The 72,089-nt window shown below is 37.4% G+C and overlaps 3 protein-coding genes across 8 annotated transcripts; 2 read left to right on the top strand and 1 right to left on the bottom strand.

Moving 5' to 3' along the window:
• The first annotated feature begins 22,247 nt into the window (after nucleotides 1-22,247).
• C6H2orf69 (chromosome 6 C2orf69 homolog) lies at nucleotides 22,248-48,614 on the top strand. Of its 4 annotated transcripts, none has more exons than XM_057503816.1 (3): nucleotides 22,248-22,707; nucleotides 48,165-48,298; nucleotides 48,436-48,614. In XM_057503816.1, exons 1-2 carry the CDS (start codon nucleotides 22,369-22,371, stop codon nucleotides 48,282-48,284), a joined length of 459 nt encoding a protein of 152 aa, XP_057359799.1. In that variant the 5' UTR covers nucleotides 22,248-22,368; the 3' UTR covers nucleotides 48,285-48,298; nucleotides 48,436-48,614. The 4 variants fall into 4 exon arrangements, with proteins under 4 accessions (XP_057359799.1, XP_057359798.1, XP_057359797.1 ...); XM_057503815.1 differs by having other exon boundaries at nucleotides 48,433-48,614; XM_057503814.1 differs by having other exon boundaries at nucleotides 48,165-48,614.
• TYW5 (tRNA-yW synthesizing protein 5) lies at nucleotides 38,493-55,030 on the bottom strand. 3 transcript variants are annotated; one of them, XM_036900507.2, is made up of 8 exons: nucleotides 54,805-55,030; nucleotides 49,726-49,880; nucleotides 45,416-45,485; nucleotides 43,823-43,867; nucleotides 42,816-42,953; nucleotides 41,125-41,212; nucleotides 40,669-40,785; nucleotides 38,493-38,762 (listed from the first exon to the last, which is right to left on the bottom strand). In XM_036900507.2, exons 1-8 carry the CDS (start codon nucleotides 54,880-54,882, stop codon nucleotides 38,506-38,508), a joined length of 948 nt encoding a protein of 315 aa, XP_036756402.1. In that variant the 5' UTR covers nucleotides 54,883-55,030; the 3' UTR covers nucleotides 38,493-38,505. The 3 variants fall into 3 exon arrangements, with proteins under 3 accessions (XP_036756402.1, XP_036756403.1, XP_036756404.1); XM_036900508.2 differs by lacking the exon at nucleotides 43,823-43,867; XM_036900509.2 differs by lacking the exons at nucleotides 42,816-42,953; nucleotides 43,823-43,867.
• Nucleotides 55,031-55,195: 165 nt separating this feature from the next.
• On the top strand, nucleotides 55,196-65,703 carry MAIP1 (matrix AAA peptidase interacting protein 1). Its single transcript, XM_036900511.2, has 5 exons — nucleotides 55,196-55,624; nucleotides 61,676-61,747; nucleotides 62,159-62,285; nucleotides 63,595-63,742; nucleotides 65,452-65,703. The coding sequence occupies exons 1-5, from the start codon at nucleotides 55,196-55,198 to the stop codon at nucleotides 65,528-65,530; spliced, it is 855 nt and encodes a 284-aa protein (XP_036756406.1). The 3' UTR covers nucleotides 65,531-65,703.
• Nucleotides 65,704-72,089: the final 6,386 nt, after the last annotated feature.

Raw genomic sequence — 72,089 nt, 5'->3', positions numbered from 1 at the left:
CCTCTCCCCCCTTGATCTCACAAACATTACTATTCCTTGTTTGTGATTCTGCTACTTTGTAGGACTGATTTATATTTGTCTCCCCAGTTATGCTGTAAATTTCTTGGGCTAAGAATTATTTTTTATACATGTTTTTATCCATAGTTTTTCATACATAGTAAGTTCTCACTAAGAGTTTGTTGAATGGTTGGTGTAAAGCATAAAATAACCCATCCTTCTGATGTGTTTTTCAACAAAAGGTATCTCAATATTTTGCCTTTTTCCTGTTACATTAACATCAAAGGAAGATTGTCCCCCAATTCCCTCTGTGTTCACAAAGCCCTTACTCTTAGCTCTTTTCTGCATTCAAGGGACTTTATCAGTTCCTTCATTTTCTTATTTATCTCCTCACTCTCCTTTTCAACTGGCTTTTCCCCTCTACTGTCAAGTATAGTCATGTTTTAATCATTCATCCACATTATCACCATCTTGACTCTGCTGCTCCTTGTAGCTACTTTACTATTTCTGCCAGATCTTCCCACCAACATGAGTTTCAAAAGCATCTCTTCATTTTCTACACAGCAGATAACTGTGAGACTATACATACACAGACACACACACACACACAAACAAACTGAACTAAAACTAAAACTTTAAGAAAGGAAACATTTTCCTAATATTCTATAATTGTGCAAGGTCAGGACACACACACAAAGGTCAAGTCAAATTTTAAAAGTTACTACTTGAGTTGACACATTTGCCATTTTAGACAAAGGCCACCTTCCTTCTCAGGCTGTGAGTTGTAGGTGGCGTCTTTGTTCTTCCAGTCACATACATAACATCTAGCAGGACAGAGATAGTTCTTAATTTTTGAATGATAAACACTTTGAGAACCTGATGAAATATATATAGGCCCTCACCAAAGAAGAATGCATATTGCCATGTTATGCTCAGTTTTAGAGGTTCACAGATCCCCAGAAGCCCAATCATGGATCCAGTTTTAAAATCCCAGTTTAAAATAGTTACTAGAGATGTTTTAAAGGTTTCCATTTTGCTCATCTTTATTTTTTAATTTTCCTAAAATGGAAATGGGATGTGTTAAAATGCATGTTTTCTAAAAAATCACCCAGTGCTATATGGTATACTTACTTAAAAGATATTGCAAAACAAATTCATTATGTAGTGAACTTGTTAAAGACTAAAAGACTTTGAATTAGAAATGGTTTTTCATATAAGGCACTCAGTTTTCTGATCTGTAAAATGGAGTAATTAATATTAATCAGTCATTATGTTGTATATATTAAAACTTGCAAAATTCTAATAACTGTGATTCATCTATGCTCCCTCTGGGTAGTCTCTCTTATTTAGGTTGTCATTTTCTTCTCTAGTCTTGAGGCAGATATAATGCCACAGATGTTTCTCCAGCTATTCTGCTTTCTGTGGAGGAACACCTGCTTAGAATGCACCTAAGGAGTTATTTCTTTGTTTCTTGATAATTAAAGCACTGCTATGGTGATGGCTGACATCTGGATTCACTTTTAAAGACTTCACTGTGTTTTTCTGGCTCCTGGGAGATTCATGAACTATAATGCATGAGATGGAAATGTGGTGATGTGCTTCATTTTGCAACAGCAATTTTACTCTTGCTTTGTTATTTCCCCACTGCAATGAGTGAGAGCTGCCACTCTGTTACTGCTGCTAAGAGATTAGGGGAACTGAGTTGAGCTCAGAAAGTTAATATGCCGTTTAATGCCTGATTTATTTAGATTCTGGTTTTGACTTGAACTGATAAACTCATTTGGGACTGCTGTGCAGAATCAATACCCAGGGATTAAAATTTTTTATAAACTGGTTCTGAAACAATTTTTTTTGAGGGGGACACATGAAACTTCTCTTAACTATTTCCAGCAGTAATAGAAAAAGAGAAACTTGGCAAAAGTATTCTATTATAATGTTGCCAAAAGCTGTTATTTCCCAATCTCCACTCAATTACAGATGACTAAACTTTTCTAGGATTTACTTTCCAGAACTACATACTTTTGCTTAAGGTGATATAAACTACATTATTATTGCGTCTACCTCGACATTCTTCTTGGGCCTATTCACAGGTAACAATACCATAGAAGAAATCAGTCAGGGCTCATAGTTGCAAGTAACACAAGCTGATTCTTGCTGAGTAAGCAGTAAAGAAGTTTAAGAGGAGAAGGGAGAACTCAGAGAATTGTTGGGAAGCTAGAGGAACAGGTATGGAACTAAGCTTCCAGAACAATGCTTGTAACTGCCCTGTAGAACCAGCCCAACAAGGAAGTCAAAAACACTACTTATTACTGCCCCCAAAACACTACAAGCAATGGCTGCCACTCCCACCAAGGCTACTTCAATTTAACCTTTCAAACACTGCTACCCCCAAACATCAGATGGTTTTATCAGCAAATTGGTTTCCAAGCAGAATCTTTCCTTCCTCAAGCTACTAACCAAATGAGTCTTATGCAGGTGTGCTGAATGTTAAAGCCGAAGTTACATGTCTGTGCCCTAGCTGTGAGAAGCTGGAACTTAGTTTTCAGAGCCTACCTTAGGGAAGTAGCACTTACACTAAGACTGGAAATTCCCTAAACATAGCAAATATATTCAAAACATCCTGGGCAGCCAGAAAATAGGAAAATGTTTACTATAGGAGAGAATTAGTATTTTCTGAGAACATATGCTTAGTGCCAGGTGCTTTAAATACATTACATTATTTAATACCCAACAAAATAGACATTTTAAGCCTATTTTAGTGATGCAATAACTGAAGTTCAGAGAAGTGGTTACTAGCCCTAGATCATCTTGTTGGTGAAGAGGAGAACAGAGATTTGTGTCCAGGTTTTTCCTTCAGAATTCTTCCTTGTCTCCCAATACCCCTCTGATTTCCACTTCCCAATTTCTAATTCATATAAAAGCAGCAGTATATGAAGTAGTGGGGTGGAGGGGAGAATAGAAGTATTTGTATTTGGAGCAGGCAACAAGGGGTGCATTATCTACAAGAAAATTTAAAGACAATAATAAAACAGAATTTTAAAAGTTCCACTTTATTGTCATTACATGACAGCAATTCTATAAAGAATGTCAGCAATAAAATATCCCCTCTTGTGGAGGTGAACTGTTCTCCACTCCTTGGTATACCAGTATATATAGGAAGTCCTCAACTAAATTTTCAAGATTTTTTAAGAGAAGGTTGTTTACAACTTGTCATGACATAAACATTTTTTTTGTTCCTAGAATAGACCCTAAAGGGGCCATTTAACACATGACATACCTAAGCAGCTATTTTTAACATTATTTCTAAGAAAAAAATGGGTTCTATTTTTCACTTTAGAAGTACATCTCGCCCAAGTTTGGCAGTGTGAGCAGGGGTTCTTTTATCTTCTAGTTACATCAGAGGCTTCTGCTTCAAGGAGGCAGAACCTCCTTGAAAAATTCCTTTTGTAGTAGAGACTCTCTTGGCAAGGTGGCTGTGGTGATGTGGAGGAAGGAATGGACCCCGGTAATTTATACAGTGGAATAGGGAGAATTAGCTCTTTAAATTGGCATGAGAAAGATACTGTTTAGATGAAGCCCCAGATGATCTTATGGAACTACTTTGTCCCATCACCAAGTTGTATAAATTCTATCTCCTAAATATCTCTTAAATAAGTCCTTTCTTCTCCTTGGCCTATTTGTGTCAGATTCTGTTAGCTGGTCCTCCTTCTTGCTATTAGTCTCAGCTAATTCCAATCTCTTATCCACAAAACTGTCAGAGTGGTCCATCTAAGCACAAGTAAGATCGTCAAATTTCCTCACTTTAAACCTTTCAATGACTTTCATGCCTCCAGGAGAAAAATGCAAACTCTTTTGCAAGACTCAGAAATTTCTTGAAGATATCACCCTCCTCTACTTCTCTGGCTTCATCCTTTGCCATTCTTTAACTCAAACTCTAAAGTATAGCTCATCTGAACTACCGGCACTCCAAATGTGTGATGCTGTCACTATTGCGCACGTTGTTAATGTGGCAGCCTCACTCCCATTTGCTGTCCTTTGCTAAATCTGCTCTTTCCCAAACTCAAACTGCATTAAGTATGCCATATGCTGTGCTCCACCCCCCAGTACTGGTGGCTTATTTTTCATATTAGAACTTAAATTACAGAAAAGTAATTGCATTCTGTTCTGGCTTCTCCTACTAGACTAGGCACTGTTAAGGCACTGGCTATATGACTTTTATCTTTGCCACCCCAGCATTTAGTGCAGTTTTTCATATGAACATTATATACTCAGTACATTTTTTTCTACTGAGTGTCAGGTTCTGCATGGTATACAAGCTGCGGAGGAGGTGGCAGTCTAGTAGCAAGGATTAGTCAAATTCATAAAATTAAAACACAAGGCATAAGATGTGCACAACTGAGATTTAAATGGAATGCTTTGGTTATTTTAAAGAGGGAGTTCTCAATTCCAGTTAGGGCGAAGTGGAGATACAAAACAGAAGGGTTAAGGAAGAAGATGGCATTTGAGATGGAGTCTGATAAGAGGAATTTTAATACTTGGAGATACAGCAAGTATAAGAAATAGGCTAGGTCATATGCTGATGTAGTAAAGCAGAGGATGTAATATAAGATCATAGAGAAGTCCCACTGAGCATGTAAGAGAGTACAGGAAAAAAGCTGAAGTAGCTTAGCCTTTAAATGCTGGCTAAGGAGTCAGTATTCAATTTAGAAGGCAACTATAGTGTAATTAAAGGCAGTAATTAGCAGACAAGAGACTATTAGAGCAACTTTAAGAGTCCAAGTGAGGAGGAACAAAGTCATCTTTGACAGGCAGTATAGTATAGACAAGCAAACAGACCTAGATCACTTTATATTAGTGATATGATCTTAAATATGTTACTTAAACTCTCAAACCCCAAGTTTCCTCACTTATTTCAAGACTGTTGTGATTAAATTTATGTAAAGAAATTAGCACAGTGCTTGGCATGTATACCAAGTGCTTGAATTAAACAGTGATATTTCAGCTGCAACTGATAAAAATTCAACTCAATTCAGCATGAGCAAATAAGGGAAGTTATTAAAAGGCTACTGACAAGACCAGTGGAACAGAACAGAGAACCAGAAATAGAACCACACAAATATAGTCAAATGACCTTTGACAAAGGAGCAAAGAGAATCTTTTCCACAAATTGTGCTGGAACAACTGCACATCTGTATACAAAAAAAAAAAATCTAGACACTGATCTTCTAGCCTACACAAAAATTAACTCAAAATGTATCGTAGACATAAATGTAAAGTCAAAACATAAAACTCCTAGAAGATCACATATGAAAAAATCTAGGTTTGGTGTTTGGTGATGACTTTTTAGATAAAATAACCAAAAGCATATTCTATTGAAGAAAAAATTGCTAGGTTGGACTTCATTAAAATGAAAAAAAATTGCTTTGTGAAAGACACCATTAAGAAAATGAAAAGACAGCCCATGGGCTGGGAGAAAATCTTTGCAAAACACACACCTGGTAAAGGACGGGTATCCAAAATCTATAGACAACTTTTAAAACTCAGCAATAAGAAAACAAACAACCCAATTTAAAAATGGGCAAAAGATCTGAGCAGACATCTCGCCAAAAATATACAGATGGAAAGTAAGCATATGAAGATACTCAACATCATATGTCATCAGAGAATTACAAAATAAAACAATGAGATATCACCATACATCTATTAGATTGGCTAAAAGCCAAAACTGACACCACCAAATGCTGATGAGGATACAGAGCAACAGGAACTCTCATTCATTGCTGGTGGGAGTGCAAAATGGTATAGACAGTTTGGAAGATAGTTTGGTAGTTTCTTACAAAACTAAACAAACTCTTAACATATGATCCAGCAATTATACTTCTTGGTATTAACTCAAACGACTTGAAAACTTATGTCCATGCAAAAGCCTACACACAAGTGTTTATAGCAGCCTTATTCATAATTGCCAAAACTTGGAAGCAACAAGTTATCCTTCAAAAGGTAAATGGACAAATGAACTGTGGTACATCAATACAATGGAATATTATTCAGCAAACGAAAAAGAAAATAAATGAGCTATTATGCCAAGAAAAGACATGGAGGGAACTTAAAGGCACATTACTAAGTGAAAGCCATCAATCTGAAAAGCCTGCATATATATGATTTCAACTATACGACATTCCAGAAATGCTAAAACTGTAGAGACAGTAATAAAAAGATCAGAGATAGCCAGGTGTTCAGGGAGAGGGAGGAAGGAAGGCCTGAACAGGTGGAGCACAAGAGAAACTAGGGCAGTGTAACTATTCAATAAGGTACTGTATTGGTGGATATATGGCATTACACATTTGACAAAATCCATAAAATGTAAAACATAAAAGCTGAATCCTAATTTAACTATGGATTTTAGTTAATAATAATGTAATAATATTGAGTCATAAATTATAATAAATGTACCATCTTAATGGAAGGTATTAGTAATAGGGAAACTAGGGTGGGCAGATAGGGGGAATATGGGAACTCTCTGTCCCTTCCACTCAATTTTTTTGTAAACCCAAAAGTGCTTTAAAAGTAAAGTTGTAAATTTAAAAATTCAGTAAGCAGTATATATAAAATTCATGTACTTTAAAAATGAAAAAGTTGTACTTAAACTGAAGTAATTCCCAGAAATAAAGGCAGCCCAAGGCTTCAGGAACTAAAACTAGGATTTGATTTCTCTCATTTTTTGTTTACGTAATCGAGTAAGCAGGCAAGTTTTCTTCACATGTCAGGGATGATGACATTTCCCTCTCCTCCCTCCAAAAAGGCCTAGATTAATATCTGAGGCTGGTGGCAATGTGGGGAATCTCGAATACTAAGTTAACTAGCAAATTATATTGAAGCTTTGAAAAATGTTGCCTGCAGTAAGATGAAAATCGAGTCTAATGAAATTTTTTAAATTGAACTTATTTTCAAATAACTGTAGATGTATGTGTAATTGTAGAAATAACACAGAGAAATCTTATGTACCTTTTGCTCAGATTCCCCTAATGGTATTACCTTGTAGAACTATAGTAATTTTCTTTGCTCTAAAGTCTACTATTGTCTGATATTAATACTGCCTCTACTGCTGTACTTTGTTTAATGTTTGCATCATATGTGTTTTAAACATTCTGTCCTTTTACTTTTTACCTGCCTCTGTTATATATTTCAAGTGAGTTGTTTATAGACAGCATATATAGCTGGGACATTTTTTTTTAAAACCTCTATCAATCTGTCTTTTAATTAGTGTGCTTAGACTACATTTAATATAATTATTCATAAGTTTAGAGCTGCATTCTGCCATTTTAAATTTTGGCTTGTTCCCTTTCCCTGCTCCTGCCCCTGAATGCTATCTTCTTTTTCTTGCCTTCCTAGGAGTTATTTGAGCATTTTTAGAAATCCATTTTGATTTATATATAGTGTTCTTGAATGTATCTCTTTGCATAGCCTTTTATATGGCGCTGTAGGTATTACATTATGTATCCATCACTCACCAGTTTACTGTTGTCATCATGTTACCAATACAAGTGAAGTATAAAAACCTTACCTCTATTTTCTCTTCCCCATTTATAATTGTCTTAAACTCCTCTATACATAATGTGCATGTGTGTGTATATAAATATACACAGAGAAGAAACATTATTGCATCAGATAGTACTGTAAATTTTTGCTACAATTGTAAAACATAATTTAGAGTATTCAAGACTCTGACGTCATATCTAAGAAGGCTCCTGCTAATGCAAGGTTATGAAGATTTACTCCTATTTTACTTCTAAGACTTTTATAGTTTTATCTCACACTAGGTCTATGCCCCATTTTGAGTTAGTTTTTATGTGTGGTGTAAAGAGGGGGTCCAACTTCATTCTTTGGTATGTGGATATCCATTTGCCTCAGCACTACTTCTTGAAAAGACATATTTCTCCATTAAATTATCTTGGCACCTTTGAAAAATCAATTGACTATAAATTGAATGTTTATTTTTGGACTCTCAATTCTATTCCATTGGTCTATATGTCTAGCCTTATGCCAGTACAACACTGTCATAATTACTGTAGCTTTGTATTAAGTTTTGAAATGGGAGAATTGTGAATCCTCCAACTTTGATCATCCTTTTTCAAGACTGTTTTGGCTATTCTGGATCCTGTGCATTTCCATATGCATTTTAGGATCAGTCTGTACATTTATGCAAAATGGCATCTGGAATTGTGGTAGGGATTGTGTTGAATCTCTAGATCAATTTGAAGAGAACTGTCATCTTAACAATATTAAATCTTCTGATCCATAAACATGGGAGTGTTTCCATTTATTTAGGTTTTCTTTAATTTTTTTCAACAGTTTTGTAGCTTTCCAAATACGAGTTTTTCACTTCTTAAATTTATTGACCATATAAGCTTGGGTTAATATCTAGACTCTCTATTCTGTTCCACTGGTCTTATGGGTCTGTTCTTCTGCCAGTACCAAATTGTCTTGATTACTGTGCCTTTGTAGTAGAGCTTGAAGTTGGGAAGCGAGATCCCCCCTGTATTATTCTTCCTTTTCAGGATTGCTTTGGCTATGTGGGGTCTTTTGTGGTTTTATATGAATTTGAGAACTATTTGTTCCAGTTCATTGAAGAATGCTGTCAGTATTTTGATAGGGATTGCACTGAAACTGTAGATTGCTTTAAGCAAGGGTGGATATTTTGACAATATTAATTCTTCCTATCCAAGAGCATGGGATGAATTTCCATTTATTAGTGTCATCCTTAATTTCTCTTAAGAGTGTCTTGTAGTTTTCAGGGTCTTTCAATTCCTTGGTTGGGTATATTCCTAGGTATTTTATTCTTTTTGATGCAGTTGTGAATGGAATTATTTTCCTGATTTCTCTTTCTGCTAGTTCATTGTTAGTGTATAGGAATGCAACAAATTTTTGTGTATTATTTTTGTATCCTGCAACTTTGCTGAATTCAGATATTAGTTCTAGTATCTTTGGTGTGGATTCTTTAGGTTTTTTTATGTACAATATCATGTCATCTGAAAACAATGGCAGTTTAAATTCTTCCATACCAATCTGGATGCCTTTTGTTTCTTTGTGTTGTGTGATTGCCATGGTTAGAATCTCCAGTACTATGTTGAATAAAAGCAGGGAGAGTGAGCATCCTTGTCTTGTTCCTGAACTTAGGGGAAAAGCTTTCAACTTCTTGCTGGTAAGTATGATGTTGGCTGTGGGTTTGTCATATATGGTCTTTATTATGTTGAGGTACTTGCCCTCTATACCCATATTGTTGAGAGTTTTTATCATGAATGGATGTTGAATTTTGTCAAATAGATTTTGAGCATCTATGGAGATGATCATGTGGTTTTTGTCCTTCTTTTTGTTGATGTGGTGGATGATGTTGATGGATTTTCGAATGTTGTACCATCCTTGCATCCCTGAGATGAATCCCAGTTGATCATGGTGTATGATGCCCTTGATGTATTTTTTACTTTGGTTTGCTAATATTTTGTTGAATATTTCTGCATCTATGTTCATCAGGGATATTGGTCTTTATTTTTATTTTTTTGTGGTGTCTCTGCAAGGATTTGGTATTAGAGTGATGCTGGCTTCATAGAATGAGTTTTGAAGTATTCCCTCCTCTTCTACTTTTTTGGAAAACTTTAAGGAGAATGAGTATTATGTCTTCTCTAAATGTCTGATAAAATTCAGCTGTGTGATGAGTGGATTAAAGATGGCGGCATGAGAGGAGAGACAGAGGCTTCCTCCTAAAACTGGATACAATTAGAAAATTTAATTGGCTCAACTAATCCTTAGAAAGCAACAGGAAAGAGGACGCGTCAGACTGCACAAAAGAGCAGACCTCACAGAATGGGGAAACGTACCAGAGCTGTGGCTCCACGGGACCCGAGCCCCTCCCCCACCCCAGCTCACCGGTGGGAGGAAGAGAAATGGAGCAGGGAGGTGACTGGAAGGCTTGGGACTGCTGAGTACCTAGCTCCAGAGATCTGCTCTGGGAGCACAAACCTACATTTCATGGTGCTTTCATGAGACTCACATGACTACTGGGTTGGAAAGTTAATACAGGCAGAGTTCCTGGGGAGACTGGGATTCTGGCTGCTTGTGGAAAGCAGAGATCCATATCCGGCTGCTCTGGGACAAAAACTTAAACCTGTGTGCCCAGCCCACTGGCTCAGGCAGTGGAGAAAGGCACAGCAGCCAGGAGGCTGGGAACAGCTCTTTCCTACCCCTAGTCCGCTCACCTGTGACCCCTGACATTGCTTCAGGGGCTCAGCAGCTCCAGGATAGAGCTTGTGGACACTAGAGGGCGCCACATACAAACATGAAACACCAAAGGAAACTTGTCCAGAGTAAAATTGTTAATACAACTCCTGAGAAAGATTTAAATGATATGGAACTCGTGACTCTTCCTGAAAGAGTTCAAAATAAAAATAATCAACATCCTAATGGAGGTACAGAAAGACATCCAAGAACTCAGGAATGAATTCAGGTCAGAGATCCAATCGTTAAAGAACACGATGGAGGGTATTAAAAGTAGGTTGAATACGGTGGAGGAGACAATAAATGAAATAGAAACTAGAGAAGAGGAATACAAAGAAGCTGAGGCACAGAGAGAAAAAAAGGATCTCTAAAAATGAAAGAATATTGAGATAACTGTGTGACCAATCCGAGCGGAACAATGTCCGCATTATAGGGATACCAGAAGAAGAAGAGAGAGAAAAAGGGATAGAAAGTGTCCTTGAGGAGGTAGTTGCTGAAAACTTCCCCAATCTTGGAAGGAGATAGTCTCTCAGGCCATGGAGATCCACAGATCCCCCTACACAAGGGACCCAAGGAAGACAACACCAAGACACATAGTAATTAAAATGGGAAAGATCAAGGATAAGGACAGACTGTTAAAAGCAGCCAGAGGCAGAAATAAGATCACATACAAAGGAAATCCCATCAGACTAACAACAGACTTCTCAGCAGAAACCTTACAGGCCAGAAGGGAGTGGCATGGTGTATTTAATGCCATGAAGCAGAAGGGCCGGGAACCAAGATTACTTTATCCAGCAAGATTATCATTTAAATTTGAAGGGGGGATTAAACAATTTTCAGATAAGCAAAAGCTGAGAGAGTTTACCTCCCACAAACCATCTCTGCAGTCTATTTTGGAGGGACTGCTATAGATGGAAGTGTTCCTAGGGTTGGATAGCTGTCACCAGAGGTAGGAAAATCATGGTAGGGAGGGTGGAGCAGCTGATTGCGAGGCAAATGCAAAATTAAATTGACTATCCCCAAAGCCAATCAAGGGATAGAGAAAAAGTATAGAATCTAATACCTAATATATAAAGAATGAAGGAGGAAGAAAAAGGAGGAGAAACAGAAAAGAACCTTTAGATTGTGTTTGTATCAGCATACTAAGTGAGTTAAGTTAGACTCTTAGATAGTAAGGAAAGTAACCTGGAACCTTTGGTAACCACGAATCTAAAGCCTGAAATGGCAATAAGTACATACCTATCGATAATCACCCTAAATGTAAATGGACTGAATGCACCAATCAAAAGACATAGAGTCACTGAATGGATAAAAAAACAAGACCCATCTATGTGCTGCTTACAAGAGACTCACCTCAAACCCAAAGACATGCACAGACTAAAAGTCAAGGGATGGAAAAAGATACTTCATGCAAACAATAGGGAGAAAAAGGCAGGTGTTGCAGTACTAGGATCAGACAAAATAGACTTCAAAACAAAGAAAGTAACAAGAGATAAAGAAGGACATTACATAATGATAAAGGGCTCAGTCCAACAAGAGGGTATAACCATTATAAATATATATGCACCCAACACAGGAGCACCAGCATATATGAAACAAATACTAACAGAACTAAAGGAGGAAATAGAATGCAATGCATTCATTTTAGGAGACTTCAACACACCATTCATTCCAAAGGACAGATCCACCAGACAGAAAATAAGGACACAGAGGCGCTGAACAACACACTAGAACAGATGGACCTAATAGACATCTATAGAACTCTACACCCAAAAGCAACAAGATACACATTATTCTCAAGTGCACATGGAACATTCTCCAGAATAGACCACATACTAGGCCACAAAGGGTGCCTCAGTAAATTCAAAAAGATTGAAATCCTACCAACCAACTTCTCATATCACAAAGGTATAAAACTAGAAATAAATTGTACCAAGAAAGCAAAAAGGCTCACAAACATATGGAGGCTTAACAACACGCTTCTAAATAGTCAATGGATCAACGACCAAATTAAAATGGAGATCCAACAATATATGGAAATAAATGACAACAACAACACAAAGACCCAACTTCTGTGGGACGCAGTGAAAGCAGTCTTAAGAGGAAAGTATATAGCAATCCAGGCATATTTAAAGAAGGAATAACAAACCCAAATGAATAGTCTAGCGTCACATTATCAAAATTGGAAAAAAGAAGAACAAATGAGGCCTAAAGTCAGCAGAAGGAGGGACATAATAAAGATCAGAGAAGAAATAAAATTGAGAAGAATAAAACAATAGAAACAATCAATGAGACCAAGAGCTGATTCTTTGAGAAAATAAACAAAACAGGTAAACCTCTAGCCAGACTTATTAAGAGAAAAAGAGAATCAACACACATCAACAGAATCAGAAATGAAAAAGGAAACATCACGATGGACCCAACAGAAATACAAAGAATTATTAGAGAATACTATGAAAACCTATATGCTAAGAAGCTGGAAAACCTAGAAGAAATGGATAGAAAATCTAAACAGACCAATTAAGAGGAAAGAAATTGAAGCGGTAATCAAAAAACTACCAAAGAACAAAACCCCCGGGCCAGATGGATTTACCTCGGAATTTTATCAGACATACAGAGAAGATATAATACCCATTCTCCTTAAAGTTTTCCAAAAAATAGAAGAGGAGGGAATACTCCCAAACTCATTCTATGAAGCCAACATCACCCTAATACCAAAACCAGGCAAAGACCACACCAAAAAAGAAAATTACAGACCAATATCCCTGGTGAATATAGATGCAAAAATACTCAATAAAATATTAGCAAACCGAATACAAAAGTATATCAAAAGGATCATACACCATGACCAAGTAGGATTCATCCCAGGGATGCAAGGATGGTACAACATTCGAAAATCCATCAACATCATCCACCACATCAACAAAAAGAAGGACAAAAACCACATGATCATCTCCATAGATGCTGAAAAAGTATTCAACAAAATTCAACATCCATTCATGATAAAAACTCTCAGCAAAAAACTCAGGGCAAGTACCTCAACACAATAAAGGCCATATATGATAAACCCACAGCCAACATCATACTTAACAGCGAGAAGCTGAAAGCTTTTCCACTGAGATTGGGAACAAAACAGGGATGCCCACTCTCCCCACTGTTATTTAACATAATACTGGAGGTCCTAGCCATGGCAATTAGACAAAACAAAGAAATACAAGGAATCCAGATTGGCAAAGAAGAAGTCAAACTGTCACTATTTGCAGATGACATGATATTGTACATAAAAAACCCTAAAGAATCCACTCCAAAACTACTAGAACTGATATCAGAATACAGCAAAGTTGCAGGACACAAAGTTAACACACAGAAATCTGTGGCTTTCCTATACACTAACAATGAACCAATAGAAAGAGAAATCAGGAAAACAATTCCATTCACAATTGCATCAAAAAAATTAAAATACCTAGGAATAAACCTAACCAAGAAGTGAAAGGCCTATACCCTGAAAACTATAAAACACTCTTAAGAGAAGTTAAAGAGGACACTAACAAATGGAAACTCATCCCATGCTCGTGGCTAGGAAGAATTACATAATCAAAATGACCATCCTGCCCAAAGCAATATACAGATTTGATGCAATCCCTATCAAATTACCAACAACATTCTTCAACGAACTGGAACAAATAGTTCAAAAATTCATATGGAAACACCAAAGACCCCGAATAGCCAAAGCAATCCTGAGAAAGAAGAATAAAGTGGCGGGGATCTCACTCCCTAACTTCAAGCTCTACTACAAAGCCATAGTAATCAAGACAATTTGGTACTGGCACAAGAACAGAGCCACAGACCAGTGGAACAGATTAGAGACTCCAGACATTAACCTAAACATATATGGTCAATTAATATTCGATAAAGGAGCCATGGACATACAATGGGGAAATGACAGTCTCTTCAACAGATGGTGCTGGCAGAACTGGACAGCTACATGTAAGAGAATGAAACTGGATCACTTTCTAACCCCATACACAAAAGTAAATTCAAAATGGATCAAAAACCATAAAACTCTTAGAAAAAAACATAGGCAAAAATCTCTTGGATGTGAACATTAGCAACCTCTTCATGAATATATCGCCCCGGGCTAGGAAAACAAAAGCAAAAATGAACAAGTGGGACTATATACAGCTGAAAAGCTCTGTACAGCAAAGGACACCATCAATAGAACAAAAAGGTACCCTACAGTATGGGAGAATATTTTCATAAATGACATATCCGATAAAGGCTTGACATCCAAAATATATAAAGAGCTCACGCTCCTCAACAAAGAAAAAGCAAATAATCCAATTTAAAAATGGGCGGAGGAGCTGAACAGACAGTTCTTCAAAGAAGAAATTCAGATGGCCAACAGACACATAAAAAATGCTCCACATCGCTAGTTATCAGAGAAATGCAAATTAAAACCACAATGAGATATCACCTCACACCAGTAAGGATTGCCACCATCCAAAAGACAAACAACAACAAATGTTGGCGAGGTTGCGGAGAAAGGGGAACCCTCCTACACTGCTGGTGGGAATGTAAATTAGTTCAACCATTGTGGAAAGCAATATGGAGTTTCCTCAAAATGCTCAAAATAGACTTACCATTTGACCCAGGAATTCCACTTCTAGGAATTTACCCCAAGGATGCAGCACTCCAGTTTGAAAAAGACAGATGCACCCCTATGTTTGTCGCAGAACTATTTACAATAGCCAAGAAATGGAAGCAACCTAAGTGTCCATCAGTAGATGAATGCATAAAGAAGATGTGGTACATATACACAATGGAATATTATTCAGCCATAAGAAGAAAGCAAATCCTACCATTTGCAACAACATGGATGGAGCTAGAGGGTTTTATGCTCAGTGAAATAAGCCAAGCGGAGAAAGACAAATACCAAGTGATTTCACTCATCTGTGGAGTATAAGAACAAAAGAAAAACTGAAGGAACAAAACAGCAGCAGAATCACAGAACCCAAGAATGAACTAACAGTTACCAAAGGGAAAGAGACTGGGGAGAATGGGAGGGTAGGGAGGGATAAGGGTGGGGAAGAAGAAAGGGGGTATTATGATTAGCATGTATAATGTGGGGGGTGGGGGAAAGGGGAGGGCTTTGCAACACAGAGAAGACAAGTAGTTATTCTACAACATCTTACTATGCTGATGGACAGTGACTGTAATGGGGTTTGTGGGGGGGACTTGGGGTAGGGGAGAGCCTATAAATGTAATGTTCTTCAAAAAAAAGAAAATTCAGCTGTGAATCCATCTCATCAGGGATTTTGTTCTTGGGTAGTTTTCTTATTAGTGATTCAATTTCATTGCTTGTAATTGGTCTGTTTAGACTTTCTGTTTCTCCCTTGGTCAGTCTTGTAAGGTTGTATTTTTCTAGAAAGTTGTCCATTTCTTCTAGGTTATCCAGTTTGTTAGCATATAGATTTTCATAGTATTATTGAATAATTCTTTGTATTTCTGTGGTGTCCGTTGTGATTTTTCCTTTCTCATTTCTGATTCTGTTTATATGTGTAGATTCTCTTTTTCTCTTAATAAGTCAGGCTAGGGGTTTATCTGTTTTGTTTATTTTCTCAAAGAACCAGCTCTTGGTTTCATTGACTTTTTCTATTGTTTTATTCTTCTCAATTTTATTTTTTTCTTCTCTGATCTTTATTATGACCCTCCTTCTGCCGACTTTGGGCATCATTTGTTCTTTCTTTTCTAGTTTCATTAATTGTGAATTTAGACTATTCATTTGGGATTGTTCTTCCTTCTTTAAATAGGCCTGGATTGCTGTATACTTTCCTCTTAGAATTGCCTTCATGGCGTCCCACAGAAGTTGGGGCATTGTACTGTTGTTTTCATTTGTCTCCATATATTGCTTACCTCTGTTTTAAATTGCTAATTGATCCATTGATTATTCCTGAGCATGTTGTTTAGCCTCCACGTGTTTGTGAGCCTTTTTGTTTTCTTTGTACAATTTATTTCTAGTTTTATACCTTTGTGATATGAGAAGTTGGTTGGAAGAATTTCAATCTTTTTGAATTTACTGAAGCTCTTTTGTGACCTAGTATACGATCTATTCTTGAAAATGTTCCATGTGCACTTGAGAAGAATGTGTATCCTTCTGCTTTTGAGTGTAGAGTTCTGTAGATGTCTGTTATGCCCACCTGTTCTAGTGTGTTGTTCAGTGCTTCTGTGTCCTTATTTATTTTCTGCCTGGTTGATCTGTTTTTGGAGTGAGTGGTGTGTTGAAGTCTCCTAAAATGAATACATTGTATTCAATTTCCTCCTTTAATTCTGTTAGTATTTGTTTCACATATGTAGGTGATCCTGTGTTATGTGCATAGATATTTATAATGGTTATATCATCTTGTTGGACTAATCCCTTTATCATTATGTAATACCTTTTTTTGTCTCTTGTGACTTTCTTTGTTTTGAAGTCTATTTTGTCTGATACAAGTACTGCAACACCTGCTTTTTTCTCCCTGTTGTTGGCATGAAATATCTTTTCCCATCCCTTCACTTTTAGTCTATGTATGTCTTTTGCTTTGAGGTGAGTCTCTTGTAGTCAGCATATAAATAGTTCTTGCTTTTTTGTCCATTCCATTAGTCTGTGTCTTTTGACTGGTGCATTCAGTCCATTTACGTTTAGGGTGATTATCAATAGATATGTACTTATTGCCATGGCTTTGGATTCATGGTTACCAAAGGTTCAAGGGTAGATTCTTTACTATCTAACCATCTAATTTAAATCACTTATTATGCTATTATTAACACAGTCTGATGATTCTTTATTTCTCTCCCTTCTTTTTCTTCCTCCTCCATTCTTTATATGTTAGGTATTTTATTCTGTACTCTTTTGTGTTTCCCTTGATTGATTTTGTGGATAGCTGATTTAATTTTGCATTTGGTTAGTATTTGGTTGGTATACTTTCTTTGCCATTGTTCTATTTTCTCTGGTGACATCTATTCAGCCTTAGGAGCTGGTCCATCTATAGCAGTCCCTTTAAAATACACTGTAGATATGGTTTGTGGGAGGCAAATTCTCTCAACTTTTGCTTATCTGAGAATTTTTTAATCCCACCTTCGAATTTAAATGATAATCTTGCTGGATACAATATTCTTGGTTCGAGGCCCTTTTGTTTCATTGCATTGAATATATCATGTCATGGTCTTCTGTCCTGTAAGGTTTCTGCTGAGAAGTCTGATTATATCCTACTGGGTTTTCCTTTGTAGGTGATCTTTCTTCTCTCTGGCTGCTTTTAATACTCTGTCCTTGTCTTTGATGTTTGCCATTTTAATTATTATATGTCTTGTTGGCCTCCTTCGATCCCTTGTTTTGGGAGATCTGTGGACTCTCATGGTCTGAGAGACTATTTCCTTCCCCAGATTGGGGAAATTTTCAACAATTACTTCTTCAAAGATACTTTCTATCCCTTTTTCTCTCTTCTTCTTCTTCTGATACTCCTATAATGTCAATATTGTTCCATTTGGATTGATCTCACAGTTCTCTTAATATTCTTCCATTCCTAGAGATCCTCTGATTCCATTAACAGTCTCGCACCTCAACCAGTCTGCTCTTAAATCCTTCCATTTTTTGTTTCATTTCTGTTATCTCCCTCCAGAATTCATCCCTTAGCTCTTGCATATTTATCTGTAGCTCCATCAGCATGCTTATGACTTTTATTTTGAATTTCTTTCCTGAAAGATTGGTTATTTCAGTCTCACCAGGCCCTCTTTCTGGTTTTTGAGGGATTTGGGACTGAACAAGGTTCTTCTGCCTTTTTATGGTCATGGAAGTGATTGCCAGCAAGTGGCATGTGTGTCAGCTGGGAGAATAACGTCTCTTCCTGCTTGCTGGTCACCTTGTCATTCTCCACTGCCTGTTTCTGTGTACCACACACACGGAGCAGCCTCTAGGTTAATCCTGAGCTGCCATGGGCAGGGCAGCCCTTGGCATGGCCCAGGGCACTGGTGGGGGTAGCAGTGTTCTCCCACAAGAACGGCGCCCCTCTATGCTTTCTGGACTCTGCGCTGGTTTCTGCTGCCTGTGTGAGCAGAGGCTCTCTGGGTTGATCCTCTGAGCTGCTGTGGCTGGGGCTCCCTCGGGATGGCCTAGGGCCCTGGCAGGGGTTCCAGGCAAGCAGCGCATGTTTGCTGTAAGAACAGAGCCCCTACATGCTTCCTGGACTCTGTGTCCATTTCATCTGCCTGTGCCAGTCAAGTGGGTACAGGGGGCAGCCTCTGAGTTAATCCCCTGAGCTGCCATGGGCAGGGCAGCCCTCGGGATGGCCTAGGGCATTGGTGGTGGTTGCAGGCGATCAGCGTGTGTTTACCATGAGAACAGAGCCCCTATGTGCTTCCTGGACTCAGTGCCAGTTTCCTCTGCCTGTGCCAGTCAGCCGCGCGGAGGGGGAAGCCTCTTAGTTAATCCCCTGAGTTGCCGTGGGTGGGGCGGTCCTCAGCATGGCCTAGGGCACTGGCAGGAGTCACAGGCGAGCATCATGTGTTTTCTCACGAGAACTGAGCCCCTTCGTGCTTTCCAGACTCTGCGCTGGTCTCTGCTGCCTGTGCCAACCACCCTCACACAGGGAGCAGCCTCTGGGTTGATCCCCTGAGCTGCTGTGGGTGGGGCAGCCCTCGCAATGGCCTAGGGCACTGGCGGTGGTTTCAGGCGATCAGCGTGTGTTTGCCATGAGAACAAAGCTCCTATGTGCTTTCCAGACTCCACGCCAGTTTCCTCTGCCTGTGCCAGTCAAGCAGGTGCAGGGGGCAGACTCTGGGTTAATCTCCTGAGCTGCTGTGGGCAGGGCAGCCCTCGGGATGGCCTAGGGCACTGGTGGGGGTTGCAGGCAACCAGTGCGTGTTCACCATGAGAATAAAGCCCCTTTGTGCCTTCTGGACTCTGTGCGGGTCTCTGCTGTCTGTGCTGGTTAAATGCCGGCAGGGGGCAGCCTCTGGTTCTGGCCTGGTTAGCCATGCTGGGAGAAGCCTTTGTGTGGTTGCTGTAAGCAGGACTGCTTCCCGGCTGCTCCGCATCAATGGTGGGTCAGCCAGTTTGCTTGTAGTGCCGGCAGGGGATAATGAACGGTAGGCTGCTTATCACCATGAGGGGCTTTGGAGCTGCATTGCCACCCAGGGGGTTAGGGCGCCTGAAGTTCCTTAAAGTTCCCAGCCTGATGGGTTGAGTGTGCCAGGACAATTTTGTCCACCTGTTAAACCCTTGTCCCTTTAAGACTTTTAAAGCAGCTTCTTTTCTTTTGCCCCAGAGCAGCCGCCTGTGGGAACCTGTTCGCAGTCTTAGTCTAGGATTTTGCTTTTCCATTCCTCTAATGTCCAGTACACCATGCAATGTGTGTCTGTGCTCCCGGGACAAATTACTAGAGCTGGTTATGTAGCAGTCCTGTGCTTCCACTCCCTCCCCACTCTGATTCTTTTCGTCCCGCCATTGAGCTGGGGGTGGGGTGGGGAGTGCTTGGGTCCTGCTGGGTCATGGCTTTGTATCTTACCCTTTCCATGAGATACTGAGTTCTCACAGATGTAGATGTAGCCTGGCTGGTGTACTGTATCTTCTGGTCACTCTTTTAGGAATAGTTGTAATTGCTGTATTTTCAAAATATGTATGGTTTTGGGAGGAGATTTCTGCCACCCTACTCACGCTGCCATCTTGAGAATCTCCCTCTCTTTGCCTTCTTGTATCCATTTATTTTACCTTTAGACAGAGAAAATGTACATTTGTGGCCCACTGGTCAGATCTGGCTTATGCATGCATTTAATTTGATACAATGTTTTAAAATCAACTTTAATACATTGTCAACATTAATAAACTGGGAAATGACACAAAAATTTGTGTATCTTGCTTCTCTTGAAAAATTTGTATTTGACAAAATGTTGCCTACATTTTACAGCTGGCTGGTGGAGACTAGTGACTGCCTCCTTTAAATATGACATGTCCCTCAAGTTTGCTCCAGTCTTTACCATTCCCTATTGTATTACATATGGCCAATTTTTCCACTTACAATACAGGCCTTGACTTTGTAGATTTCAGAGTTTGTGACCTTTTAATGTTGTCCTTTCCAATGTAAATTAGCCTTTCTCAGATTCTTTCCAATTTTGCAACTTTTTCTATTTATTATAGTGAGTAGCATAACAAAAGTTTTGAGAGCCCCACAGAATCCCTTGAAAACAATCAGGAATCTAGAAATGAGTTGTAGCCTTTTGGGCACTATAAATGTAACAAAATCTCTGTGGAGATCTGTTAGAAAGAAGGGGAACAACTGCTTACAGTAACTTTGTATATATAAGACCTCTTGTGGGGAAGGAAAGCCCAGCTCTAAGAGAGAATGAAGGGGAGAAGGGCTGGGCTGTCTATACCTGTTATTGTTAGAAAAGTAGTGATTTACAAAATTGGTCTTCCTGGAAAAAAGGAGCAGGGCATAGAGAAAGAAAACATATATTACAGTAATATCAATGGGACCTATGAGAATGAATTACCATGTCAAATACTTACCATAAGTGACATACATATCTCAGCTGACGAATTGACAGCCATTACTTTTTCTGGAAGTGGCTCCTGCAGGATTGTATAAATCCTTGACTGGAAGGACAAAAACTGCTTACTACAGTCTTCTTTACTCTGCCCTTTAACTTTATATTTCTCAAAGACTCAATTATCTTAGAGCTACTGAGACAGCTGTGTAGTATTTAATGTTTACTACAATTTTCTTTCTAAAACACAAGAACTTCCTTTCCCTTTCAATAGTGACAAGATTCAATTAAAAGGCAAGCCTAAAAACCTGACCACAAATATCAAAATCTGCATTTGAAATACATACACGTTTGGGTTTTTGGATTACATTTCAGTAATCTACCTAACAAGAGAAAAGTAGCAACAAGTATCAGACTCGTAAAATAGAATGAAGGCTGGTTGCCTAACTATGGATATACATTCATTATTATATAATTAGCCTCTGCTTCTTTTTAATGTTGTTTTTAGAAAGTAGATCTACTTAATAATAATAATACATTTTTGATTGGTTACATTTTTATGACAGATGGAACCCAATAATGTAGACCAGAGGTTAGCATATTACACCTCTATGAAGTCACTACAGTATATATAAGAAAATTACATTTTATCATTTGTTCATTTGTGTTATTTAAGGTTATTTGTTAATATTTGATATATGAAGCAAAGAAAACAATATGTATGCTTAACACACACGTAATATAGACTCTGAACAGTTAATATATGAAGTGCTTATTTTAATTCCTATCCTATAGTAAGGCCTCAGTAAGTGTGGCTGTAATTTTTTTGATGCTCACTAAAAATCTCTCCCACAAGGTTCTTTACAGCGCCCCTTTTCTCACAAGCATTTGAGTTTAGAATACTGGACCCTCCCCACTCCCTTCTCTGCCTTCAACATACATGTGGCCAAATCTTATTCCTACACAACCGGCCACAGATGGTTCTTGGACACCTACTGCTTAACCTGGTTTTTGAAAACCCTAACTACAAATCCCATCGGCTGCGACCATCACTGACAGCAACTGTGTAACAAGTACTGCCTGTCCCCACTTTTCCTGTTTCAGTCTATGTGCCCTGCTCCCTGCTACCAATTAGATGCATCAGATTTCATATCTAACCATAAATTTCCTGAACCTAGAAATCTTCGTATTCTACAAAGAAAACTCGAGGGTGTAAGGGAAGATTCCTTTTATCCAAGGCTCGAAGGACTAGAAAAACCTCACCTACCGGAACGGCAGTATGATACACTCAGAACTCGCTACGGGATTACTGGTAGTACTCATCTCTGGCTCTGTTCGAACTTCCCGGCCTTGGCAGAACCCACCAATCACAAACGCCCCTCCTCGGGCCCCGCCCCCACACCCCTCGGATTTCGCACACTCCCTTCTTCCCCTTACGCACGCAGCGCGCAGACGTCGGCCTCTGATGCCGTCGTCGCCCCCGCGCAGACTCCGCGCGGGCCTGTCCGCTGACGGTTGGGTGGCCTGCCGAAGTCCCTCCTTAGGACCTGCCCACCTCGGAACGGCTCTCGCGGCAGATCCATGTGGGGGTTCAGGCTCCTGCGGTCGCCGCCACTGCTGCTCTTGCTGCCGCAGATCAGAGTCGGAGTCGCCGCGTTCCGCGCTCAGGCCGGAACCATGAACTTAGGTGGCACTTGCGGTGCGCGCAGTTCCCCCGCGGCCGAGGGCCGCCGGCAGCAGTGCCTGCAGCTGTCCACTGTGCCGGGGGCCGACCCGCAGCGCAGCAACGAGTTGCTTCTGCTGGCTACGGCGGCGACGGGGAAGGGAGCGGAATGGCGGGGCCTCTCTGAGGACCTGGCGAAGGAGGAGCCGCAGCTGCCGCCGCAGCACCACGTTCTCTATTTCCCCGGGGATGTGCAGGTAACCCGGGGCCTGCCTGGGCACCTGTTTCTATCCCCCTGTGCATATGCGAATTTCCTAGCTGCTTCCCTCGTAGCTGGTGCCCGCTTCCTTGCCTCACCTCGCCTCGCCTCGCCTGAACACACCCACACATGAACTCCTGGAGGTGGTTCTTCCGTTACTCCAGGAAATCCAAAACCGCCCCTTCCACACCCCGACCCCCTCATGGAGTCACGGAGAGCAGGTGTCTTTGGAGGGTAACGATCTCGAAAGAGCCCGCTGTCAGTCCAGGTTTCCAGGGAGCGGAATTTGAGACACAGAAGGAATGAGACGCATAATCTATATTCATTCTCAGAGGGTTGGGGGGTGGGGGTGCGGGGTGGACACAGAGGCTTTTAAATTAATTTAGCACGTAGTGTTCCGAAAACTCTGGCAGTAATAAAAAAGTAAATTAGAAAACCACTACAAGGGTAACCACTCTTTGTAATCCTAAAATAAAGAGGGTGAATGGAAGAAAAGGATAGTAATTGATAAGCATGGCAATATTTTGATGCTCATCTAAATTCTGTACTTCTGCTTTTCTGTGTGATCTTCGTCATCAATTTTATAGTTGTGGGCAAATATCCGTGGATATCCTGAAAAGTTGGGTCTTAATCTAGAACTAGGGTTGTCTGATAAGGTTGCCATTAGTTATATGTGGCTATTTAGATTAATTTAAATAGAATTAAAAATCTAGTTCCTTGGTTTCACTAGCTGGCATTTCAGGTGCTCTGTGGCACCCAAGGTTTGTGTGTGTGCTATAATGGACAGTGCATATAGAAAGCGTTTCCACAGGACATTTCCATCATCCCAGAAGGTGCTATTGGGTAGTGCTGGAAGTGAAGCTAGAATATGGCTAGATGTGTGGTTCATCCCAGGAAGCAGTTTATAGTTTTTGAAATTGATACTTTAAACTGGTATACTTAACAAACTTTGTGCCCTGAGTCAAATGATGATTAAGTCAAAAGATGATTTTTTAAAAATGTAGTTTTTTTTTTCTGTTGTCCTTAAAATAATTGACTGGTCTAGTCGATTGCAAATAAAATGAAAAAACTAGTATTTCGATTTAAAAGAATTTACTCAGTTGATGCCCTTTTGCTTAGTTTGGGAAAACGGAATGACACTGCTGACAGTGACTTTCAGAGATTTGGGGACCAGCTATGTATGCATCTACGGTAATGATGATAGTAAAGATGACTAACCTTTATTGAACACCTACCTACTCTAAAGTGTGACAGCCAGAATGTAGTACAAGTCTTCAGACGAGGTCTTAAAAGTGCTACAGTTATTGTAATACCTCCTTTAGTTTTGATCATCCATTTCTTTATGTAGCCTGAGTTTCCATTAGCTCTTTTGGACAGTGATATTGAATATCAGAATATTGAATTACTCTAAAATCCAAGTCTTTTAGAGAAGAACGAAAAGATATTGTTCATCAAAAGGCTTTGAGGCCAGATTGTCTAGGTTTGAGCCCTGATTCTGCACTTTTTAGCTCTGCAATCTCTGGCTAGTTGGAGATACCTCAACTATAAAGTAGGAATAATAATTTATAGGGTATCAGTGAGAATTAAATATGTGAATACCCAATGAGTTATAGTCCCTCCTCATCTTTTTGATGATCTTTTACATGATTGGGGCACCTAGTGCTGAGTTCTGTTACTTTGCTCTACCTTTACTCCCTTTAGTGATCTCTTTCAGTCTTGTGGTGTTAGCCTCTAACATCCTTCAACATTTGTGTATCTAGCCTAGACATAACCTGGAGCTTTAAGACTTACCAGTTGCTTGCATGATCCTTCTTTCTGGATATTTAGTAGACACCTTAACCCTAAACTCTCTGGATCTTTGCCCACAAATCTGTTCTTCTGCAGCCTTCCTCTTTCCAGTTAATAGAAATGATTCCTTTTTAGTTGCTCAAGTTAGAAATTTGGAAGTTATGCTTTAGTTCTCTCTTTCACACCTTGTATGTTAATCCATCAACAAAGTGGCTCTGCCTTGTAAATGTATCTAGAAGTCATCAGAAGAATCATTTTAAAATTTAAGTCAAATCATGCCACACCTGTGCGCAAAACTCCAGTAGCTCCCCATGTCACTCAAGAGTCCAGTTGACCCTTGAACAACGGGGATTTGAACTGCTGGGTCCATGTATATGTGGATTTTTTTCAATAAATATATTGGAAAATTTTTGGAATTTGGTGTCAATTTGGAAAAACGTTTTTTCTCTAGCTTTATTGTAAGAGTACAGTATATGATATACCAATAACATACAAGATGTGTTAATCAACTCTTTATGTTATCAGTAAGATTTCCAGTCAATAGTAGGCTATTAGTTAAATTTTTGGTTAGTCTAAAGTTATATGTGGATTTTTGACTGCAAGGGTTGGGGTTGGGAGTGGGGGTTGTCAGCCCCCCTAACACCTGTGTTTTTCAAGAGTCAACCATAAAAGCCAGAGACCTCTTGATCGTCTGCAAGGCCCTTCACTATCTTTACCATTTTCCACGCTTTTGCTTTTCTGTCTCCTTTTTCTGTTTTACTCTGCTCTAGCCACAGCAACCTTCGTCATCTTACTCACAGTAGGCACACTTCGCCTCCAAATCTTTCCACATACTGCTTGGAACTGTCTTCCTGCAGATATTTGTAGGATCATTACTTTACCTATTTCAAGTCTTTGCTCAGAAGTTTCCTTCTCAGTGAGATCCTAGCATTCGTTTCAATAGTCATACATAATATGCACAGGATCTCTGTCAACTTTTTTATTTTTACCCATTTCATTTACTCTATTAGTTATTTATTTTGGTTACATCACTACAATGTAAGCTTCATGTCTGTTTTCTTCACTGGTATATCTATGATGCTTATTAACTGGCATATAGATGGTGCTCAATAGATAAGTTATTGGATAAATATATGTAAGTTGCTTTGAATAATGCATGAAGTGTTTGAAAAGTCTTGGCTATTATATGAACTGCTTTGAGACTCAGATTTCTTCAACCATGTCTTTGTATTTGATTCTTCTGAGTCTAATGTTATCTGTATGAAATTTACCCTGTTAGACACAGCTCATCTTAGTGTATTGATCCTTTGAGACCATTATTTTGATTTGTATCATGTAGATTAAATAAGCATTCTTTTTATATCTTTATTCTTAATTTGGATAAATACTGAACAGAACTTTGTATGGTACTATTAGAAGCTTTGTCTCATCTTAACACAGATTCATTATTTGGATTAATTGGATCTAGTTGTCCATGTAATTTTAAATCCTAATTGCCACTACTTTCTTGATGTTCCTTCCATGGTCATCTTTCGTTGTATGCACTTTTTTATTCTATACTTGTCATTCTGTCATTTGAAGTACAGGAAAGCTGAGGCCATAGTAATTCATGTCTCTTTAGGTACCAATTCATGGTGTCATTGATCAGTAATAATTTTGGGGGGGATCAGGATTTTTTTAAGTTGGCACTTTACAATTTTCTTGAGTTACTTTGTTTTTTAAAGCCTTAGGATATAGAATTATACTTTTTTTCTTAAGTGTGAGCTTACAATTTGATGAATTTTGACAGATTCCAGTTATGTAACCAACACCACAGTCATGTTGTACAGCATCTCCATAACCCTAAAAAGGACATTGGTGTCCTGCTTTGGTCAATCTCTTTTCTCAGCACCAGGCAGCCACTGATCTGCTTTCTTTCACTATAGTTTTGCCTTTTCTAGATTTTCATTAATTAGGAATCATGCAGTCTGTAGTCTTGTGTCTGACTTCTTTCACTTAGCTAAATTCTTCGGAAATTCATTCTTAATGTTGCCTATATCAATAGTTTGTTCCTTTTTAATGTCGAGTAGTTTTCTGTGTATGGATATATGATTTGTTTACCCATTCAGTGGTTCATGAACATTTGGGTCATTTCAAATTTTAGCTTTTAAAAAATTTTGCTTTCTTAAACATTAGGTTATGTAGATGACCATGCCCTACGTTACATGTGTGTCCTGGCGTGTAAGAAAAAACTTACTTCTCCTGTGTGTCTGTCCTTTACCACTCATACTACTACACAGTCATAACACTCTGACAACAGATAGGTGTTTCTGCCACACCAAGCAATTCTCTGTGCCATCAGCTGGTTTCCTAGAATTCAGTTCACTTCAGGCACTATCTGTCTGGAGTTATTGTCAGATCCCACAAGTTAAGTGTTCAGTCCTACAAGATTGCCCGCCTCCTTCAGATGTCAGTCTCAAGTCCCTGCCTATAAATTGAGGTTCTTATGACACCCCCTCCTTGGGTTCAGTTAATCTGCTAGAGTAGCTCACAGGATTTAGGAAAACAGTTTATTTACTGTTTCCTGGTTTATTATGAAAGGCTGTGAGAAAAGATTTAGTTGAACATGAGATGCATTAGGTATGTGGGAAGGAGTACAGAGCTTCCATGCTCTCTCTGAGAGCACCATTCTCCCAGCACCTGCATGGGTTCATCAGTTCAGAAGCTACCACACTTTGGGGATTTTATGCAGGCTTCATCTCATGGTCATGATCAGTCATTAACTCCATTTCCAGCCCCTCTCCAGAGAATGAGGAGTACAGCTGAAAGTTCCAAACTTCTAATCATATCTGGTCTTCCTGGTGACCAGTCCCCATCCAGGAGCCCACCTAGAGGCACTTCATTAAAACAAAAGACATTCCTATCACCCAGAAAACTCCAAGGGTTTTAGAAGCTCTGTGCCAGAAGTGAGGGTAGCTGTTATTTTATTTCACGTCTGGTTGTGTACCCTGGGGTTTCCTGTGCTCTGTCAGGCAGCCTTCTTAGGCCAGATCCTGTTACGGTTCTTATAGGGTGCTTACTTGGTTTGTCCACTTTAAGCTCGCCCCATTTTTGATGTAAGTACAGCTCATACCCAGTGTAGGTCTCCTCACTTTGCTGTATGTGTAGTCCACCTAGCTTGGATCTGTAGCACCAATTATCTCCAAATTCTCTGAGACACATGTCAGGTTTTCCTAAAAATCCTTTGTACCTTTATTAGAGTAGCAGTATGGGGTGGACCTGTAAGTTTTTGCAGGTCAGTAAGCATCACTGCCTGTGAAGTGAGCACCCCTTAATCTCTCCAAGAGATTCTCTTGCCACCAGCCCACTGGGAATGAGGAAAAGCACACTCTCCCCTTTATCCCCACAAGGAGAGTAAGTGCATTCATTGCATTCCCAACTGAGATGAAAACTGTCAAAAGAAAACCCTCTCTTCCCACAGTGTTTAGCCTTTTCTGTAGATTGGCTATGGTATATAGCTTGGGTTGCAGAACCAGTTTTGTCTACCAGTTAACCAGTCCTTTGGGGATGTTTAGTGTCTCTTTTTAGGATATGGGAGTACTTACCCATTGTTCTCAGATCTGGACTTTGACACAACATTAACAATCCCATTTTTACATTATAGTGCACACAGTCCTTAGTGTATTCTCCTCACACCCCCCACCCCCGATCATGTAACCTGGATTAATGAAAGAAAATACCAAATTTTTAAATTTACTTCCTCTTATATGGTGGAGACCAACCTGAGAATCATAAATAAAATCTTGAGTTCATTTTGGCTCATTAGCTAAATAACTATATAATACAAATAACTGTATAGTTTCTAGGTTCTCATTGTCCTTAGCTATAAAAAAAAATTTAGGTAAGCCCTATAAGATCAAAGCTTCTATGGTAATTTTCTCTCTCATAAATCTGGACATGCAGAAGACAATAGTAGAATTCATAAAAAGTTAAGTGATAGCCCCTAGGAGTAAGTATTTTTTAACATACATGACAGACTGTTAATATTAATGAAATACAAACTGTTAAGAAGAACTTGAGCATCCTGTTAGAAAAATTACTAAAGGACATGAACAGAGAATTAACAACAGGAAAATTGCCAACATACAGAAAAATATTCAACCTGATTAGAAATTAAAACATGCAAATTAAAAGTAAGACATTTTATTGTATAGCAAAGATTTTTAAAAAATTAATAGCCATCGTGGGTAAGGATTGGAAAAATAGGTACTCTTGTGTACTTCCAGTGGGGAGTGTAAATTAATAGTAATTTTTCTGATGAGAAATCTTGAAATCATGATGCAAGTCTATATTGTTACAAAATCATGAGTGTTTTATGTATATACTTATATATGTGTATACTAAAGAAAACTGAAATACTAGACACCAAAATTTTAGGAATGATTATTTCTAATTGGTGGTTTTACGGATGATTTTTCTTACATATTTGTATAAGAAATATACACTAGATTTTTATAGTATTACTTTTATTAGTTTTAAATAGAAAAAAATGTGCATATTGCTAAAAATCCAGTTTATTTAAAGTTGTACATTAAAAATTAAGTCTCCTTTGCATGCCATTACCTCCAGTCATTCATTTCTCTTCCCCAGGGCTACCACTGTTACCAGTTTATATGTCCTTTCAGAGATGTTATTCTGTGCTGAAGCAAACTTTTTTTTTTTTAACATGAATGGTAGCAGAGCATACAGGGTTTTTTTAGCCTTTATTTTACAGCGCATATGAGAACTCAAAGGGCTGCCTATTCTTTTGAAAGCAGAAGTAAATATCCTTATATATTTATTTACACATGTATGCAAGTGTATCATTGATATAAATTCCTAGAAGTGGAATTATTACATCAAAAGAGATGTGCATTTAAAACCGTTCAGTACATATGGTTTATGACTATTGGAAATAAGGAAGAAACAACTCTCTTTCTCTCTCACACACACACCTTATATCCAGTCCATCAGGTAATGCTGTTGACTCTACCTTTAAAAATATTCAGAATCTGATCCTTAGCCTCTGCTTCTACTCTCTTGAAGGTACAAACCACCTTCTCTCACCTGGATTATACTTCCATAGCCTCCTACTGGTCTCCCTGTTTCAACTGTTGCGCCTTCATACATAGGAGACAGAGTAACCCTTTCAAAACATAGATTATATCAGCCTTCTGCTCCAACTCTTACCAGAGCAAAAGCCAAAGCCCTCACAGTGACTTAGAAGGCATGATCAGCACCACCCTTCCTCCCCAATAGTATCTGTGACCTCCGTGCCAATCACGTTTGCTCCTTATTCCCTCCACTGGAGCTACTCTGGCTTCACTGCTGTATTTTGGTTTTGCCAAGCATGCTTTCACTGCAGGGCTTGGCAGTTGCAGTCCCTAATGCCTGAAATATCATGATTCACTCCTTCAGGGTCCTTCTCAGCTATCATCTTGTTGGAGACCACCCTGTATTTTAAATAATAATCTTCCATTGTTTCCAAAACCTTGCACTTTCCCCTTGCATTATTATACTCCATTGTACTTACTACCATCTAATATTTTGTGTTGTCCAGCCACTATCCACTTGTAAATATTGAACACTTGAAGTGTTGGTGTAATTGAGGAACTAAATTTTTAATTGTATTTAAATCTAAAAGCTGATACTCAGTTCAGTTCCTGGAAAACTTTGAAGTATTTTGAACAACTTGGGTATGTGAATCTACTTTTTTACTGTAAATTTTATGAAATTTAGATCAAGTATTTCTGATGAAAATTAGCATCCAAATTGAGATGTGCTATAAGAGTGAAATACATGCTGGATTTCAAAGACTGAATAGGAAAAAATGTAATAATCTATTAGTAGTTTTTTATATTGGTTCAATGTTGAAATAATAATTTGGATATACTGAGCTCAATAAAATTTATTAAAAATAATTTCACCTCTTTTTACTTTTTTCAGATGTAGTTACTAAAAAATTTTGTGTGACTAATGTATATTTTTTGTTGGACAATGTCGCTCTACTTACGGAGTTGCTTATTGTGTATCTATAAGAGAGCTCCATGTGGGCAGCAGGGGTTTATTTAGTCTTCTAATCCATACCCAATCAATAGCTATCCAATGAATCTTCTAAAATAATTGAGTAATTTGAATGAATTTCCCTTTTTAAAAAAAAGCTATTATGAATAAAAAAAGAGAAAGTGAAATTTGTATGCATATCCTACAACCTAAACAAAAAGTTACTCATATATATATAGAATGCTTATAAATAAATAAGATCCAAATAAGAAAGGCAAAAGATACAAACAGGGACAGGTAGAAATCCTAACAGCTAATGAATATATGAACAGAATTTCAACTTCATTCATATTTTTAATAAATCCAAATTAGAATGTTATCCTGTGCTTACCAAGTGTAACAAAGATAAAAGTTATACATACCTCTCTAGAAGACAGCATTGTAGTCTATATAACCAACTTTAATTCTTTGACCTAGTTTTTTTATAACTAGGAATTTATTTTTAAGGATGGAATTACAGATCTGTAAAAAGATTTTCCTATAGTTCCATTGCAGCTTTATTTGTAATACCAAAATTGAGATCAAACATAACATTCAGGTTGCCAGAGTAATCCAAAAATGAATGGATTCATGATAGCAGCTTTAATAGGAAAATACTTTAAAATTTTGTGCTGGTCAAAGTCTAATAAATTTTTATTTTCCATTAATGTGTAGGAATAATTGATGGTATGTATACCAAATAAAATGTACTAAAAATATCTATAATCCTTATAAAGTAAGTGCTTTATTTTTTCAATTCCTGTCAGTTAGCTATATCTTAACAACCCTGACTTTTAATGGATTTGAGGCTTAAACTGAGTAAGTGACTTTGTTCAACATCTTTTAACCAGAAAGTAATGACATTTAGTTTTCATTTCTAGTACATTAACCATAGGTCATTATAACATCTCAGTTTACTCCACAATAAAAATGGGAAACTATTTTGTGGAAATAATTTTATATAACTGTGTATTTAATGCTTGTTTCATCTTTCTTACCTTTCAGAATTACCATGAAATTATGACTCGTCATCCTGAGAATTATCAGTGGGAAAACTGGAGTCTAGAAAATGTTGCCACCATTTTAGCCCAGCGGTTCCCCAATAGTTATATTTGGGTGATAAAGTGTTCCCGAATGCATTTGCACAAATTCAGTTGCTATGACAATTTTGTGAAAAGTAATATGTTTGGTGCTCCAGAACACAATACTGACTTTGGAGCTTTTAAGCACCTTTATACATTATTAGTTAATGCTTTTAACTTAAGTCAGAACAGTTTGCTGTCAAAGAAGAATGCGAAAGATTTGAATAAGGACTCCAAACCATCTAATTGTAGATCCAGTTCTCATACTGCTAATGGTTGCCAGGGAGAAAAAGAGAGGACCTGTGAGAAATTTGATGAGTCTGCCATAAGTTTTTATCCACCATCACTACATGGTGCTTCTTTCACTTTGATTGGTTTCAGTAAAGGTTGTGTTGTTTTAAATCAGTTGCTTTTTGAGTTGAAAGAAGCCAAGAAAGACGAGAACATAGATGCTTTTATCAAAAGCATAAGAACAATGTACTGGCTGGATGGCGGTCATTCTGGAGGAAGCAATACTTGGGTTACTTATCCAGAAGTCTTGAAAGAATTTGCACAGACGGGGATTATTGTTCACACCCATGTAACACCTTACCAAGTATGTGATCCAATGAGATCTTGGATTGGAAAGGAGCACAAGAAATTTGTTCAGATACTTGGAGATTTTGGTATGCAGGTGACTAGCCAAATTCATTTTGCAAAAGACACTCCCTCCATAGAGAATCACTTCAGGGTTCATGAAGTATTTTGAGCTTACAGGAATATGAATGTATTTGTTCAGTGGAAAGGCCTAAGCACTTTGAGTGTGTTAGTCCAATAATGAGATGTAATTCATAGATGCATTGTCAGTTTGGGCAGGGGGTGAGTGGGGTGGGGGGAGGAAGTACACATTCCTACATATGAGTGTAACCTGCAATAGTATTCCTTGCTTGTGAATGTGAAGTGTTTTTGCTATGGACTGGGTTAGAAGTAGTTCATCTGAAATCTAAAAGGTGGTTTGTGATAATCCTACGAGGAGATATAAGACCCTTAAGAAGAAAAGGTTCAATGTAGTCCTTACAAAAAAGGTAATTAAAGTTATTGTTAGAAATAGTTTATTTTCTGAGTAATGTTTGAAACTAATTTTGGTGACACTATAATACTAATTAGCTATTTTGGCACTCAAAACTTTTGAGTGGAAATACTCCATTTCAAAGTCACACTGATGTTTTTTTCATCATTTTGGAATAAGTATATCCCACCTCTTTTGTGAACTCCTGGAGTCATTCTTTAATGTGTCACCAACTTTTTTCTTGAGTCAAAATGTATTTGTTTCCAAATATAGAAGTGCAATGGGGTAAAGTTGTTTTTAAAAAACATTACACTAACACTGTGGCTTAATTTTTAATTGACAATTTTTGGATATGACATGTTGGGGTTTCTTGAATCTTAACCAAAAACCAGTTCAGAAAATTAAATTGAACATAATTATGTACATTAGGTAAAAATATACTACAGATTTAAGATCTTTTTGTAAGTCTTTGAAAGAGGTCAACTTAGGTAAAATAAATAACTAATATTGTATTTATTAGTGTTCTATTGAAAAGGAAACAGATTCTATACATCCAGGTCATTGTTTTCCAGAAGCATGGTTTTGTCTGCCAAAAGAAAGCCTTTCATTGGCCAAAATGAAAAATTATATGACTATAAGAAAATTACCAGAGAAAGTTTGAAGAGAAAAACGATTTGATTTTGGCTCAGAATATGAATTTGCTTAATACTGCTCTGTAATTTGAGTGAGGTTTTTTTCTGCCCACTTTTCTTGACCTAGATAAATACATTTGAAAAACCAAGACCTAATGCATGTCAACCAACATTAAACATAGCTGTGTGATGACAATAAAGGTGAACAGTCACTTTTTTATTGTTTATTAATAACTAGCTTTTGCAGGTCATGAAATAAGCAGGGAAGTAACACTGCTTTCAGACTGAAAAAAAAAAGACACTGAAGCTTAGCATCTTAATAACCTAGAGGACCTACATTTATAAAATAGAATTAAAATGTTAATTTCTTGGTTTTCTTCCCAGAATTATTTATTAATGACCCTATAAATACATCCCAGATATTCAGACTTACAATAAAGGATTATTTACCAAATGCTTAAAAATAACATCTCTTAATACTATACACTACAGAATAGTACCTCTCAATGGATTGTTGTTTGTTTACTTTTAGGACAAAGTAGTTTTATATTGCTTCAGTTTCTTCAGTTACCTACTGTTTTGAGACCAAAAATTCCCAATGAGGAAACAAATCAGCCTCATTCTAGCATTTTATTGCCTTGTTTTAAAGCACCATGATTAGTTGGGCAGCTTCTTGAAATTTTTAATAACCTTTAAATCCAATGTGTTTTGAATAGCTAAATTAGTGAATGCTCCAATAAGGGAAAAAGGAAAGGCACTTATTTTTACAGGATTAACTAAAATGGGAAAGTATGACTTTGAGCAGAAGGATTCATTTTAAAAATCTAAGATATTTAAGAATCTGGGTCTTTAGCTATCCAGTCATGTGACTGCTCAGTTATAATTGCTATATGTCAAATGGATATTGAGAATAACTCATTGGATGCCTGGAACCACCACTGCATCAAAGTAAGACACAGTGTAGAAAAGTAGAAATACTTTCTTGAATGAGAACACTTGATCCATAAAAGTTATTCTACATTCAAATATTTTGTCTAATACTTCAGATTTGTTTTCTCCACATTTAAAACTATTGTGAATGTTAGTGTCCTTTTGGATCGTGCCTTTGTGTCATGAGTCTCAGCAGAAAAGTAGTTATACAAATAATGTGAAAGTTGTTACTGTCACAGCATGAATGTACAGTTCTATTAAATTTAATCCACAGAAGTCTGTTTAGATGTGCATTGTATTAGGTTTGTTAAAACTTCAGATCATCTGGAAGTATTTTCTCCACTTTGCCAGTTTCAGTTTCTATATGTTTTCATTAACCTCCATGTTTTTTCAAATGAGCAACTTTGAACATTTCCTGTAAAAATGCATCTCTTCTCACCTTTAAATTGCTCCACAAAAATTCACGTTATTTTCATTCCTTCTGTTGTATTTCCTAGAGAACAAAATCTTTCAAAAGTATGTTTTTCCTTTTCTTCACTGATCATCTGGGGTATCTGTATTTCTTTAGCTGTCCTTAAGAGAGTTGGTTAGCATATGGTGTGATCTATTACTTTCTATTTCATTTATGTAATAATATCTAAGTACCCACTAAGGGCAAGGAAAGTCTAGGTTCTGAGGACATAGTACAAACAAAATAGTCCCAGTATGTGAGTATAGAAATGTATACTAGATTAAGGCTTAAAAAATAAAATATGAAACAAAAGGTAGTATTCTTAAAAGAGTACTCTGTTTATACTTCATTTAAGAGCTTTTAAGAGAAAAATGCTTTAGATAGACTTCATCTGTAAATTCAGGTTGCTCTTTATAAAGGCAGAGAGGCCTAGCTGCTTAGTGGTAGAGACAAGCAGTCACTTAAATAGTCATTTTAGTATCCCACTTACTGGAACTTTATAGAATACAACTTAGGAGTATTTAAGACACCCAAAACACTCAGTCTATATGCTTGAAATAAGACTTTACGGTAACACCCAAGATATGTGGGTGACTGCCAATCTATACACTAGTTCCTCCTGACTACATCTGTTTTTTAGCACTAGGGGAGAGTCACAGCAGCACAGTTCCAACTCCATCCAGATCTGCATTCTAGCTTCCTGCATATTTTTTTTCTCACCTTTTTAGATTTAGCTTCCTATCTGTCGGCAAGTTTAGATAGGTGAGAGAAAAGCCTAGCTACTAAGGTTCTTTCCAAATGTTCACATAGCTGCTGTTGAAAGTATGGAAAGATACAAAATAAGCCTTGTTGACTTTGTTTTCCTTGTTTTGGTATTTCATGAAAGTGACATTTGAAATTAATTACTGAATAAATGGAATTCCAGTATAGTTATATCCAAGACAAATAATGTTCATGAACTCTAACTGTTACAATCTACACGTGTATTTTTAAAATTTATTTTGAAAGAATATTTATAGGGGCAAAAAAAGTTCAGGTAATACACACTGCAAACTCCAGTCTGCCCACCTACTTGTCTAACTTTTCAGAAGCAGTCCCTGCCACTGGTTTCTTGTGTATCCTTCAGAGATTAATTCTATGCATGCACAAATGTTTACTTAAAGCATACCTTTGTTTTACACAAATGGTAGCATGATATACCTAGTTGTGTTAATCTTAATTGCCTTGGCAAAATTTCTTGCCAGTATATAGATATATTTCTACCTTATTTGTATAGTAAGTATTCCATTTTTATATTTTGCTCTGCTGTCTACCTGTTCATCATTTAGTCTTACTTTGTATCCCTTGTTTACCTAGCAAGCAGCACAATGAGAAGTTTTGCTGGCAGAAAAAAAAACATTCTTTTACGCATTAGGTCAAGCCCCCAAAATAGCTAAACAAAAACTACATAATCTTTCCATTAAGTATTTGAAATGCACTACACCTAAGGGAGAAAGAATGGAGAATTACCAATCTGGTAAGTGTAGTTTCTATCACCCAGCTGTATGAGCCTGGACAATCATTTAAGCAATCGGGATTAGATGATTTCTAAGATATTTTCTGAGAGCGTTCAGCAGTAAAATTCTAAGATATGGAATTCCTGAGAAGTTGCAGCTAATACATACTGTATAACACCTCACACATTAAAACCTGTCTCATTTGGGCTCAACCAGGTAGGCAAAAAAGATTAAAATTTTATATTTAAAATAAACAGACCCTAACATTAAAAATTATGACCCAGGAAATAATTTAAAATCTTCCCAAAGGGTTCATCATTCATCTCTGGCTTTCTAGATACTGTAACACTGCAACAGGAGCTACCTCAAGTCTCTTAGCAAAGGATTAACCTAGCACCAGCCATCAACCAAATGCTGGCTCTGAATTACTTTGTATTTTTGTAGCAACCCTATAAAGTTCAAGTTAGTTCTTACTTTAAAGATGAGGAAAAAAAGCTTCATGAATGATAAGGTCATCTGTTTGCTTCCCAAATATACAAACAAAGTGAATATTCACCTGGCAAATCGTAATCTCTGTTTTACTTAAAAGTTTTCTCTACATGACTGCATATACACTAAGCACCAATTTTCTTAATCATTTAAAAAAAAAAAAGCAAAACCAACTAGGGCTTATTAAAATGCTGACTATAAATACTATTCAAACTAACAGGTTTTATCTATTTTTTCTTTCCCAAGGAAAAGGAATCATTATAATTGTTTGCTTAACCTAAGGAAAATCAAAGATCAAAATCTAATAATTACATCTAGCTAATACCACAGTTCCTTTCCTGACACGTTTCATTTCTGACTTGAGTAACTAATCTCTCCCCCCAAAGATGCATATGAAGTTCAGAAAATTTTTTTTGTATATTTTCCTTTCTTACATGATTTCCCTATTATCCCTGAAATTAATTCAAATGCAAACACAGGATATGAGTGGATTAATCTTTCTAATAGAGAAAATTATCTTCTCCATAATTAAAATGCACCAAATTGAATTACTCAGATTGCTTTAGATGGGCACTTTGTATTCAGTAAATATATTTGTTCTTTCTTCAGTGACACTGCAATATAATTACTATGTGCAAAACAAAGAATGACACAGATCCACATACAATGGCTCATTGTCTTTAATTACATTATTGGGATCTCTCCTGTGTTTGTTCTTAAAAAAAAGGAAAATTTCCCCTTAAAGGGATAGACAGTAAAGCACTTAGTGGAGAAAACTTTTAATTAGGTTAAAGTAATTACGTTATAGCCACAGGTATAAAATAAAACGTGTTTTCTGACATTCAAAACTGAAAGGGGCAGATATTAGGTGCTAAGAAAAAACATGATTAAACGTTTGGACAAATCACAAAATCCAAATTATCACCTAATCCAGTTCTCAATTCTGTTAATGTAAAAACAACCTATGTAATCTATCAAGTAGAGGTAACTATATCAAACCGTAACACTGAATCAGTCACAAAGTTGGGGCCTTGGCATGTTTCAAAAAGCTCAAAAGGTTAATGTAATAGACATTGTTGGATGCCTACGTTTTTTTCCTTATCAGAATACTGATTTCAAAAATCCATTCTGACCCTATATATACCTAACATGCCTCAGGAAAAGAATTCTACTTCCAGCTCTAGTAGACTGACTGGCCTGCTTACTCCATACCCTTTGCCAGCAATGACTCGCTTAAGGATGAAAGGTTTAAGCCACTTCAGATCAGTGAGACCCAAGGATTCTGGGAAAGCTTTCACATACTAAAGAGAGGGCCCCTGGAGTCTAGCCTGACTCCTCCACTGCATGTAAATGAAGATGCACACAGCCCCAACTGCTGCTGGCAATCATCCCATGACCACGAGGGTAGCCAGCCTTAGGAGGATGCCAGTGCTGCAGTTGAAAACAGGAGGAAAAAATCCTAGAGGTTCTTGGTGACACTAGTAAATCACTGGATCAGAAACACTGAAGCCCGTTCTCCCAGTAAACTTCATATATAATGATTCAATATACTTTCTTACGTTTGTCACTGTAAGCTGTATTTTAGTTATTTGCATCTGAAAGCTAAAGAGCAGTCCCAGCACAGCATTGTTTTAACCGTAACCTGTATTAAGTAGAAACCACACAAATACCCCTTCACACTTTACCTGTAAATCTGAGATTGATTTATCCTTCCTGTCTGAACAGAGTGCATCTTGGAAAAAAACTTTATATCTTGTACTTTACCACTATTTGAGCTGAACTGTATTTAAAAATGAAATTCATTGCATTCACTTCATTATTTATTCAAAATTTTTGCTATAGGCTTTGTCTTGAATATGTAAAACCATTCGCCGTGCATAGAAGTCCCTGTATTCCTCTGGTAATTCAGCCAGTGTTTTTAAGGCTCTGTCCAAAATTTGTGCAGCTCTTGATGCTGCTGTAGGATCTTTGTTTCCATAGGTATCTGTTTTATCATAGCATTCAGATGGAAGGTGCTTCCAAAAGACATTCACTCCCACTCCAAACTCTTCAGAAATTACATTATGGAACCATAAAGCTGGAGGGAAGTTTAAAAAAAAAAGTTAAATATAAAACCTACAGTTTAAAAAAAACCCAAATGTCAGTGAAATATCACAAATTGCATACAGCCAATGTAAAAAATACTTCTCGTAACTAGATCCCTTCGTTAGCACACTCCTAGCTTTTAACAGAATCATTTTAACTTTTATGAACTGCCAACCAATTTTAAGTGTCAATAGCACAACCCTACGTTTAAAACTTTTGTAAATAGCAATTTTTCCTTTTAACTAGGAAGATATAATAAAGTATTTGTTTTGTAGTTCTGTAATTTGGGGTTGTGTTTTGTGTTATTTGTTTACACTTCCTAAGTCACAACCACATTAAAAGTGTTTATTTTTTAACACAGAACATTTCAGTTATTTGAGCATCTTTGACCTTTTTTGATTCAGTACAGTACTTTTGTTCCAGTTTTATATTTCTAATGCAAGTATAATTATATTTCAGCTCCTTTACAGTAAGTATGTAAAACTAAATGCAAATATTTTGATGTTGGAGAGGATGAGTAAATTTTATATTACATAGGTAACTAATTTTTACTTCTACTATAAAGTTTACTTTTTCATTTTTAATTGAGTCTAGTTTTCAAAATACAGGTATTACAAGAATAGTTCTAAAGTAACACCACAGTAAGACAAAGATGAAATGCTAGTCACATCAAAAAAATGTTTTACCTTGTGAAAGAGAGAAAGTTAGATTTACAAGATGCTACATTTTAGAAACACTCTACAGGTCCTCCAGGTAAAACAAAACCTTAAAATATTTTAATTTACAAAACTAGTTTAAAACACAGTTTTAATTTTTACTCTTTTACAATCTTTTTTTCCTTATCTGCTGTAACAGGAAAAATAGCTAACCATTCTGTTAAGTTAAAATCCAAAGATGGGGCTTCTGCTTTTCTGCTTGTATCAAACTATATGCAAATGTTCACTATCTCTAGCTTTTTTTTTAACTTGTATACAGACTAAGAGAAAAATTCATAGCCCTTCACCATGATCAAAAAATACAAAAATCAAAGATTTAAATATTAGCAATGGATTTAGCGACTTGTGTGCTGGCTGTTTTCATTGTATATAAGAAGTCAATGTATTAAATTTTTATAGACAATTATGTGAAGGATATTGTATCAGGTCCTTGGGGAACAAAGTTTAACAAAGCATGGTTATAATCTAGCTTCAAATGAGGTCATACTTTTATGAACACTTTACTTAATTCTATCACTGAAAAGTGGTGATGATTATCAATATATATTAACTTAGATATGAGAAATACAACTATATAATTAGAATTTGTTAATGTATCCCTCTAATCTTAATGATTTTTATAATCTTAAGGCATTCACTTTTGAATAATAATTATAGATATTAATTATATCACTGGTTACTAACAACTAATGCCTACTTATTTCACAAAAAAATTAAGTCACTAATTCAGACTGTAGAAAAATAATGCACACAAGAGATATCACAGGTGTTGAGACTATAACTGATATTTAATAAAATCTTTAATCTGTTTGGCTTTGAAATATAGTTACCATTTATTGGTAAATACTTACGTGACACAGTTCTATAATATGTAAGTATTTCAGAAGTGAAATGATTAAAAAGAACAACCGGGCATAATCTTTTTCCAGATACAAAGCATCCTGCTTGGTGTTATTTTATAAAATAGAGTGTAATAGGTTGCCTTTGAAAAACAAGACAATTTTATAACAATTTGCCTAAGCATACTTTAAGCACACACACAAAGAGGTATGTATAAAAATCATCTTGTACAGGACAGCATACATATAACAAATCTACTTTTGTACTAGAAAAACCATAAAATGGATGACTGAGAGAGTACTATTATATAAACAGCAAATTACTAAGGTCTAAAAATCTTACCGGGGATAAATAATACATCTCCACCTTTCAGGGAACATTCATACCTTCTAGCCTTGGAAAACAGTGGATATTTAGCTAAGTCTGGTTTATCTATATTCAGTACTTCTGATTTAGTACCTGAAAAGTTCAAAGAAAAGAAAATATTGATTGAGCAAAGTTAGCATTTTTAAAAAAGTAATCACAAATAAAAATTTGAAATTTTATTTTCTGAACAATTACTATTCTAAACCTAAGACAATTTTCAATACCCACACTTATGACCATTGACATCCATTGTAATTTAATTACAAAAATCTGAAAATCTCATTCTTTACATAGCCTATCCTTACATGTACACAATGGAGAACATAATACATCATAATTAAGAAACCCTAAAGTGTTTTATTATGCATAAAGAGACTTCTCAAAAAGAGTAACTGAATAAACTAGACCTTAGAAATACAAACTTAAAAGTACCTGATAAGTATAAATATTGGGCATCTCGAGGACTGAACAGTACAACACGCTTTTTTCCTGTCACTTGTATTAAGAAGTTATCCATTACCTGCAGACAAATAAGAATTTATGGATAAGCAATTATCTAAAATTCAAATAAACAGAACCAATGGTATTCCACAGTTAACTGTAAATCCTCTTTTAATAAGACTTGACTTACCTTATCTAAAATTCTTATAGTAAAATTGTAATCTAAAAATTAAAACATTTGTATTCCAAACACAACTGTGCCTTTATTAAAGATATTTCAGCAGCACTGCCTTAAAATGGGAAGAACCAGCGAGTCATTAGGAAATCTGAAGTGAGAAAACTCCTTGCCATAACAGATAGAAAGCACTTAGAAAAACTAGTTATTGGGAAAGTACAATGTAGTGCCACAAGCACTGCTGAATTCTTTTAATATATGGCCAGCCGTTAACTCAGTTATAGGGATCTTGACTTCCAAATTATTTCTGTAATACTATAACCAGCCAAATTTTCTTCACATAATTATTAATGGAGTAATCTTGACTTTTCCTGTGCATACAAGGGTACACTTTGTTGGCACAGATTGTAAAAAATGTTAAAAGGCAGAACTACACAATTCTTAGCTAAGGAATTAAAATACATACTAAGCAAGATATATTCATGATTATTTACATATCATTTCTACCTAAGCATTTCTTCTTTTATCACTAACCCGTCAGTTTGTAAATCTATATAACTAGCATTCCTTTGACTTATTCTTAATTTAAGAAAAGCTTCATAATATTCCACTATAACTCAAGATAAAAGGGATATTACTTAAAATTTAAAATGTAGCAAAAGAAGTTAAAAATGCAGTTATATAACTTTCTCACCATATCATTCATGTAATACCTTTAAAAATATGCTAAGATTTTATGTCTATATCATTTAATTATAGAGTTATGTTAAAATCCTCCAAAGAGGTCCTCAGCTGAATTATAAAATACATTTATAAAACAATAGTTTGATTTAGGACATTTTAAAAAATTCTTTTATCTCTGGGAACCTATTAGGTATTGCTTTAGCATCCTTAATTTCTCCACCAAACACTAAATTATAAGCAATACTAGATGTTTAATATTTTTTAAATACCTACAGTAACGTATTTAAGCAAGTAAAATTGTAACACAACAGAACAAATGATCAATATTCTACACATCTTGCTGCTTAACAAATACAGTAGACATCTGGCATTCTGAAGGTAAATATATCTATTTCTTCAAATTGACACTTCTTAAGCTTCTGTTTTTCTCAATAATAGTTCCATCTAGTCATGGGTTTTATTTCAACATCCTCATACCACAACCTTATCATTTCAATAGCGTTTCCCCCTTCATCTGGTGGTCATTCTTCACACATTTTTAAAAAAACACTTCAAAAAATGTGTGTGTGTGTGTGTGTGTGTGTGTGTAATGAATCAAGAACAAGACCACAGATAAATGCAAATGCAAAACTAGGTTTTAGCATTAGCTAAGCAATTCCCTCCCATATCATCACCTTGCACAGTGCCTATTTTCAAACCTCACGTTTCAGTATATTACATGTCCAAGATCTTTACGGTAGCCTACACAAAGTTGAACTGAACGTTAAATCTATAAATGCTAAAGATCTACTGTAGCTTTAGATTTCTCATGTAAGTACCATACATCATAGTGGGTCCAAAGTTGTAATCCTGGTGAGCTAATTCGAAAAACACTGGAAAAAAAATGTTCCTCTTTGAAGAATTTTGGAAACTTAATATCTCCTTCCAATAGAGGAAACTGCTTTCTGATATCTGCAACATCCTGCATTGAGAGAAACACAGTAAGAATTTTAATAATAAATACAATATTGGTTGACATAATGCTTATTTTTCCTAAGGCTGCCAAAAGAGACCATGATGTTAAGGAGAAATGGGGCAAAACTTAATTTTATTACTTCTTTTTGAAAGGCACAAACCATTGAGAAAACAATGGAAAAAGATAACAGATAATATGTCAGTGCTTCAAAGTACTAGAATGTGATCACAGCCAAGACATAACCTTTCAAATGAGGAAACAGAGGACTGTGTAACAAGACTGCAGATTCAACAATATCAATATTGTTAAGCCTAATATGCTTCATAAATACAAATCGTACAATTGTCATGCACTCTAATATCAACTATTTTAAGTTTAGGAGTCAGTAAGTTGAACATTATCAACTATGTAAAATCTTTGGGACCTCCTGAAGGAGGAGAATGAAAGAAGGTGAAAACTAAAGGGTGACGTAAGGGGAAAAAAATAAAATCTTCCTTAGTCATTTTAGGGACCACTTCCTTATCACTGTAGCCTATTAATTTGACTCTGAATACACATCAACGCTTCTATAATGACTTCCAGGGTTTTTATAATTATTTTAGATTATACTGTATTAGAATGGCCTTCTGTAAAACATACAGTAGAAAGGATTTCTTAATTGTGTAGAAATTAGATGACTTTAACACTCAGATTCTACAGTCCTCTTGAAAACTAAGTAATTAACAAATCTTTTTGAAAGGCACAAACATTGAGAAAACAATGGAAAAAATAGAACAGGTAATATATCAGGCAGTAAGTATAAAAATTACAATTCCAGTTAAAATACATACATCTATTTATATTTTAAGCATTTGTTTTACATTCAGAATTCTCACCTTTCTAGGGTCTTCCCCAAGTGATCGTAAGTAGTACTTCTCTTCCTTAAGTATCCACAGAAAAAATAACATCAGATTTATTTTAAAATATTATGAAGACAGAAATGAAGGAGTCTTAAAATCTAACCCAGAGTTCCATTTTCTTACACTTTCTACTAATGCTCTCTGGTGGCCATATGAAGAAGTACCTTTATATGTTGCTTGTAATAACAACTAGATTCACAAAATTTTAAGTAAAATAAATTCTAAAGGCAACACAACACACATACCACATGTAAAATCACAATGCTTTAGACTTTATACTCCAAATTATTTAGACTCCTAACAGCATTTTAAAATTTAAAAGAATTCCCATTTTGTGGAGCACACATGATCTCAAGGTATTGAAGGCCAACAAGTTTCTTTAATATAATCCCAGTGTAGAATGGGAGATAAATAAAATACTTTATACTTTTAAAATAAATCTAAAAATATGGAACACTGCATTTCATCAAGCTAAGCCTATCCCTGATTATAAATTCTCAAGCCAAATCCTTGAGTCAGCTCATGTATGAATTAGAAATAGTCCATATTCATCATATTTACTTATTTTCCCTAGTTTTTAGACTTTAATCTTTATACTGTCTCTATTTCTTTTACTTCACTTGAATTCCACGGCTACTTAAATCTGTGCTGCTTCTTTCCCATGGACAGGAAGTACTAGAGAGCAACAGTATATACATGTTAAAGCATGGCTGTTAAGTTAAAAACACATTTTCAGGTACAGCAAATAAGACTCATCTTTAGGAGACATTCTAGTCATACTATAGAATCACAGACCTCCAGAGTTGTAGGGATCTTGGTGGTAATCTGCTATAATCATTACCTGATGAGAGAACTGTGAAAATGTAATATACCTTTTACAACCAAACTGACTACCAGCTCTGCTAGCTCAAATGCAGGCAACAACTTGACTCTAAGCTTTAAAAAGCAGCTTATTTTAGAAATGTGTTATTGAGGTAACACAGTGAATTTTATTTAAATGATAAGTCTCAAAGACATTTAAATTGAATTATTTAAAACTGGACTATACTGCAAATTAGAATTCTGCATTTAATCTAGAACAAATGTTATAGCAAATGCACATAACAGAAATCACATTGATAATAAATAAGTTAATAAAATATAGAAATAGTCTAATAGCCAAAAAGATATGAAAATAAAGCTCTCCGTTAGCATTTGAACTTGGCATGCCCCACTGAAGCATTTTCAAAGGAGGTAATATTAGCTAACATTTAGTGAGTAGTTCTTATATGTCACTGTGCTTAATACTCTACAGATTTTATTTAGTTTAGCATCACAAAAATCTTATGAAATAGGTACTTTTGTTATTCCTATTTTATAGATCAGTATACTGAAGCACAGAAAAATAATTTGGTCAAAGTTACAGAGCTCATAAACAGCAGAACTAGGATCTGTGGCATATACAGCCAGACCTTAAGAATGAGTATCAGAGAAGCCTATAGCTCTTATATATCTGATGTTCTTTTACAAGAAAATCCACTTAGTATGTACTGACTAATGCTTTCTAAAGAAAATGCTAAAAACAATTACCTCTGAAATAAAGAATTCTTTATGCTTTTCTTCAGCTGCCCTCTGAACCAATTTATCAAAAGGTAAAGTTCTGAAAAAACACAAAAGAATTCCTGGATTTAATAATAATAAGCCAATGAGTAATACTCTTAATATACACATACATACACACACATAGGCTTAATTGGGGATTGTATATATACATACATTATTGGAATTGTAAATTGGAGATTATATATATATACACATACATTTATTGGAATTGTGTATGATCTTTTTTTACAATATCCACAATTTTTATTATAACCTATTATGTGGAATTCTACATTTTAAAAATTATTTTACTGGTATGCTTATTTGACCTAGTTTTTCTGAAGTTTTTATTTCAAAGTTGAAGTTTTTAAAATATGGCACAGATGGATCCTTTTCAAATGTCAATATCTTCCTATTACAAGTTACTGTTAGAAAAATGTTTCTATTTTATCTGGTTACCTTTGGAAATACATAGATTTTCAAGCTCTTACTGCTGCCTATTTTCAAGTGTCATGGTCCAACAAGTTTTGTGATGAATGGGACAAACTACTGGTGCTACTCTGAAGGAGAGAGCAGGCAAATGTTCCAATGAAGGGAAAGCCCTTCCCCGTTGCACTCATCTGCCTGCCTTCTGCCACGGCCGCAGAACACAGAGGCCCACAACACTGTTCTCACACTCCTTCCCCACCTTGTCACTTTAAGGCTTCTGAGGAATATCTCAAGGAGCCTTCCAGTGAACTGACCAACTTTTATTAATTCTTCAGTATTTCTGACTGAACGCCTATCTTCTTCCATTCTGGTGAATAGGGCTGAACAGTGCAGAAGGTAAGTTTGTTTCCTTTACCTCACACTCTTGAGCCTGGGGGGCTATCTTTGCTCCAGGTTATCTCTTCAACCTTCCACTCAAAAGTAGTGCCCCTTGTATGAAGACGACACTTTATCAGTAACATCAAGACAGTGAAGTTCAAAAGCATCTGGGACAAAAGTCTCCCCTCTCCTCCCCTACTGCAGTCTAGCCTCCAAACCTCTGATTAAGAGTTGTAGTCTTTTCACTTACCAAATCTTTCCACTTCAAATCTGTATTGGGGAGGTGAGGAGAAAGGGTTAGTAAAATGTGTTTTTTTGTTGGCTAATCCTTTTTCGTTCTCTATAAGACAACTGTGGGCTTATCTTCTCCTAACCATGTTTTCCTAGACACATCCTGGGTTAAGATAAATGTGGAATGTCAGCTGCGCCATCACGTAATACTGTTAATTGTAAAAATGACCCTTGATCGGTGAACTATGTCTGGACTAAAAGGCTGGTGAGTGAACCATAAATACTTCTTAGGAAGCAGAGGATTTGGCTTCCCTGTGCACAGTGTAACTCTTATAACTGAGATGTCCCTTGGAAGAACCTAGAAGCAAAGTATGAGCCATTTCATGCAGCTGGTTTCTGTAGACTATGTGGTTTAACTAAGAGTGTGTGTGTACCCAACTATATAGTCTCGTTCCCTTACAACAAAACTGTGACTTGGTGAGCCAAAATACGGCTCCTGGGTTGGTATAACAACTTCCACTGATACCATCCTGCTAGAATGTTGCTTCCTGTCATATATCCTTTTGTAAAACTGAGTGAATCTGATGACAGTTTATGGACTAGTGAGGTTCTGTAAGTGTGAATGTCTATCTGAAATCAAGGACACTGCTGTAATTATGATTCTCAGATCAATCTCCTACTATAGTTGCTGGTTAATTATGTCAAGAAATTTACTTGGTATCCTCCCATTCAATGTTTTCATCTCTGATCTTACCATGTATCCTTCATTTCTACCAAAGTAACTTTGCAGAATTTGAGAACAATGTGGAAGCCTCTCTGGCCTAGAGCTACATCTATAATTGGTACAGTTTCCCAGGCTTAGCTTTTTTACTAGGCAGAAACCAGAAGTGTTTCAAGACCTTTATGAGAACAGGACAGATAAGAGTATCTCAGTCCAGAGAAGCAGAAGTCAGGTGCCCACAGCAACCTTTTCCCTACCTATTGAAGCTTCTGCAGAAGCACAGTTTAAGAGGGGGAAATGAGGTATACAATTGGTTAGTTCCATAGCCTTGAGATCTTACCTACCCTCTACATGTTTCAAAGAGAACAGCATCTGCTATGGAAGTTCTATTTGTCTGGACTGGCATACAGACCAGCAAGGGAGACAGTGCCAAGGAGGCATTAGGATCATGGGCTCCATGGAGTCAGGCGAATGTGGGTTTAAGTCCTGGTTCCATCATTTCAAGCAATATGATCTTGGGCAAGTTACTCAATGTATTTGAGCCTCTATTTTCTCATCTATATAATTATCATTAAAAAAAAAAACCTAACTCACAGATTGGTCTGAAGTTTTAAGTAATATAGTCTGGGATGCTTGGCATAGTATTTGATATATATCTGCTCAGTAAATGTCAGATTGTAGGGTTAACAATGATAATATACCCATTAGCAGAATTCAAACAGTTACCAACATTTAAAAAAAGAAGAAGAAAAATCTTCACTGTCCTGTTCCCCATTTATAAAGGCTGCTTGGCAAAATCAAGATCAGGATTGATTCAAGTATATTAAACAATTAAAGCAGGATGATAGAAATTAGATTACGTGATAGGTAGAAGCAATACAGCAAAGCTTCTTAAAGATTCAGACTTTTCTTTTTAATCTATGATCAGAAGAATACCAGCAATGCCCTCTCACCACACAAAACTTTTCTTGCTCACAGCATCCTGACTCTGGAAAAACAGTGAGAGCTATCAAGAAGAAAGAAGTAAAAGCTAAGCCTTGGAAATATATTGATCTTCAAATGTTTAAAAAGCAGAAATTCAACCTTAAACTGAAGTGATAATAATTATACATGTGAGTAGGATTTCTAACTCTCTAGTCTCTCTTTGGCGTAGGTGCTTCCCTTCTTTCCTATTCCCTGGTAACTGCCAAAAATGACTAAATCCATTTTTTTCTTGCACTAAGAAAACAATTTTGCATCTCTTTAGTAGCTCTATTGAAAGGCTTGGAGGAAGCTGGAATAGGAACCATTACATAGTGTATGTGCTCCAAAAACAAGTTTCAAAAAGTTTATAGAACATGAAGAAACATCAAGATGATCCAAGATGAAGTTTCAATACCCATTTGTTATGGCATTTGACTCCCTGGGAAATAAACATCATTAACTACAGGCTGAAAAATCCTCTTCATTCCAGCACTGTTTTCTACTTTCTTGATGTACTAAAATATGAAAAGTTCTGACACTTAGAAAAATTTATGGCAATTAAATTCAATTAATGACCTATTAAAAACCAAAACTACAATGGTGAATATTCAGAAGAACAAAAACTGAGCAATGCTTTGGCAAGCAGCTATACAACCTTTGAAAACTCCAATGAAAAATGAAAAGCCCTGGACATTAGAAGCTCTGTTTAAGTCATCTCTAAATTCTGGAAGGACAGTGACAGCTACCTTTTCTTCAAAAATCAGCTTTTTTTTTGAAATACATGGTTTTTCAATAGATTAAATTTGCTGGGAGCTGCACATGCTCAGAATTTGAAGGTCATTTTTTAACATTTTTAATGAAAGTCTTGGGATAGGATAGTAAATCTATAGGGCTACAGCATTTATCAAGTTTAGCTACTGAGCATCTTTTATTATTTCTTGTTTACTTTTAAGAGATCCTAAGCATAAAATGGCAATCACAAGGGAAGTTTAAAAGCACTTAAGGTTATTTGTCAGAAGAGAAAATTAAGTATAATCTTTTAAAGTTACTGAAGTTGACAAAAGATTATGCCAAACACAGCAACTATTTCTGGAGAGGGCAGAAAACGAAAACATGGGCTTATACTTATCTAAAAACAGTATCTGGAATTAGAAAATCTTCTAAAAATAAGGGTGTTAAAAATCAAAACAGGTTATGAAGGGAAATTTATTAGAATTTCTTAATCCAATAAGTTACTAATGTAGTAGAATTAAGTAGTTAATGAAGTATTAAATGACCACAGCACATCTAACTTTAGAAGTGACTCTACAGATATTCTTTGTTCCTTCCATGACTCCAGAATGTATTAGGTATATACTCTATTTAAAAAATGGTCTTTGGAAATGTCTTTGCATAATTATATAAAGTCAGAATTCTTGTTTCTCAAAAGCCATTCTTTAAAAATAGGTGAGTTATTTCATGATCACATCAAACTAGCCAAACAATGCAATGTCATTGTCTTTGTATGATAATGAAAAAATATTTTAAAGATTTAAAAAGTTATTTGTACCCCCAGAGTAAACCTCGGAAGAAATACCTATATACAAAGTTCTTACTAATGAAGTCCATCTGAGCAACTGCAGCAACATGAATCTTAACTTCTTTCTTCCCTCCGACTTGGCTGAGGTACTCCACTGTCCATTTGCTTGTACATGCCCCCAGATCAATTCCTTCTAACACTAGAGGTTTTCTCTGTAAGTGGGGGAAAATACAACCAAAAATTAGGGAAAATCAACAACATATCAGGAGTTGTACTTGGCAACAGAGGGACAAAAACAAGAAGTGATTCTTGACCAAAAATACTCAAACTCAAACCTTTTGACAGTTCATACCGTTAACTAAAACAGGAAGAAGACACATGTAATATACTTAGAAAAACATTTTTAACATTAGGGAAAACAAAACCAAACAAAAACAGCAGGATGATCAATACCATAGAAACAACAGAAATGTTAATAGTATTTAATAGGATTTAAAGCATTTTTGTTACTTCTAACAAAATATGTGATTAAAATTTGTACTTTACAGTCAAATCTTCTAATGTTTTGTTACCGTTTCAAACTTACAGAAAAGTTTCAGCACCATTTCAAAGAACTCCCATATACCCTTTACAATGATTCACAGTTAAATTAACATTTTGCCCCATTTACCTCACCATTTGTTCTCTCACTATGTGTGCATAGAGAAGGATAGATGATTAAAAATGATTTAATTTTTTCTGACCTATTTCGGGGGTAAATTGCTGACATCACGCCCCTTTATCTCTAAAAACTTGAGTATATTTCCTAATGACAAAGACATTTTCTTACATAGCCACAGAATAATTACCAAAATTACATTTAACAATGGATATACTACTACTCTACTGTCAATACCAAATTTTGCTAATTGTCCTAATACTATCAAAGTTTGGGTTTTTTCTTCCTACTTCTGAGATGCCACATTATGTTCAGTTGTCATGACTTTTGATCTGGAACAGTTCCTCAGCCTTTTTTCTTTGCATGACCTTGACATTTTTGAAGAGTACAAGCCAGTTATTTTGCAGAATGTCCCCAGTTTAGGTTTACCTGATGTTTCTTTATGAGTAAACTCAGCTTATGCATTTTTGGAAAGTAAATGCCACAGAAGTAATGTTGTGTCTGTTTCGAGGGCAACACATCAAGTGGCACATGATATTCTATCTTATTTTTTTGACTTTTTGATCAACTGGCAATTCCTGACTGAATCAAGTATTGCTATGAGTGCAAATACTGATTTTTAAGAACTCTTATCTTCTACATTAACTGGCATTCTAATGTCAAAACGAGCTCTAACTTCTCCATTTCTTTTATTCACTGGGTTATACCCATTGATATCATTTTGATGCCAAATTATCCCAGATATGGCCAGTAGGAACCCTTCAAGCTGGCTCGTGTCTTTTACCTAAGCACTTCCTTACTTTATGGCAAAATAACACAATCCAACATCTTTTATACTTTCTCTGCCCCAGCCATACAGTCATTCCTTCAAGAAGCTCTGATTCCTTTTAGTGAGGAATGCTATTTAGAAACCATGACCTGGGCGCTAAGTGTGTTCACTGCTATTGGGGCTATTCAGGCCTTCTCAGTGGACAGAGTTAGGAAATATGTGCAGGTGTGTATATGACCTCTCCTTAATCCCCAAATACATATACACATGTACACCATACATGTATATACCTGTATCTATTTATTTCCATATGCACATATATATATATATATACACATACTTAAAGGATGTTATGTATGAACCATGATACCTCCAATCTTGATCTTATACCTCAAGATTCATTCTAAATCTTTATTGTTTATGTATTTGTAACTCCCTTCTCTAGCACTGAGAAACCTAGTCCGTATCATCCTCAGTGTTTAATCAATTGCACAATCCCAAAATTCACAGTAAGCAATTTCTGTTGCTAAGTCATACCACTGTAAAAAATAAGTCTACTAACTTGCATTTGGTATTTGTTTGCATTTATTTTTGTCTTTAGACTGAAGACATATAATCAAAGTACTATGTCCAAAAGTGCCTGGGTTACTTCTCCTCCCACCTCTTAGCTGGGTTCACTTGTTATTTTTTATATTCTGTATTAGAGTTTTTAATTACTCATCAACCTTGTTAATTTTATTACTATTACCTTAGAATGTAAAACATTAGTGTGATCCCCAAGGTCAAAACTATACAAAAAGATCACCCTATCTACATTCTTCTACCTTGTCTCACCCATCCCCTGAAGATAATCAGTCTTAATAATTTCTGGCTTACTGTTACCTTTTTTTTTTTTTTGCAAAGTGATCAAAAACATATACTTCTTTCTTTTTTTAATACACAAAAAAGTGGCATACTACTTATTACAGTATGACCCGAGTGTTGTTTGCAATTTCCACTTCATAAAACTTAGTGATGCTTTCTTTGTGATATATCCTGTCTTGTCAGGATATATCTTTCTTTCACAATTTGCTTTTTTTAAATTTAAAAATACAGTTGATCCTTGAATGACATGGGGGTTAGGGATGCTGATACCCCATGCAGTCAAAAATCTGCATATAACTTTTGACTCCCCAGAATTTAACTACTAATAGCCTACTGTTGAGTAGAAGCCTTACTGGTAACATAAACAGTTAACACATAGTTTGTATGTTATATGAATTATATACTATGTTCTTACAATAAAGTAAGCTACAGAAAGAGAATGGTTTTTCAAATTGCCACAAATCCCCCAAAATGTTCCAATATATTTATTGAAAAAAATCTGAGTGGAAGAGGACCCACGCAGTTCAAATCCATGTTGTCAAAAGTCAAACTGAGTATTGTCGAAATTACTGCTATCAGTTCAATTATCTCCCTCATTCTTTTTTTGCAGCCTAGTACACCATAGTGTAAATGGAGAATTTAATCACTATCCTTTCCATAGGTTTTTTAGGTTATTTGCAATAATTGTCAATATAATAAATACTACTTAGATAAATACTGTTTGGATACGTATTTTTGAATGTGTATCCCCAGAGTAAATTCCAAACAGGGATCACTAAATCACAGAGTAAATACACTATTTTGTCAAGTATGCCAAATTCCCCTCTGTGAGCGTTGTACCACTTGGCATAAAGTATGAGAATGCCAGTTGCTTCACGCCACACTGAGCATATTATTAAACACCTTTATGATTTTGCCAACATAAGAAATGGTATCTCAGTGTAGCTTTCTATTATGAATAAAGTTGAACATCTTTTCATGTTTAGAGGCCATTTTTAGCTTTTTTTGTCAGCTGCTTAGTTTTTTATCAGATTTTTGGCCTTCTTCCCCTTAATTTTTAAAAAGATCTTTACATACTTAGGCTTTGACTGCCCTTTTATGAAAAACATATGCTGCAAATATTTTCTCCCAGATTATAGTTTATGTACTCAAATTTTAATCTTCATTACATATTAATTTTGAGACAGCTAGAAAGTCCATCCATAGACGTAGATTATAGAGGAATTTACCCGTTTTCTAGTACTTGTACAGTTTTTTTTAACATTTATATCTCTGATCCACTTAGAGATTACTCTTCTGTATGGGTGTCAGTTTTATCATTTTTGAAATGACTATTCAATTGCTCCTGCACACCATTTATTTAAAAATTCATCTTTGCCCCAGTGAATTTAAAACATCACATTCATCACGTACTAAGTTTCCCTATGAATGGCAATTTCTTGATACACACACACATATATACATATATGAACACACATAGTAAATATGTATATTTATGTATATGTGATATACATACACACACACACACACACACACACACACACACACATATATATATATATATATATCTCCAGATTTCTATTCTCTTTCTCTGGTCTGTCTATTCATGGAACTGCATCACATTGTTAATTATTACGTTTAAAAATTTGATAGGACTATGCCCCCTTATAGCTTTTCCTTAGTGTTTCCAAGTAGAAAGGTCATGCTTTGCAATTTTATTATTAATTTCTAGTTTCATTACATTATGACCCAAGTGGTGTTTGCAATTTCCACTTCATGAAATTTAGCGATGCTTTCTTTGTGATATATCCTGTCTTGTCAGGAGAGATTAAATTATAAAATACCTTTGGTATGCATCTTACAAAGCACATCCTTATACATTATTTGATCTTCAGAATCTGCCTCGCAGGCCTCTTACACTAACATATCCTGAGGCAGGGTGGGAAGGGCAACACCCATACAGGACCAGTCCCCCAAGTAAAGGAAGGCTTGATACCTCTCTGCAGGTTACTAACTCCTGATAAAAAGAACTCCATCTGACTTTTCTAATACTCTGAAGTGTAGCTCTATGACCACCCTTACAGATGTAAATATCAAGTAAAATTGCTGGTGGTGGGGGTGTTCTACCATAAGAAGACTGAATGGTAACCTTGCGGACTTTTTTCCTCTATCTGCTAGGCTCTTTATTCTCGGTTTCTCTGAATCCTGGACTCCCTTGCAAAGCACTGCAAGTAAAAATACTTTTTTTCCCCTTAGTATTTTTTCTAAGTTTTCTTTTAAAGAACTAAAGTTCAAAGTACGCACACAAGAGATACCAACGTCTAAACTAGAACCTAGGTTGGTTAGAATCAAGACCAGTGGAGCTTTCCTGTTGACTCAGTGCAGTGAAAAAATTACTCCTCCAAATCCAGGAACTCGAGTAAACAAGCGTCGTTTGGGGGCCGCGAAACCTCTAAATTTTAGGAAATTAGAAGGAACATAGGGAGGCGAGTGGGTGGGTGGTGTGTGTGTGAAGATCTCCCTTCAATGCCAAGGTAATGGCAGAAACCTCCTGCAAGGCCGCTCCTCACAGCAAGCAGCGCTTATTAGGCGAACCGTTCCTGGCCCTCGGTTCTCTGAGGTCATCCTGCTCCCCAGAAAAGTGAAGCTCTTCTCTCGAGAAAACGCAATAGATGAGCCGGTCGACATACCCCATGCGTCCTCTCCCTCGGCCACAGAGCCGACCAGCCATCTTCGGCCGCCCGCCGCATCCTCCCCACAACCCTGCGTCGAAAGAAACCAGCTCGGAGCCGCCCGCGCGGCAGGGACGGGTATCCCCTGGCCGTCCTCGGGGCAAGGCCCTCACCTGCGGGTAGAGCTGCTGCATGAACTGCTCCTGCGAAACGCCCTCGAGCCGGGGTACCAAGAGGCGATCCCCGGCCATGGGGACTCACACATCGCCCCTTCCAAGACTTGGGGGCCTGGGCTCTCCCGTGCTCCTCACTGGCGATCCGCCCGGAAACACGACCCGCAGAGGAAAGGTCCGCGAGGCCGGCCCCTCGCGAGAGCCGCTGGTCCCGGGAGCCGGGCCGAGGGCCGAAGGGCTGGGTGCCGCAGAGGTGGGATCCGGAGGACTCGCCAGAGGTGGCAGCAGCAGACCAGCTTTAATCTCCGCTCTCTGAGCCCCGCTGAGGTGGTTTCCCACCGGCTTTCTTTCGCTACGGCACAGGCAAGCGTAGGGGTGAAAGGGCAGGAAAATGGCGCTGGCCGCACGTCTTTCATCCCGCCTGCTGCTCCCTCGGCCGCTGCCTGGCAGGGCCGCGCGTGCCTGGGCTGCCGGCGCAGCCGGGGTGGGGCCGCCGTTGGCGGGACTGTGCTGCACCTGCCGCCGCCGTCTCGGTTCGGGGGTAGCCCGTTGTCCTCGAGCCACTGGCGCCTCGGCGGCCTGGGCGCTGCCTGCCCGCGGCGCCCGGGGACTCGCCGCCGCCCTCCCGGCTTTCCCCGCCTGTCCGCGGCGCAGCTACGGCACCGAGGAGAAGCCGCAGCAGCGCCAGAAAACCAAGATAATTATTCTGGGGGTCTCCAACCCCATCAACTGGCTTCGGACTCGAATTTACGCCTTCCTTATCTGGGCCTATTTCGACCAAGAATTCAGCATCGCAGAATTCTCCGAGGGGGCGAAGCAGGTTGGTTCGTCTCTCTGGGGTTGACCCTACCGCCTCTCCCGCATTCAGCTGCCACACGCAAACGTACTGAGCGGTGAGATTTCCTCACTGTGTCACAAGTTCTCAAACGTCGGTAGTGACCCAGACAAGAGAGCCTCCTGCCGCTTCTTGACTTAAATTAAGCTTCTGTATATGTCGGTATTGTGGCCGAGGATGAGGGGTTCCATTGAGTCACAAGGGTGAAGTCCCCCAAAGACCTTGTCCACTCTCTGTAGGTTTTGAATCAGATAGAAATGAATTCAAAGCCCCTTTCATCCACTTAAAAACTACATAGCTTTATCTTTTCTGAATGTGATTTTCTGCAAAATAAAGAAGCCAATGCCTAGCATATAGTAGGCACTCCATAAATACTTAACTGAATAAACGAAATGAGTGAATTAGATTCTTTTGAAGAGTAAATGAGATAACATTCCCAAAGTTCTATAGTGTCATTTTGGATAGAAAGACAAAACTTCTGGCCAGCGCTCCTCCGCTTGCTCTTTTCTCCCCTTATCACCCGTCACACTCCCATCACACTCCTTAATGAATAACCTAGAAATGAGCAGTTTTCCCCTTTAAAAAAATTTGCTGGGACAACTTGGTGCCTGCGAAGTGCACACCCTGAGCACTAAGAAGTAGCCTTTGGATGTCCATTGCCTTGATCCGGACAGTTCTGTCCCTCATTCTGAGGAGCTGTACCGTCTTACCCTTATGGGTATGTAACGATCACTTCGGGCCCTGAGATGATTCTGGGTGCACATGCATTTTTCTATAATGAAAGTCTATCTATAACTTTCTTTTGAATCTCTTAGGGAGTTTGTCTTTCCCAAACATGTCAGAACAAGTGATAAGCAACAGATGTCATAGTTTATTTAAAATTCATACATCCAGATACCTTAAAATTGTGCCATCACTGTAATTGTTTTACAGTATTGATTGTATACTGGTGTTGATATATTTACTCCTTATTTATTTCAGATTATAAATACAGCCATTTATATTTATGTGACCTGTCAGTTATAAATTAAACGTTTATGACTTTGGATAGTAAACGTCAATATGAACTCCTGCTTCCTGTTTCCCTGAGTCAACTCTTGACTGCTTTATGTGTTATTAGAAAAAAAAAAAGCAAAGGACTAGTTTGAGTAGTAGCATCGTAAGAGGGAAATCTGATCTTGTCAGTTCTCAAAATCTTTTGCCCATGCAGGCGTAAACAGGCATGATCATACTTTTCTCCTCAGTGCTTACTAATGACATGAGAGCATGTCTACTTCATCATACATATATGACTGTATGAGCTCATTCATGTGTCAGTAAGGAATGGAAGTCATCTCCCAACCATGGGCAGGAATCAGGCCTTAGGCCTTGTTTCCTCAGAACACAGAAGAGCCTGGGATGCTTTTTAGCCACTCTTTAATGATACAAGTCCTCTAACTGTTACTGTTTTAACCCCCCTCCTTCCTATTAAGTAGTATCCCCACCCCTTCCTCAGATAGTCTTTATGCATTTGTGCTTCATCTAAGTCAGTTTTTGTGCACTTGACCATTCTGATTTCCAAAAGTAAAGTTGGGTTATCCATGGCAAAAATTTAGCAATTTCCTTAACCAGTGGTTACTTGACATACCTTTCAAATCAAGCAAATGAGTTCTTTCAACACCTAAGGTATAAAAAGGACATAGCCAAAAACCTTCTCTCTGCTAAATCTCATAATGTAATTGTACCTTCCTTTGAATGGGTATAATACTAGGGTTTGGGAATAATCTGATGCAAAAACATTAGTAATTTATCTACTCTCATTGGCTCCACTTCCCCTTTCTCTTTAGGCTAACCTCCCAACAATAAGATGTTATCTTGAGTTGTGAGTATTGTTATCAATTAGATTATGTTCATTAAGATTTTTCTATTTCAAATCATAGAATATGAAAGTGAAAAGGCACTTTAGGGCTCATCATTCTAGTCTAATCCTCCTTTGCAGATGGTAAATCCAAGTTCCAGAAAGGTGAGAAGTTGACTCCAGGATATATAACTAGTAAGTGCTGAGGCACACTGTCCAGTGACCCACTCTACAAGCAGTCTTTGTTCTCCAGAATTACTAGAGATTGAGATGGTTAAGTACAATCTAAGCAAGCTTTTTTCATCCCATAAGCCAGGAGAACAGGTGTTCTGAGGCTATACAAGCCTTAAACAGCTTTATTGGATCCACAGACCCTGCTTCCTATTGATAAATGACATGTCTTCCCTATGACTGCCATCAAACTATATTAATCATATACTGTTTGTTTCCTATTCCTTGCTTGCACATTTTAGCCATATCTAAGAAAAAGAGGGCTATTTCCTAAAAGCCTCTTTAGGTTAGACACTGTATGTCATCAAGGCCTTATCAGGGCAGCTTATAACAGTTCTGATACTCCCAGGAGTTAATGCAAACCCCACAGGTTAGGGCTCAGTCCCACAAGACTGCTCACTTTGACACCAGGACAAGTCTCGGCCTCTCATACTTTTGACTGACCACCTATATAAATTGGGATTTCCCACATGTCCCTTCTTCAGGTTCAGTTATTTGCTAAAATAGCTCATAGAACTCAGGAAAGCACTTCTTATTACCAGTTTATTATAAAGGATACAATCAGGAATGGCCAAATGGGAGGTATGTGGAAAAGGGTGCAGAGCTTCCATGCCCTGTCTAGGCGCACCACTCTCCCAGCATCTTCACCAACCTGGGAGCTCTATCCTTTCTTTGAGGGTTTTTATGGAGGTTCAATTATGTAGGCATGATTAATTAAATTGTTGGCTACTGCAGTATAATGAGTCAGAGAAATACATTTTGGTCATTCAGGTGACCAAATATTTCCCAAGTATATTTGTTCTTTATCCACAGTTCTTGAAAACACTGCAGAGCCTTAAAGGTGGAATGGATGTTTTGTCATGTTAATGAGAAACTTTTGGACCCCATCCAAGGTCAGGAGCTGGAGGTTAGATCAGCCAATGGCCAATAATTTAGTCAATCATGACTATGCAATGCAGCCCTCTCAAAAACCCCTGAGAAGAGCTTATTGCTGACTTGGATCCTGTATCTCTGTCAGAGGGAGAACTTCTATGCCTGTGTCCACATACCACCAAGCCAGGCCCCAAGCTCCGTGAGGATAGAAGCTCCTTTATTTGGGACCTTACCCTATGCATTTCTTCATCTAGCTGTTAACTTGTATCCTTTGCGGCCTATTTTGTTCAACTGGTAAACAGTAAGTGGTTTCCTGAGTTCTGTGAGCTGCTCTAGCAAATTAATGGAACCTATAAAGGAAGTTGTTGGAACCTTCAATCTGTAGCCAGTAGTCAGAAGCACAGGTTAACTGCCTGGGGTTTGCAACTGTTGTCTGGACAGGAGGGTGGAGGGCAGTCTTGTAATACCTAGACCTTAGTCTGGGGAATCTGGTGCTGTCTCTGGACAGATAGCATCAGAATTGGGTTGAGTTCTTGGACACCCTGCTTTTGAGAATTGCTTGGTGTTATGTGTGGGGTAAACTTTGAGAAACAACTACTCCACAATTCCTGCTGCCACACAGCCACTCAGGCCCCCTATCAGTCCCCTATCTCACAGAGAGCCAATTCCACAGCATCCAGTGTCTCCAACCCCTTCCAATTCTGGGGAGGGGACTGCTCATCTAGGAGGCACTTTACCCTAGACCAGTTCCCCACTTGGGGCTCCCCCTAGTGGAAGCCCCATGGATGAGGGGTTCCCTGGCAAAGCTGCACCATCCACAGGGGGGTCCCCACCATCTCTAGGCACAGCCCACCCAAGGATCGCACCCATGAAGACAGATTTCAGGTTCACCAGTCCTGCCAACTACCATCAGATGTAGCTCCGGGAGGAAAGTGTGTTCCTGGCCTGGGGCAAATAAACCAGTGAAGCCAGTGAAGTGAAAAATTCTAGGGAAAGGATTAAGTGGGAGAAACCCTTTTATTGTTCACAGGAGGCCTGGTTCTGGTCGTCCTGTCTAGCTGCTACTCTCCCTGGTGTCTTGGCCCTTGCTCACCTCTCCACCCACCCCTTCCAAGAAGAACTTATTGGGCAGGTCCCTGGTGACTGACAGGTGCCAGACCAGTTGGGCAGCAGAAGGGAGGAGAGAACAGCTTCTCTCCACCCCTTGTAAACACCTGTTGATATGGAAATAGACTAAGGCCAAGTGTGAGATTATGGAAATACTGCAATTTTAACCACACCCTCTCCCGCATACTTAAACACATTGGAATTGGGTCCAGGAACCTGAGAGCAGTTTAATAATACTGTTATACTGCTGTATACTATTACCGTGTATACAATGCTGTTGTTGTTGTGTATCTAGGAAGGAAAAAAACAACAGCTACTTGGAATAATTCAATCCCCAGCCCTTTCACCTCACTAGAATCTGGGGGTGGGGCTGAAATTTCCAGCCCTTTAATCTCATGGTCGGTTCCTTTGATAACAAGCCCCTGTCTTCCAAGAGTCACCGCATTTAAAAAGGGTCTTGTTTTAAGAGTTCTGTGCAAAGGACCAGAATGAAGACCAAATAATGTATTTCTTACTCTGTCACATATCACACCATTGATATATGCATGTCCTGTGTCTTCTATATTACTGCCACCAAACCATATTAATTACGTACTGTTTGTTTGCCTGTATCTTACTTATACATTTTAGCCTTTTCTATAAAAAAGCTATTTCCTAGAAGGCTCTTTAGATTACACAGTACTAAAAACATTTAGTGACTCTGAACCTTGAAGGCCTCTAAAGTGTTTGTAAGGGGTCCTTGAATCCATTGGACATGTACCTTTTCTCAAAATTCAACTCCATTATTGTACTCCTTTTCTAGGGTTGCCATAACGGAATACCAGTCTGATTAGCTTAAACCACAGAACTTTATTTTCTCACAGTTCTGGAGGCTGCAAGTCCAAGATTAAGGTGTTGGCAGGTTGGATTTTTTTTCTCCCCTTTGCTTGCACATGGCTGCCCTTTTTGCTGTGTCCTCACATGGTTTTTTTTTCCTGTTTGTAAGTGCCCCTGGCGTCCCTCTCCCTGTGTGTCCAAGTTCCTCTTGTAAGGACACCAGTCAGATTGGATTAGGCCCCATCCACTTTTAATGTAATCCCTCTTGAAAGGCCCTATCTCCAAATATAGTCAGCCTCTGAAGTCCTGGGGGTTAGGGCTGCAAGGTAGGAATCAGGGGGGAGCACAGTTCAGTCCATAACAGGTAAGCAGTACTGTTTGCTCATGTGCCTGTGCGTCTTCTTTGTCCTGCCAGTTCTTCAGATTTCACCTGAGATGTTACTTCTTTTGGGGGAAGCTCTCTTTGGGCCTCCCATATTGACTTAAGTTCCCAAATCATCCTGGTCTTACTCTGTCTTAAATTCTTGAACTTGGCAGTTTACTTGACTCCCTCCCGGGTAAACTAAAAGCTTCTTGGAGATAAGTAGAGCCTTATGCACAGTTTTGGTAGGAATGTGGAGGAGTGCAGTGGTTTCCCCACCACTTTAAAATGGAACCCCGTACTTCAAAGTTGGGATCCACTATATTAGACTAGGTAAACTTGTTGTCTTTCCTCCCATTTTCCCAAACCTGCCTTATCTAAATGAAACTCAGACTGTGATCCAGATCCCCAGACTCCAGTGCAGTCTACATTGTGCTGCAACTGCTGTGTGTTAATCATTCAAAAGCCAGGATGGTTGATTGCTTCACCATTATAGGAGAATTTTTTTTGAGGACCTAGTGTGGACGCCACACACTATCTTTTCTCAGGTCCTGGGAATGGATATATAATTAGCCGTCTGCTCACTTACTACTATATATGTGGAAAGGCCATATGAGAAAAGAAAGCCAACCAACTTTGAAGGAGTCATGCTTAATACTGATATCTTAGTGTTTGATGTTGTTTATTGCCGTTATCATAAAATAGTCTTCGCTACACTTAGCCATTTAAGTATATGCATTGTATATTATATGGTATTTTGCATGGTATTTTGAAATAATCATGACCTCCCCCCTACTATTTTGTTTTGAAGGCTTTTGCTCATGTGTCTAAGTTGCTGTCACAGTGTAAATTTGATCTATTAGAAGAACTTGTGGCCAAAGAGGTATATTTTTAATTTTCCTTTAAAAATGAATGTCTTATTCTCTTAAAATAGAATGATATACATTGTCCTTATTTATGCTCAAATATAGTATGTATGCCATCACCCAAAGTAGAGTGCCTATATCTTTACTCTTGGGTACTCTGGGTCATATAAAGCACAGAATGATGTGTTACTTAAGGCAGAAGTAAATAAGTATAATGTCTTTCAGTTGTTCTTGTATAGCATGTTTTGTTATGAATTATCTAGATGAATAATTAGATACCTTTCTGACTTGCTTTTGAAAATGAGTAAATATGGTTGTAAATTTTAAAAAATAGGTTTAGTAAAATTCATTCCATGAAGAATTCATTTCACTTTTTGAAAAGATATAAATTCAGTATGTGAACTATGGTTTGCTTTTTCCACACTTAGGTGCTACATGTATTGAAAGAAAAGGTTACTTCACTACCAGACAACCATAAAAATGCCCTTGCTGCTGACATAGATGAAATTGTGTACACATCAACAGGAGACATTTCTATTTACTACGATGAGAAAGGTAGTGTGGGAGCATAGTTAACTTCAAGTGATCCATAATTACCCAGATAAGCTGAGCTAGTAGATAATTATGAAATAGTGGGGTTTTGTTGGTACAAGTGGATATTATAGAACTTAGAGAAATAATGTATTCATTTTTTAAAGGCCTAGCTCTGTACAAGTTGAGATACAATAATAGTTTCTTATGTTCTTCTATCTAGAACTTTTCCCTACTACTATTTAATTCATAGGAGAGATCATTGTTACTTAAGTTGATGAAAACAGTTTGTCTAGGATAATCTGCTCCCATGTCTCAAATTGAAAATATTTGTTTCAGATTTCCTAACTTGAAGAAAACAATTAAACATTGTAAATGTCCAGCTGTATGTTAAATAGAAAGAATGACTAAAAGAAAAATAAATAATACCAGCTAAAGACTGTTTTGAAAGTACGATTAACTGCCAAACTCACAAACTGGATTTATTTGGAGATAGTAAAAAAAGAGTTGAAAGGAACTTTAGTGGTTATCTGGTTCCTCTCTATCCAATGTGCATACATTTTCTGTAGAGTATTCCTGAAAACTTACTGACTTACTTATTTTACAAATATTTGTATATGTATTATGTTCCAGACACACAGGAAATCTAGTCTTTGTACATTTCCCAAGGCAGTTCAGATATAGGATTCTTAATAGTTAAAAATTTTTCATACACATGTTAATATGAGACATTTGTAAAGGCACTTTTAGGGATAAATGTTTTATTCTCCCCTGATATTTCAAATTGCATCTCAGCTGCATAGTCACTATCCCATTTTTACACAGAACATTGCCATAATTACTTGGCATAGCCAGATGAATTAGGGTAGAAGTCTTTCTTCTTTCTGGCAGTTGGGGTTCAGTTAATTACTTAGCAGCAAAAAAATGTGTTTTCCCCCCTTATTTGTGATTTGACAACAGATATTTGTTACTGTAATTTTAGAAAATGCCACAAATTGAAAGTAATCCTGGTAATATGCTTAGTAAATAGTACATGCTCAGTAAATAGTAGCTGTTACTACTATGATACTGAGAAGAGGGCAAATAAGTCATAAACTCTATGAGAATATCCTCAAAATAAAAGGGTATGAATACAGGTATCTTAACTTAGACTAGAATAAGCACAAAATTTGATCTATAACAACTGTAAATTTCTGATTTCATTTTGGATATATGGGTGAAAAATTTTTGCCAAAAATAATTTTATAGGCAATAGAGAAGGTATTGAAAAAACTACACATTTTAAAATTATGATTTGTATTTGTGTGTGTGTGTGTGTGTGTGTTTCTCTAAGGAAGGAAGTTTGTTAACATCCTGACGTGCTTTTGGTATCTAACCAGTGCCGACATCCCCAGTGAAACTTTAAGTAGAGCCAATGTATTCCAAGTTAAGTTGGGGGATCAGAATGTGAAAACTAAACAACTTCTCACTGCAAGCTATGAGTAAGTCTAATCACATTTCATTGTTTTCTTTCTCTAGAAAATGAAGGTAGTGTGAAGGTAGGAAAACTAGAGCTTTAGGAAGACTAGGATTGAAATTTGAAAAGTTATTTATGAAGCGAGAAATTCATAAAGACATACTGGCCATGAAACAGGAGTGTTCAAGATTAGTAAGAGTTAATAGTGCTAAATTCAATTAAGCAGTGTTGCAGGCTGTCTATTGCTGCTTTACAAATCACTCCAAAACTCAGTGACTTCAAACAGCCATTTATTTGGCCTGCTATTTTATTCCTCAGGAATTTCGGAAAAGCTCAGTTGTGCGGTTTTCTCTGCTTCACCTGGTGTCAACTGGGATGACGAGCTGAAAGATTAATTTCCACAATGGCTTCTTCATTCATACATGTAGCACCTTGGTGCTCCTTGACTTCCCTACATACAGTCTCATTCTCCAAGGCTTCTCTTTGTGGTGTGGGTTTATGGTGGTTCCAGGCTAGTCACGTGTTTTACATGGTAGTTGGCTTTCAAGAGGCAGAAGACAGAAGATGCTGGACCAGTAAAGGGCTTTGCCCAGGATGGAGCATCATTTGTACCATAGTCTACTGATCAAAGCAGTCAAAGGACCCACATAGTGGAAAGGGCATGGTGGGACTCGACCTCTTTATGGGGTAATGGCAAGGTCACACTGCAGGAGAGCATGTGGAATGGGACCTACAGTTATGGCTATCTTTGGAAAATAAAATCTGCCATAATTGGCACATGGGCCATCTACTCTCTAGATATTTATTAGCTATCTCCTGTTTATCAAGAACTCTCATAGGGATTCAGATACAAAATTGAAAGGTTCCTACCCTTAAGGAGGTTGGCAAATTGTTTAATAGAGACACTAGAATGTATGTTTGTGCTAATAAAATTTGGAACAGTGAACAAGTCAGTGGAGACATAATTTAATATTCACTTAAAGGAGAATATTGTTATGTCACCAAAGTTATACAAATGCTTTAAAATAACAAACAAACCCAAAAATGACCTAAGAAAGAAAATATATTTTGTTTCACTAAGGTAAAAGGGAATCATCCTCATTTTTCACTTTTTTTGGAAGAAATTGTTTTGTTTTTCTTTTATGATTTTTGCTTTTTTTGTAATTACCCAAAATATTCTATATATTTATATCTACTGAATTGTCTCTTTTTTAAGATATGATACAATTACAGCACACTATAATCAACACTAACCTCTGGACCTTCTGATACTCCCTAAGACCATGCCTGTCATAAACACTGTTATTCAAGACTGATCTAATGTATATGAACCAAATTCCTGTTCTCATCATTAGTGCTGTTTTCATCACTATAGTCCAATTTATTTCTCCTCATATTAGGCATATATTATAGCTAATATTTTGCTACATTATTAAATGTATTTATTATATTATTTAACAATAGATATTGAAGTTTCTCTCAAGGACTGGCAGATGTTGGAATGTGATCAGACCATTAAAAATACTCATTTTAGTTGAAAGTGTACTTCTAATTTTGTGAGGATATTTTTTGTGATTGGTTAATTCAGCTTTTTTTTTGTTTTGACTTTTATTTGCTGCTAACCATTAGCTTGTTGCTAAAAACTGTCTCAAATGTACATTTTCAAATTATGTAGTTATCCAAGAAGTATTTGGACTGGTGTAAGAATCACGTTAGTTTTAATTTTTTCCGTAGATTTCGGAGAGAGTTTACACAAGGAGTAAAGCCTGTCTGGACCATTGCACGGATTGAACACTCAAAGTTACTAGAGTAATCTTTCTTCAAAAATCAACTTTTTTGGACTTTTAGCAATTGCTGTGAAAAACTAAGGAAGAAAAATTTTTGGATCAATTGATCTTCACTTAGTCAAGTCTGTGGATTACTTTTGTATTATTTTGAAATACTCCTTGTAGTATATTGGTATGATACAATAAAGCATTTTCCACAGATTGTTTTCACCTTCTATAAAAGCATCAAAGTAAAGAAAACTACAACAGTTCATTGTTGATGTCACATTCAGTATCATTTCTGATGTTTTATATATATATATGTATACACATATATATATTTTATAAATTATTGCCAAAAATAATTTTATAGGCAATAAAGAAGGTATTGAAAAAACTACACATTTTTAAATTAATAGTCCTTAAATACTTGTGGCTAATAATTTCAAATGTGTAAGATTTATTTTTAAACATCACTTGCTGCTATTTGACTACTTCTGATCACTACCTGGATGAGAAGGAAAGGATGGAATTATAGTAAATTGGTCACAGCAGAACTAAAGATCAGTGAACTTGAAACTTAACTAATTGCACAAAGGGAAAAAAAATAGGAGTGCTTCAGCCACCTATGGAACATGTCCTATCTTTTAACATACTTGTATTTGGAGTCCCTGAAATTGGGATAAAGAAGAGAAAAGCAATGTAAAAAAAGAAAATTTTCCTAATTGATGAACACTATAAACCCACAGATCCGAGAAACTGAATAAGCAGGTAACACATAAGAAAACCTCTTAAAGGTACATCATAATCAAATTGTAAAAGCAACTGGAGAAAAAAAAGACATATTCCATACAAAGAGTGACTATATATTTCTCTTCTCAAACTATACAAGGTAGAAAACATCTTTAAAGTGCTAAAAGAAAACTTGTTGATCCATCTGCAAATTTGTCCTTCAGAGAAGATGAGAAAAGGCTTTTTCAGACAAAAAATATGAAAGAATTTGTTGCCCATAGACCAGTTTTGTAAGAAACGTAAGGCCAAACGAACAGTACAGAATTCAGAAATGGACCAATGTATATTGGACAATTGGTTTTTGACAAAGGTGCCAAAGTAATTCAGTGAGGAAGAGATGATCTTTTTAACAAATGGAATAATTATATAGTCAAATGGGAAATAACCTGAAATCTTGCCTCACGCCATATATAATTTTAGTGCAAAATTTGGATTGCAAAATGGATCATAGAGTTAAATGAATGCTGAAACTCTAGAAATTCTAGAAGAAAACAAATTACTAACTTGGAATAGATTCTTAGGACACAGCATGAATCATGAAAGAAAAATTTTAAGTTGGAATTTATTAAAATGTCTGCTCTTTGAAAGCAGTAAGAAAATGAAAAGCCAAGTCACAGATTGGGAGAAAATACAAAGTACCCGTATACGGAATATGTAAATGATTCTAGCTTAATAACAAAATGTAAAATGACCCCAATAAATACTGGGCAAAAGATTTGAATATATTCTTCATAAAAGATATTCTATAAAAGAGCCCCCTTTAAAAAAAATCATCACAAACTTTATCAATATATATCAACTGCAGTTACTCTTCTTGATGCTTAACTAGCCCCCAGTTTGGCCAGTGGGAGGCCCTATAATTCGTCTGCTGTGACAGGTGACTATCATGAGCCTCCCTGTTGGTAGTCTTTGAATGCTTTGGTGTTTTCTGGTGTTAATAATATGTCCCAGGATCTTGTCCATTTCCTGCCTCCTATCTGAAAAATCAGTGGTTTCTTCAAGAAATCATGATTTCTTTTCAGGGTGATTGCTGTAGATTGACTGTTTGTGTCCCTTACAGATTCCTATCTTGAAGTCCTAACCTCCAATGTGGTTGGGCCTTCTGGAGAGGTTAAGACATGAGGGTAGAGCTCTCATGAGTGGGGTTAGTTCCCCCATAAAAGAGACCCCAGAGAGCTCCCTTGTGCCTCCTGCCACTTGAGGGTGTACACGAGAAGAGGGCTGTTGGTGAACCGGGAAGTAGGCTCTCACCAGACACAATCTGTGAGCACCTTGATCTTGGACTTCCCAACCTCCAGAACTATGAGAAATGTTTCTTATTTAAGCCATCCAGTCTACAGTATTTTTGTTAAAGCAGCCTGAACAGACTGACTGGATGATGTTTAGAAACCAAGATTTGGGCATCTTCAAGCATTTTAACATTTTTAACTGTAAGAGTATGTTCATATTTACACATATTTGAAATTTTGGATCACTTAGCTAAAGGAATTTGGGGGGAGCTAAATGTGGACTGTTTGCCTTTGTTTCTGTCAATCTTATTTAAAGTAATCCCACCTGTATCACTCTCTATGCCCTAACCCAGATTTATTTAGTTTATAGCACTTATTACATCTGACATTGTAGTATATACTACTTTGTTGATTTGTTCCATTATCTGTGTTTCCAACTAAGGCAGGAACTTTGTCTATCTTGCTCACTGCCATATTCCCAGGGCTTGGATCAATATCTTGTACAAAGTAAAACTCAGTAAATAATAGTTGAATGGACAAATAAGAAAACCCTCACTACTGTTGAGTTTCCCGGCTCATATAACATGAAACTCTTCCCTCTTGCTTTTGATTTGATGCTCTAGCAAGCTGGATGGAATTTTTTTTATCATGTATGGACCGCCTCTCAATGGATATGTGATATCATTGGATATGTGAGCTTGCTTTTATAGTCCTATAATGTCATTTGTTCTAAACACCACATGGTGGAGCTAACTGTGTATAGATTCTAAATGCCTAAAGTTTGATAGGGTTTAAAGCCCCAAGGAATGGGAGAATTGCTTTGCTTACTGACAGATTTTCACAGATAGATATACTTAACAAAACAGTTTCATGAACAGCATTTGTTGACGTTAAAGGGTTAAGTGAACGAGTCAGTTGGAGGGAACTTTTACCCACATTTCTTCTCTGATTGCTACAACCACAGATTATGTCATTCAGTTCCTCTGTGATTACCTCCATCCTCAAATTTCTTCTGGATAATGTGGTGTATCAGTCAGAATAATATAAATTATGCTGCAGTCACAGTCTCCAAATCTCAGTGGATTGAAGACAAAAAAAAAAAGGTGGATTACTTGTTCACACTGCATGCCCAGTAAGAGATAGCTGGGGACTCTGCTCATCACCTGCCCTTCTGGACACAGTTGATGGGCAGCCACTACCTGATACTATGGCAAAGAAAAAGTACAACTCTGAAGGGTCCCACATGAGCAATTACATGCCAGACTTGGAAGTGATACAATTCATTGGCCAGAATGTGGCCTTACTCAACCACAAAGATCCGGGAAGTACAATTCTATCGTGTGGCTGGAAGGTGGAGAGTGAGAAGCATTTGGTGAGCAGCAATAATATTACCACATGCTGCACATAACTTCTTCTCTCGTTTGAACCCTAGGAATGGCTACTGGAGAGCCAGTAGTGCACACTATTGCATCAGCAGAAAGAAGGACTTCCCAGATCTTTTGGTGACATATTACTAGCTGGGAATTATTGACTACTCTGTTATAGGAACCTAAAGATGAGGGTCTCTATTCCCGTATAGCAATGATTTCAAATGTCTTAAATCTGTCTTAAATGAAAAATGCCATAGAACACTTGAATTCCATTCTCTTCATTTGGTGAGATTTTCCATAGTGCATTAGAACTCTCCATAGGTCAATAGGGGTACCACATGAAATCAAGATTGGTCAGCTAAGACTTACATAATGTCAATATTACTATAAATTATTTCAAAATAACTTTAAGAAACTTAGATAAAATAAGTCTATGAGAGTCCTTAATCTTGGTCATTCAATCTCACAATGTGAGTAGCTGGTGCAAATACTGGTGTATCATTTAGGACTAGTTCTGACTGCATGAAACAAAAATTTTTTTAAATCACAACTTAAATAATAAAGAAGTAGTTGATTTTCTTACACATAACAGAAGTCCAGAGATAGGGTCCTCTGGGCTGGTATGCCAACTCCACAAAGTCCTTGGGCATCTAGGCTTCCTTGAGTCACCATTGCCTTTCTTAAGAGTATGACACTTGTCCTCATAGTAAGAAATGAATGGTGGAGCTCCAGCCCCCAAATCCATATGCCAGGCAGCAGAAGGGGGAAAGGAAATAATGAGCAAAGGGTATATATACATCATCCATCTTTTAAGATACTTTCCCAGAGATCACACAAAACACTACTACTTAGTTTTATTGGCTAAGAGTTAGTCAACAGCCACACACCATTTTGGTGGGACTGGGAAATGTAAATATGTAAATGTAGTCTCTCAGCTGTATACATCAGTTGCCCCAAATACAACAAAGGGCTCCAAGACTAAGGAAGAGGTTGAGGCAATGAGCAGTTTGCCTTAATTGGGTTACTCAAGTCATGATCCAGTGTAGACTCTGATAAACAGCTGGCACTTGCTTTGCTTGCTTCCAAAAACAAGAGCGTCATGTGCTTTCTGGCTGGGGTCTGGTATTTGTTCTCAACACTGTCAAGAGAATTTTCAAAACCTAAATGTTTTGAAATAGAGCCCCCAGAGAAGATTTTTTGATTCCAGAGCTGTTTACAGATGCTCCAAATAATATATGCAGACCTCTGAGGGCTCACTTCCTGTTGTTTACACCACACACACATTCCTGCCTGGAGGACCCTGGACATAGTTTATCCCATCTTCAAAAATAGAAACCTCCTCCTGCCTGCCCTCCTCTGTTTTATAAACCAGTCTATTGCACATTCTATCAAAATTTACTTTATTTACTTGTTTAAGAAATGACAACTGTAAGTTTTATGTGAGAAATAGGCAAAGAATCCTGTGATATGTTTTGCCTTCCTGTAAAGAAACCCACCAGGAAGAGTGGAAGAATTAAATCATAGTTCCCTTTTATGAGCCTTTCCTTGGCCTCTGTCGTGTGAATGCAGGGTAGCCATGGGCAAAGCTGTATGGGTTTAGCAGAGCATCCTGCCTGCACTCCTCCCCGCCCCCTGTCCTGGCTTTGTTGAGTCTCAAAATGTGCATTGCAATATTGCATCCTCCTCAGGGCAGCTAAAGTCTCCACTGGAGCCCATGAACTGTGGTGTGGTCTCCCTCATTTTTAAACTTCCTTGTGGTGGTATTGCATCTGAACAGCCCCCATGCTACAGAGAACAGGAAGACATAATATGCTTTTTCTCAAACTGAATGTAACCAAATCCAATAATTGACCTTGTTAACTAATTCACTGCTAGGAAAGAGGCTTCCCATTATTGTTTCCTAGAGGGAAAAAACAACTATTTGAAAACCAAGTTAAAGCTTCTACCACATAACAAATCACATATTTTAGTTACTGTCAAGTACTTTGAGGCGAGCTTTTTTTCTAGGGAGCACACCAAAATGAGGAAAGGAAGCCATTCTGCGGGGCCTTATTGGAACTGCATGTGACTCCCTATCTCCTTCCCCACCTCTATTCTCTTACATCCCACTCTTCCTGCTCCTCAGTCACAGGCGAGGAGCCCTACCTTGGCACCTTTGCAGGAAACTTGCCAACTATATTCTTTGCTCGGGTCAAAGCTGGTCACTTCTTGTCATTCAGGTTCCAGTTTAAATGCCTCCCCTCTAAGAAGACTTTCTGCTCGTCCATTGTAAAGCAGACTGACCTCATCACTGTTTGCCACCCTGTTTTATTTTATCACAGCATTTATCATCATCTAATAACTTCTTGTTTGTTTACTTGTTAGTTGTCTGGCCTCCTTCTGTTAGGACAGTGGCTTCCAGTTTCAACTTAGTGCCTTATCATACCTGGAAAAGTGCCCCCTACCTTACTGGTGTCTGTTTGGGGCAGAGCTTCTCAGCCTTGGCACTGCTGCTTGCCATTTGGGACCCCATTATTCTGTGCTGTGGGGGCTGTCTGAGGTACTGTAGGACATTTAACTCTATCTCTGACCTCTACCGGTTAGATGGCACCTAATTCTAACAACCAAAAATGTCTCCAGACTTTGACAAATGTTCCCTGGGGAACAAAACCCCTGCAGTTGAGGAACACTGGTTTTGACTATTCCTACTTTGGTATTCAGGACGTGATATTGTTTACAGTAACAATAGCTGTCATTTGTTGAATGCCTACAGTTCTGTTCTATGAGTTTCACATTTAATCTTTATGACAACCTTTATAATGGATATTATTGTTATAGGTACTATTATGACCCTCATTTTACAGATAGGGAAACCAGGGCACAGAATGATCAATTAACTTGCCTAAGTTCCCATCATTAGTAAGTGGTGAAGCCCAGGATTCAAACCAGACAACAGGCTCCAGTGCTGACAGGAGTGAGCATTCTGTGGGACTCATTGCCCTGCCGCTGGTGGCAGAGACTGGACATCAGATGGGCCCCCCATCCCCTCAGCCACACATAGTGTCTATCCCTGACCATGGGCAAGGGATAACTTTCTTCTCTGAGCCTGACTTACCTCTGTAAATAACAATAGCGATAATAATAATAAGAAGAAGAAATCGGTTCCCTGCAGGGTTGCTTTAGGAATTAATTGCAATAGCATATGTGAAAATCCTTAGCCAGGTTTCTGGCTCATA

This window comes from Manis pentadactyla, chromosome 6, assembly GCF_030020395.1.
Source record: "Manis pentadactyla isolate mManPen7 chromosome 6, mManPen7.hap1, whole genome shotgun sequence".
Lineage (NCBI taxonomy): Eukaryota > Metazoa > Chordata > Mammalia > Pholidota > Manidae > Manis > Manis pentadactyla.
This window is presented reverse-complemented; position numbering and strand designations above follow the sequence as displayed.

What these genes read in the sequence shown, in the direction of transcription:
- C6H2orf69 (XM_036900506.2), top strand. Translation starts at nt 22,369, where the DNA reads ATGTGGGGGTTCAGGCTCCTGCGGTCGCCGCCACTGCTGCTCTTGCTG. An exon ending in ATTTCCCCGGGGATGTGCAG is followed by an intron (nt 22,708 to 31,562) that starts GTAACCCGGGGC and finishes CTTACCTTTCAG; the next exon opens with AATTACCATGAAATTATGAC.
- TYW5 (XM_036900507.2), bottom strand. Translation starts at nt 54,882, where the DNA reads ATGGCCGGGGATCGCCTCTTGGTACCCCGGCTCGAGGGCGTTTCGCAG. An exon ending in TGCAGCAGCTCTACCCGCAG is followed by an intron (nt 49,881 to 54,804) that starts GTGAGGGCCTTG and finishes CCCCACTTACAG; the next exon opens with AGAAAACCTCTAGTGTTAGA. An exon ending in AAGAATTCTTTATTTCAGAG is followed by an intron (nt 43,868 to 45,415) that starts GTAATTGTTTTT and finishes TGGATACTTAAG; the next exon opens with GAAGAGAAGTACTACTTACG.
- MAIP1 (XM_036900511.2), top strand. Translation starts at nt 55,196, where the DNA reads ATGGCGCTGGCCGCACGTCTTTCATCCCGCCTGCTGCTCCCTCGGCCG. An exon ending in TCTCCGAGGGGGCGAAGCAG is followed by an intron (nt 55,625 to 61,675) that starts GTTGGTTCGTCT and finishes TTTGTTTTGAAG; the next exon opens with GCTTTTGCTCATGTGTCTAA. An exon ending in AAGAACTTGTGGCCAAAGAG is followed by an intron (nt 61,748 to 62,158) that starts GTATATTTTTAA and finishes TTCCACACTTAG; the next exon opens with GTGCTACATGTATTGAAAGA.